General features: G+C 41.0%; 1 protein-coding gene across 3 annotated transcripts; it reads left to right on the forward strand.

Moving 5' to 3' along the window:
- The first annotated feature begins 3,789 nt into the window (after positions 1 to 3,789).
- On the forward strand, positions 3,790 to 44,766 carry FHIP2A (FHF complex subunit HOOK interacting protein 2A). Of its 3 annotated transcripts, none has more exons than XM_081328187.1 (19): positions 3,790 to 5,401; positions 5,955 to 6,148; positions 12,817 to 12,895; positions 13,526 to 13,695; positions 14,776 to 14,880; positions 15,058 to 15,180; positions 24,776 to 24,814; positions 26,686 to 26,970; positions 29,689 to 29,885; positions 30,151 to 30,265; positions 30,360 to 30,436; positions 30,552 to 30,744; positions 31,751 to 31,920; positions 35,134 to 35,277; positions 37,385 to 37,475; positions 38,705 to 38,848; positions 40,761 to 40,901; positions 41,193 to 41,296; positions 41,383 to 44,766. In XM_081328187.1, exons 2-19 carry the CDS (start codon positions 6,104 to 6,106, stop codon positions 41,486 to 41,488), a joined length of 2,328 nt encoding a protein of 775 aa, XP_081184313.1. In that variant the 5' UTR covers positions 3,790 to 5,401; positions 5,955 to 6,103; the 3' UTR covers positions 41,489 to 44,766. The 3 variants fall into 3 exon arrangements, with proteins under 3 accessions (XP_081184313.1, XP_081184314.1, XP_081184315.1); XM_081328188.1 differs by lacking the exon at positions 3,790 to 5,401 and having other exon boundaries at positions 5,788 to 6,148; positions 41,383 to 41,525; positions 42,883 to 44,766; XM_081328189.1 differs by lacking the exons at positions 3,790 to 5,401; positions 24,776 to 24,814 and having other exon boundaries at positions 5,792 to 6,148.
- Positions 44,767 to 72,089: the final 27,323 nt, after the last annotated feature.

Raw genomic sequence — 72,089 nt, forward strand, 5'->3', positions numbered from 1 at the left:
TGGATTTCTATACCGCCCTTCTCCCTAGGGACTCAGGGCGGTTCACAGGGCATATATAAATAACTATACAAAAATTAAAAGAGAATTAAACCATGCCCAATTAAAATACAGTAATAGTAAAATAATAAAACCAATTAAAAACCCATATTCCCCTTCAGGCCAGACCAGCTAACTCAAACAAGTGGGTCTTCAACCCGCGACGGAAGGATCGGAGGTCCGATGCCATCCGGAGCTCAACCGGCAGTTGGTTCCATAGTGCCGGGGCACCCACAGAGAAGGCCCTCCCCCTGGGGGCCACCAGTCGACATTCCCTGACCGGAGGCACCCTGAGGAGGCCCTCTCTGTGGGCACGCACAGGGCGGAGGGGAGTTGACGCCGGCAGCAGGTGGTCCTCGAGGTATCCCGGACCCATGCCATGTAAGGACTTAAAGATCATAACCAAGACCTTGAACCTCACCCGGAAGACAACTGGTAACCAATGCAGCTCGCGGAGCAAAGGTGTAACATGGGAGTACCGGGAAACTCCCAAGACAACTCTCGCGGCCGCATTCTGTACCAGTTGGAGCCTCCGAGTGGTCTTCAAGGGAAGCCCCATGTAGAGAGCATTACAATAGTCTAGGCGAGAGGTCACGAGCGCATGAGTGACCGTACACAGGGCATCCCGGTCCAGATAGGGCCGCAACTGGCGCACCAGGCGAACCTGGGCGAAAGCCCCCCTAGTCACGGCTACTTTATGGTCTTCCAGGGTAAGTCGTGAATCTAGGAGGACTCCCAAGTTGCGAGCCCTATCCACGGGGGGTAAGAGCTCACCCCCCATAGAAAGCGATGGAACATTTTGAATGTTCCGGGATGCCGGAATTCATTCAGTCCTACAATTGGTCTTTCAGGACTACAACTTTATCCATCTGCTCCATTCAACTTAATATATTAAAAATGGACAAACATGACCCTGGCTGTTTTGTCCACTTACTACTGCTAATCTCTTTCCTGCTGAGGATGATGTTATCATGGTCCTTGTCATATTTGTCCTCACGTCTGTTCAGTTCTCCTCCTCTTCTTCCATTATCCTGGTGGCCCCATATGTTGTTATTGTCACTACTTGTTGAAACTCAACAATGCTTTATAAGGCCAACAAAAACAGCAAACAAAGAGTAGACTGGGGGGGGGAGGTGTCCTCCACTAAGGTAGGCCAGATTATGAACTCATCTTGGCAGAAAAGGTGAAACTACTTTTACTGGGATTAGTTTTAAGTCTTGCAAGTCTGATAACGCTATACGTTCCTCTTCTCATATTTCAGTGAATTAAGGAAATCTTTTTCTGTGATCCTTCAAATGCTGTCAAGACATTCTGGATTTTAAAAATGTTTTAGCCCACTTGCCTAGGCAATGCCTATTCCTGTTACTGATCTATTACAACCAGCACACACAGATTTGAATAGTACAATAGCAGTAATGATGGACCAGGATGTAAAATTTCCCTGTAAATGGTAAAATACAGTTAAAGAAAATTGCAGATAAACTGCATTAGAAAGACTGGTATGAAAAAATAAGTTCTATGAGCAAAAAGAATTTTCCTTGCATTTGTACATATTTTTTCTATTTTTTAAATAATTTATTCAATTTCACATGCACTTTTTTCTAAAAATGAAAATTTAAAATGGGGTTTACATACTTTGTATAAATCAGGTAGTTTTTCTACAAAACACAATTCCCCCCCCCCTAGAGGTTTATAGCATCCACTTTAAAATGTGTAAACCTACTGCCATCTGCAGGAAACATCTGATTTATTTTCCCCAGATGTAAATTGTCTATTTCCTCATAATTAGAGAATTCTTCATAGACTTCATTTTGTATTTTGTTTACACTGCAACTAATAATATAACTAATGATCAACCTCACAAATCATTAGATATCTACAATGGATAGCATATTGGCTGCTTCAGTGTATTTAACTGAATAGATTGAGGTGGAGATATTTGAAAGAAAACAAATCTGTCTGAATTTATTCAGTTATCTTCCATGACCTTCCTTTAAAAAGCCTATTCAAACATTGAGAGAGCTCAACAATTATCAGCATTATTCCCTGTAGATTTATCCTTGCAGTATTATATCATGTTGACATCAGTATGCATGAAAATTGCGTAATTGTTGATACCGTAAATTCAAAAAATTGGGGATTTAAGGCAAGTATAACACATGCATCCTTAATTATGCATTCTCTGCCAAGATCCAATATGGCCAAAGTTTTGCTGTTGCATTAAATTCATTTTAAGAAAAAAAACTATTTGTACATGATTTAAAGACACCCTGCACTGATTTATAAGAATGAGCGATTTTTGTTTGTTCTTTCAAAATTGACATAATTAAAATTAATTTTATAAGTTTATTATAACTTTTTAGAAAGACAAAATGAAAAACACAAGGCTTAGGAGCTTCAGCTGACTTCCCCCAAAACTCTAATAACTCTAATAATAAAACATTATTTTATGCTACGAGTGGTATAGTTAAGTAATACTTTTATAGAGAAAACTCAAGTCCTCTTAACTGATTTCCAACAGAACTTTTTCTTAGCCAATAGAGATGAAATGTTGAGTGTAAAATCCAACATATTTGGATTTTAATCTATAGCCATGAGGGAGAAAGCCAATGCTTGTAAAGTCAACACCACTAAAGGATTTTCCAATACTAATTTGAGACTGTATCTCAGATGGCAGAGTTCAATTCAGATTTTTAGTGAAATCAGGATAGTTTTTAGACTTATTAAAGACTTGGGTGCACATTTAGGCAGACAGAATGAAGCCCTCTGAAATATTGTTTTAATCATTATGACAGATGTATATAGTGTGTCATAGAGCAGATACTTTTAGTTGCTCTGAAGATTTTGATTGTATATATTTATTTATTTATTTATTTTATTATATTTGTATACCGCCCTTCTCCCAAAGGACTCAGGGTGGTGAACAGGGCAATACATGTTAGAAAACAAGAATACAAAAGTTAAAAAAGATTAAACAAGATGCCCAAAAACTATAACATTAAGTTAAGTTAAAATACATAAAAATCAATAAAACCCAAACCCATCACCCATCAGGCCAGGCCGGCTTGTTCGAACAGGTAAGTGTTTAGATCGCGCCGGAAGGAGCGAAGGTCGGGCGCCATCCGGAGCTCAACCGGAAGATGGTTCCATAAATCCGGCGCGCCCACAGAGAACGCCCTCCCCCTGGGGGCCACCAGTCGACATTCTTTGACCGGTGGCACCCTGAGGAGGCCTTCTCTGTGGGAGCGCACTGGGCGGAGGGAAGTTGATGCCGGCCACAGGTGCTCCCTGAGGTATTCCGGACCCATGCCATGAAGGGCTTTGTAGGTCATTACCAGCACCTTGAATCTCACCCAGAAGACAACTGGGAGCCAATGCAGCTCGCGGAGCAGGGGTGTAACATGGGAGTATCGGGAGACTCCCAACACAACTCTCGCGGCTGCATTCTGTACCAGTTGGAGCCTCCGAGTGGTCCTCAAGGGCAGCCCCATGTAGAGAGCATTGCAGTAGTCCAAACAAGAGGTCACGAGCGCGTGAGTGACCATACGCAAGGCATCCCGGTCTAGATAGGGCCGCAACTGGCGCACCAGGCGAACCTGGGCGAAGGCCCCCCTAGTCACATTTACTATATGGTCTTCTAAAGAAAGCTGTGAATCTAGGAGGACTCCCAAGTTGTGAGCCCTATCTACGGGGGGTAATAACTCACTCCCCATAGAAAGAGATGGAATATTCTGAATATCCCGAGATGCCGGTACGCACAGCCACTCAGTCTTTTCAGGGTTGAGTCGAAGCCTGTTCCTCCCCATCCAGACCCGAACCGCCTCCAGGCAACTGGACATCACGTCGAGGGCATCACTGGGGTGGTTTGGGGTCTAAATGAAAAGCTGGGTATCATCCGCGTACTGATGATACCCAACTCCAAAACCACGAATGATCTCACCCAGCGGCTTCATATAGATGATATATGACGTACCTACTATCGTTGAATGAAAAGGATGGTGCTTTTGTTATATCTAGAACTTACAGATAATGTTTTAGACATTTCATACATTATAAACTCTACAATAGTATTCTGGCCATCAATTTATCTTGAGAAAACATATCCACCTGGAAATTCTTCTGGGATTAAAGTCTTGCTATTTGTGCCAAGAGAATGAGCTGTGTAATAGTTGACCAAGGTGCACATTGTCGTATCCCTCTTGAAAAAAAGCAGGTTTGGAGCCAGGTTTGAGGTCAGTTTCTGTTTTTTCCCATACCAGGAGGTATCAACAACACTGACTGGTTTTGTAACCATAATATGGTTGTGCTTCAGCTGATGAATCACCACATATCTGAAGTCACACACAACATCACAAACTATAAAACCTTCATTGCAGTTTGAGAGCAAGCAACTAAATTCCATTTTTAATGCGTGCCATTGTGTCTACAGTAAAAAGATACAATAAAGGTTATCTATCTATCCATCTATCTATCCATCATGTATCATCTATCCATCTATCTATCTATCTGGAATCAACAGGACTTTTTAAAGGCTCTGAAAGGCCTCAAATGAAGAATAATTATCTGAACATTCCCCCTTTTTCTCATTCATCTTACCTCAAAGTCAGTTTTTCCCCTCCATTATTCTCTGCCCATTGAAAACAATACTATAATATTTGCGTGGGGAAAACTGTACATTTAGAATATATTTTAGAATATATTTTAACCGATTTAACTGCTTTAAATGCAAAATTGCTGATCAAAATACCGATCATTTTAAATACAGTTTGCATAAGTTTATACTGGCTGAGGTTCCTTCATTGTGGGCACCTGGAGGCGCCCCCCTCCCCTTTTAAAAATATCCTGGATGACGGTAGTACCTGTTGCTAGCTCGATGCAAACGGCATGTATGTCCCGAGTTGCCCTCAGAAAAACAGACTTGGCTTCTTTATCCGGCGGCTAAGCCAGAATTCATTCCGGAATGTTATTGCGTCAAGGAGCGAAGAGGCAAATCGCCCCCCCCACCCCCACCCCGCTCTTCCGCAGGCCGCCCCGGCCACGAATTGGTGGGCCGGGAAAGGCGCTTGTTTTTTTAGCCAGACCCGACTGGCGCTGCAGCGCCTGGCGAAGCGGCAAATGGCCCCGCCCAGGCCCAGCCGGCCGCTGCTCGCAGTGGCTGCGGCGGTCGGCTCTTGTGCTACTCCGCGGCGCTCCCTCGCTCCCTTTGAGACGCAGACAGGTACCGCCCTCTCGCTCGCAGTCCCGGCGGCACATGGGGAGATGCTGCTCGGCTGCGCCCGGTTAACGTCGGGGGGGCTTCGCTTCTTGCGCTCGCCGCCTCCTCCTCCTCCTCTCTCTTGGTCCGTCTGAGCCATGTCCGCCAGAGGTGAGTGAGCATCTGGGTCGGGACAGGAGGTTGGGTCGACCCCTTTTCAGCCAGCGAACGCTTCGAGATAAGGCCAACTCGCCGCCTCTTTCGCCTCTTCCTCCCTGGGCCGGTAGTTGCATTCGTGTTATCGCTTTTCTCCCTCTCTCGCCCCCCCCGCCGCCTCCTTCCCCTGCAATAGGCACCTGCCGTGCATCAGAACTTCGCTCTGCCTCGTCGGGCATTTGCTTGATCTTGCGAGGGAGGGAGGGAGGGAGGGGAAGAAGAGCTGCGCTTGGGAGATCCTTTAGTGGCCGTTGGCGTTACACCACAGCGCTCTTCTATGTAGTTCTTCTCGGAGCCCGCGTTGTTTTCTGCTTAAGCGGCTCCGGCTTAAGCGCTGCAGCACCGGCGTCCGCGGACGTAGCGGCTCTCGGAGGCCCCTGAGAGGGGAGGGAGCAAAAGCAACGGCGCCCTGCGAAGGCGCTCGGCTTCCGGCTTCCGGGCTCCGTAGCCGAAGCCCGGCGCGGGTGGGTGTTCGCCTCCTTCAGTGCCACGGTGTCTCCTGCGGCAGGCGGAGCTGGGCAGCCCGACTTGCTTCGGTAGCCGATCCGATCCCCGCTGCCCGGTCAGCCGCATGCAGCCCTCACCCTGGAGCGGAGGCGGCGGATCGAAGAGTTCTCCAGATCCTCCCGTCAGCGGCTGCTCCAGTCCAGGGACAAGATGTTCTCCAAGTTCACCTCCATCCTGCAGCACGCCGTGGAAGCGGTAAGGCCACCGGCAGCGCCCGCCACGCAAGGCCGGGGCTTACCTCGGGCCTAAAGCTGGGGAGAACTTATTTTTCAGGGCCTTCTCGGTTTCCCTCTCCCGTTCGACCGCCTTCGTCTTTTTGCTTCAGATCACCTAATAATTTTATTTAATTTTTCCTGTTGGGGAAGAAGGGGAGATCCCACCCGGATTCAGATGGCAAAGTAGGCTATAAGAAGTTGATATAATTCTCGCTTCCTTTTTTTCCTTCTAGTCTCTGATTGAATTCAGCTACATAGCTCAGTTTCCCTTCTTTATTTGTCTATTTTAAAAAATTATTTTATAGCCCTCTTCAATTATGCTTCTGGGCCTGGACTACAGGAGGGATCAACAAATAGACAAATGTTTATGTTAAAACAAAAAGTGTAGCCAAATAGAAGGCTAAAAGGCTCTGGTAAATAAAAAAGATACCCGTTTTGCAATAAAAGACAATTAGACAATTAACATGGGTGTAGTGCTATTTTTGGAAGCCTTTAGGACAATAGCAAAAAAGACCTTTCCACAAAATACAGCTTGTGTTATATGTGAGTCTTCCAATTTTGGTTTTCAGAGGGGGCCGTTGTTTCTCCAGTGCAGCGTGTGCTTCGAAGAGAGGATCTGATCTGCTATCAGATCACCAGATCCTTGATTTTAAAGATGTTCCCCCAGGGAGCAAAAGTGTAGAAATGAGGGAGTTTAATGGCTCACATCTGGCTCCTTATACCATCTGCTTATAAAAACCTAGGAGATTGTTGGCAGGAATAGGATTATTTGAACTTAGACAATCGATCCATTGAAGTTCTGTGCTGGACATGGAGGAGACAAAGTCCCCTGTTGCACATTCAGCAAGAAATCAAAAAGATGACATCGTAAGCATAGATTGGTTCAGGGCTTTACCACAACTGTGCCATGTATGATTACGAAGCGTAGGTTCTTCATGTACTTTAATTATTGATAGATCCATTATGTGCCATCAAGTCATTTTTGACTCCAAGATGTGCTCATCATTTCTGTAACTCTGTAAGTCTATTTTGCTTCTGTTCATCCTCTTCTTTAGTTTCTATCTTTCCCAGCATAAGAGTATTTCTGGAGAGTTGGGTCTTCGCATAATGTGTCCGAAGTAGGATAATTTGAGCCTAATGATTTGGGTCTCAAGAACTCTAGAATGATTTGTTCAATGATCTTTTTTATTTCTTGGCTGTTCATGATATTCTTAGAAGTCTTCTTCAACATTCAAGTGGAAAAGCATCAACACTCTGCCTATCCTATTTCTTTAAAGTACAACTTTCACTTCCACAGAGTGTCACAGGGGATAACATAGCTTGCATAATTCTGATCTTTGTAGATATAGATACATAACGGCATTTGAATATCTTTTCCAAGGTATTCATTAGCTGCTCTGCTAGATGCTAAGTTTATGGCATATTTAATCATAGGAGTCAACTAAGCAATTGGAAAGGGTGGAGTAAAAGCAGCATATTACTAGTAAAGCCGAATTTTTATAAGCATATATTTTTCATATAAGAGCCTGGCACAAGTGGAATTGCATCCTTGTCACATTGAAAAATTGACAACAGAAATTAATTGTAACTTTTATATGCCTTTAACCAGAAAGTTGTATTAAACATGGTAGGACTTTTTGCTAACAAGATTTTGATTAAGACTGTATATACTAGGACAGCGGTTCCCAATCTTTTTGGCACCATGGACCAGTTTCATGGAAAACAATTTTTCCACAGACCAAGGTGGATGATTTCGGTTTCGCTTACTTACCTGCCATTTACCTCCAGCTGTGCGTCCCGGTTCCCATGGATTGGTATCACTTTACAAAGTATAGATTCAAGTATAGTAGGCCCTAAAGAAATATGAGTTGACATAAGGGGGAGTTGTGTGACATCCGCATGCATAGAAAACTTGTCATACGATCCACACAAGTTATTCCTACAATTAATCTATGCTGAACACATAGCATCATCTGTTCCTCTGCAAAGGAAATGCTTCCTTGTATACAGCTTGATTGTGATAAAAGCTCATGTGTGCACACGCGCACACACACAAACACATTAATATAAGTATAATTTCTGTGAGTAGATTGCATCCCAGCCAATTATATAGATCAAGGAATTATTTCTGCTACAAGAACTGAAACATGAATTTTATGTTGCAGGCAGCATTAATTCCTTTATGTGTGTGTTTCTGTGTGTGTGTGTGTGTGTGTGTGTGTGTGTAATAATTTTAAAGTTTTAAAAAAAGAAAACTAATTCAAATTAATAAAAAGTAGGGAAGAGGAAAGAAAAAGAAATCAAAGGGAAAGCTAAAACTGCAAGGAAGGGAGAAAAAAAGATAAAAAGAAATAGCTTCTGATTATAAATTTACCTCTCACTCTAAGGTTACAACCTGACTCATGGTTCAGTACATTTCAAATGCTGCATAGCATTTTTCTCTTTGGATGCCACATGTATTTAAGAAGTCACATGTTTCTAAAATACTGAAGGTAATTGTCATTTGAGTCAATTTATGGTTATCCATGGTTTCTCATATCTGTGATTGATAGAGATCAAACCTTAGTATATGTAAAGCTTTTAATGTATCCTTAGTTTTGACCTTGTACTTTGTTACTTTAGGAAAGCAAAGAATGACAGATGGACTTTTGTGGTTACATACAAATAATCACAATGTGTTTTCACAATGTCTGTTTATTTGCTCCTTCTCATGGTGGAATTCTCAGTTGTGCCAATGAATGCCAGTTCTATAATCAAGAATCTCCTATTCTAATATCATAAAAGAAAGTAGAGCAGGGGTCCCCAACCTTGGCAACTTTAAGACCTGTGAACTTCAACTCCCAGAATTCCCCAGCCTGCCATGTTAAAGTTGCCAAGGTTGGGGACCCCTGAAATAGAGAGCAGAAAAACTAATATGACCCAAAAGGTGCAAATGGAGCGTTTCTGTATATCACCAGCCAACCAAATTCAATTTGAAGAACAGACCACCTGAAGCCCTATCACTCTGAACCAATGATACCCATCATGACTGAGGGAGGAAGGAGGTATATTGTAAAGAAAATATCTATGGAAGGAAAAGAAATGAAGTTCTCAGGGGAAGAGGATAATTGTAGGGTCTGGAATATAACTTTTCAATTCCCATAGATTCAAGATCTTGCTATACACAACTTTGATATTCACAATTTTACCATGGAACAGAAAATGCAGACCACTTATTTGTACAAATTACATTTTTAATTTGTGTGTGTGTGTATTATTTGCATTAATCAAGTCATACATCTTATGCATTACTTAGAAACACTGGTGTGTTGGGGCTTTTAATACTAGGGTTAGGCAATGGTATTGCTGTTTATTTTCCAGATCATAACAGTTGGTTCATACATATTTCAGTGCACAGTAAATAAAATTTATGATCCATATGCAAAGATTGATTTTATTTTATGTTTTTACAAAGCAAGCCCCAAAGATAGGCTTAAGATACAGAAGGATCTGGACAGACTCGAACACTGGGCACTATCTAACAAAATGAAATTCAATGGTGAAAAAAGTAAGGTTCTACATTAGGCAGGAAAAATCAAATGCATAGGTATAGTATAGGTGGTACCTTGCTCAATAGTAGTAACTGTGAGAGGGATCTCGGTGTCTTAGTAGACAATCACTTCAATATGAGCCAGCAGTGTGCTGCAGCTGCCAAAAAAGCCAACACAGTGCTAGGCTGCATTAACAGAGGGATAGAATCAAGATCAAGTGAAGTACTAATACCACTTTACAATGCTTTGGTAAGGCCACACCTGGAATACTGCATCCAGTTTTGGTCACCACGATGTAAAAAAGATGTCGAGACTCTAGAAAGGGTACAGAGAAGAGCAACAAAGATGATTAGCGGGCTGGAGGCTAAAACATATAGGGAACGTTTGCTGGAATTGGGTATGTGTAGTTTAATGAAGAGAAAGGTGAGGGGTGACATGATAGCAGTGTTCCAATATCTCAGGGGCTACCACAAAGAAGAGGGAGTCAAGCTATTCTCCAAAGCACCTGAAAGCAGGACAAGAAGCAACGGATGGAAACTAGTCAAGGAGAGAAGCAACCTAGAACTAAGGAGAAACTTCCTGACAGAACAATTAACCAGTGGAACAACCTGCCTCCAGAGGTGGTGAATGCTCCAACACTGGAGGTTTTTAAGAAGAGACTGGACAGCCATTTGCCTGAAATGGTATAAGGTTTCCTGCCTGAGCACGGGGTTGGACTAGATGACCTCCAAGGTCCCTTCCAACATCATCATCATCATCATCATCATCATCATCATTATTATTATTATTACTATTATTATTATTATTATTATTATTATTATTATTATTATTATTATTATTATTATTAAGAAATTACTGTAGAAATGATTTAGAGCACCAATCCCATTAGCAGGTATTTTTTATCAGAGTAGTAAAACTCAAATTATTAAATAGTATGGGTCTCTAACTGCTAGCTGAATTTACAAAGTTTTACATACTTTTAATTTTTTGTGTTCATTCAGTTTGCTGAATGAGCAAAAAGAAGAAGAAGAAGCAGCTAGTTTTGTGGCTCATTAAAATCACTAGCAGGGTTCACATATGCTAAGCCTGAAGAGCCACAACAATTTGAATTGTTGGACATTTTTGGTATTTTGGATTTTGAAAAAATAATTCAGGTATTGAATAAGTCACAAATGGACTTTTTATTGATGGAATGGCTGCTGTAGTAGTATTGCCAACCACAAAAGAAAAACATAAAGTAGGCACTGACGGGTGCAAAACAAGTGAGAAAAAACACACGGGCATATCCAGAACTATACCATAATATAATTTGTATGGTTTGATTTCCAGAAAGTAAGATCTTAACCACTGTAGTTGAGAATTTGTTTCCTATTAAAGTTAAGCCAAGAAACTAATTACTAGGCAGCAATTTAAGGAAAGCAGGATTTAAAGCCTTGGGGTAATGATGATTTCAGATCATATTTATTATAGTATCTAAGATTGGGTGTAGGAGGAAATTATGCTAAATTAAACAGGATATTTTTAGTGGAAATAAAATACAGTGATATAAGCATGGAATGTGCAGACAAAAGTTTGCACGTATTTCTCAGTTAAGTAGTATGATATTAAATGTCATGTTAAAAAATTAGAAATTTTTATTTATGTATTTATAATATTTATAGACCACAGATGTCAAACTCACCATGTCACGTGATGTGTCGTGACATATCGTGACTTTTTTCGCATTGCCGGAGATGGGGTGGATGCGGCTTACGCATGATGCAACTGGCTCGCGGGCTGTCAGTTTGACACCCCTATTATAGACTATTCTAGTAGCCACAGACCCTGTGTTTTGTTTTGTATCTTTTTTTGTTCCCTCTAGTGAAAGCTCAGTCTTTTCTTCTCAAATACCAACTAAGAAAAGCACTAGTAAGGTCTGGGAAAGGAAGGTAAGCCACATGATAAAGTAAAGGGTTTGGCCAATCAGAAAAAGCTCTTAAGACACTTGAGATGTTCAATACATTAAAAGTTAAATGGCTAAGCCGTCCCTTACATCATGTGGTTCACCTCCCCATTGGCCAGAGAGATTGTGGAGTGGGTAGTCTTGTAAAAACAAAGGAGTTCTTTGGCATGTGTGGCAGAGGCAATATTAGCAACCATGGAGGAGGGTGTGTTGCAGGCATAGGCTTTTGTTGCAGGCATAGGTTTGTAAGCTTTGATCGAGGCAGCCCTAATCAGGGATCCATCTGCCATCACCAGGGTCCTGAAGAACTGCTGGCCCTGGATACCACTTTTAAATATCCCAGTGCCAATAGCATTTATGGCAGTGCTGGGCATGTTTATGAATGGACATCCTTGCAGGCCACTTTTCCAGGAATACTTGCGGCACAACTACACAGTATGTATTGCACAGTCCAGAAGCCTTAATCTCTCCACTTCTTCCAGCATTGCCATCACTCCAGGCCTAGTTAGCTCTCTTCAACAAATGAGTTCCATTGTCCTGCTGACCTTACCACATGTATCTCAAAGCTTTACCGTCACCCAGCACCTGGATCCTGGGCCATTAGCAGGGTGAAGAGGATAGCAAAGGGCAGCTGTGAACAGAGGTATATGGTGGAGTGTGGAATACCAAAAGGGCAGAGATGGGGAAGGGGATATAGGCAGGTATGTGGAGTTGAAGCACCCCTTCTATAAGTGCAGGCGGGCCCAAATTTTGATAATGTGATAGCAAGGGTACTTAAATGCTTGTAATCCTGGGACCAGCCATAAGTCCATTTTTTCAACACTGTTGTAACTTCAAACGGTCACTGAACCAAAGGTCATAAGTCTTGTTAGGGTCCTTGTCATATTGCTTTTGTTTTGTTCTAATTTTCCCTTTTAACTTTTCCTCTAAATAAAATCAGAATAAATTTTATAAGTAAAAGTAAAAAAGTAAAAAAGATAATATACATAGCTCTATGGATCATTTTTTCAGAATTATGTAACCTGATTTAATGACAGCTGTATTTTATATCATTGTCCTGTTGAACAATGTATCTGTCCAGTATATTTTGTGACAAATTCGTAAGTAAATTGCAAAGATGTTTAGAGGAATATAAAATACATATTTTATATCTTCCACTTGTTTGTATTTTTTCAGCTTGCACCTTCCCTTCCATTGCAAGAGGATTTTGTTTACCATTGGAAGGCAATTACCCATTATTACATAGAAACATCAGGTAAGACAAAATTCTTTGTTGTTACTTAGAAAGTAGTGATCTAAAATAATCTTCAATTTATTGCCCTTCAGCAATTCAGTGGATGGGAATTGTAGTTCCGCACATATGGCCTACACAGAATCGGATCCAAGGAATAATAAAATAAAGGGGAATCTAGTTGATGACCTCTAGATGGTGTACTTGGCAACACTTCTGAAACACATTTGTAATGTTAAAAGTCCAGAAGTTCAGCTGTTGCAAGTTGTTCCTGTGACTTTGACTTTCTTTACCTTGAAATACCATTTATTTGTAGAAAGTTGCATAAGAGGAAATGGAGTAAACTTTCCTTTGGCTTATTTATAACGTAATTGTTTCCTTAGATGAAATTGTATCTCCATTGCTTTTAGTGTTCTGAGATAAATAAATACCACTTAGGCTTCAGTTAATTTATTACACCAGTAGTATAAATGGTTTGTTCCAACAGATATGCACCAATTTCAGTGGTTAGTAAAAACAATACATACATTTGCCTTTTTTATTTCTTCTATCACGTGAGAAAATTTAAAAGTAAATAAAAAGAATATTTGCTATATTGGTAAGTTACTATACCATGCTAATAAAGCTGCATCTTAATGTAAATGCTTTCTGTAGATGACAAAGCGCCTGTGACTGATACCAATATTCCATCACATCTGGAGCAGATGTTGGACATTTTAGTTCAAGAAGAAAATGAAAGGGAATTTGGGGAAACAGGGCCTTGTATGGAATATCTGCTACATCACAAAATCTTGGAAACTTTATACACCTTGGGCAAGGCTGATGTAAGTATATCAGGTTTTATCAATAAAGGCCAGACTTTATGATTGGATGTAATTGTATTTATTTAACACATATTAAATCTTCATGTTCTTCCAGTCTTGTTGAACAAGAAATGATGCGTTGGAAATGATATTTTAGGAAGAGATATTGCTACTAAGAGTTAGAATCATGCATAAACACATGGCATACTGTATGTGAAAGTCTCGCAAGTTGGGCAGATTGAAAACTATTGAATGCTGAATTGGTTTGTTCCTGAGTTATTCAATCCTATTTTCTTACTGCCCAGTTTATCTTAGTCTTTACTGAAGTTCTCAGTTCATGATTGATCTGAATTGTAAATCTCATCAAACTGTGCAGTATAGCTTTAAAGGCAAATCACCATCCTTTCTGTGATGTTAACTTTCATTGTAGTTCCCCCTCCCATGTGTGAGATTGCTGCTGGGAAAGTGTCAGCATACATGGCCTCGTCTAGCAGTTTTAGGGCCACAAATGCTAATTACATTTTCAGTAAGTCATACCTAAACAACGTTGGTTGCTTTTCATCCAACCAATGCAACCATGCCTATGCACTCATGTATCACTGTTAGTTTAAAATGCTGGCATGATGTACAAAAAAGGTCCGGGCCGAGATTGATTCAGGTGGAAATATGTGATTCAGAGTCCACATGGGCAAGCACATAGCACCTGCTGGGAATCTTTAAAGAAACTACATTTCATAGGGGTCAACAATCATAGTAAGATATATTTATTTTAAGGTATTTCCAATAGGTACTACATGTTTGACTCTGCTGTGTAAGGTGTATTATGAAAAATCAGTTTTCTTAAATACTATAATTGTGTTCTGTTTGTTATAAAATTTATTCTTGTTTGTTAGAAGAATAATTTTGTATTCTGTTAAATATTTGTTGCCACCTTTCAGTCAAAATAGAACTCAGAAGAGCTCAATACTGTACAAGTTAAAAAATAAATCTCTGTGTAATATCAGAAGCTTGTCAACTAAAGCTACACATATAAAAATATTGAAAATAATTGTTTTCATCAGTTTCCATATAATTTTTAATTTTTGCTCATTTTTTCCCTAGTGTCCTCCAGGCATGAAACAGCAGGTTTTATCTTTTTATACTAAACTTCTGGGAAGAATACAGCAACCTCTTCTTCCACACATAAATGTACACCGACCTGTACAGGTACTGGATTAATTTTAAAAATGGTACATTTAAAAATACATTCTTTTTGATTATTAAATATATTTGTTTTCTTATTTTAAGGACATCTAAAGTATGATTCTACAAAAGAATCATTAGAAATTGTTACTTTTTAAAAAAAAATCTAATTTAAAAAATATTTCTGTAATTTTTCAACAGAAATTAATAAGACTCTGTGGTGAAGTTCTTGCAACGCCTACAGAAAATGAAGAAATCCAGTTTCTCTGCACAGTATGTTCAAAATTGAAACAAGATCCATACCTGGTTAATTTTTTTCTTGAAGTAAGTTAATCATTGCTGTTTGTGCTTTTATTACTGAAAAGCCTGTTTAAGTGTTGAAAAATCAGTTTTTCTTAAGAGAGTCTTTTCAATTATGCAGAAAATTGTGCTTCACTAGCAGACACAATACTTTTATAAATACAATATTTAATGAATTATTTAAACCTTGTTAAGCATACTTTTCCATTTTTTTTACAAATAATAGATTCAAATTTATTCATAAATCCAGCATAGCCTTTTACTTTCCTTTTGTACCCTAACATTCCTTGTAATATATATTTGTAGTACTTTTATTATCTTGAAGCAATTTAAACTGAGTTGCTTCCTAATTCAGATTCCTTGGATATAAATCTTTAGAAAGATTGGATTTGCATGAAAAAACAATACTAGATTAACGTGTACTTATTTATTTATTTATTTATTTAGTTACATTTATATACCGCCCTATTCCCTGAGGACTCAGGGCGGTTTACAGGGAATTAAAAATCCACCATACAAAAGTTAAAAAACCAATTAAAAAATATTAAATTACCCTGTATACATTAAAACCCCAATTAAAAATTTCTCCTCAGCCTGGGCCTGAGAGCTCAAAGAGCCAGGTCTTCAGGCCCCGGCGGAATGATCGGAGGTCGGGGGCAGTCCTCAGCTCCACCGGCAGCTGGTTCCAGAGGGCAGGCGCTCCCACCGAGAAGGCCCTATCCCTGGGTGTCACCCGCCGGCAATCTCTCACCGGCGGCACCCTGAGCAGACCCTCCCTGTGGGAGCGCACTGGGCGAAGGGCGTTTGATGCCGGCAGCAGGTGTTCCCTCAAATAGCCCGGACCCAGGCCATGTAGGGCTTTATAGGTAATAACCAGCACCTTGAATTTCACCCGGAGGGCAACCGGAAGCCAATGCAGCTCGCGGAGTAGAGGTGTTACATGGGAGTATCGGGAGACCCCCATTACAACTCGCGCGGCCGCATTCTGCACCAGTTGAAGCCTCCGAGTGGTCTTCAAGGGCAGCCCCATGTAGAGAGCGTTACAGTAGTCCAAACGGGAGGTCACAAGCGCATGAGTAACTGTGCGTAGGGCGTCTCGGTCCAGATAGGGACGCAACTGGCGCACCAGGCGAACCTGTGCAAAAGCCCCCCTGGTCACGGCTCCTATGTGGTCTTCAAAATTGAGCCGTGAATCCAGGAGGACGCCCAGGTTGCGAGCCCTATCAACGGGGGGGTAACACCTCACCCCCCATCGTTAGAGGTGGAATAACTTGGTTAACCCGAGATGCCGATATGCACAGCCACTCAGTCGTGGCGGGATTGAGACGAAGCCTGTTTCTCCCCATCCAGACCTGAACCGCCTCCAGGCACCGGGACATCACGGAGAGGGCATCGCTGGGTTGGTTCGGGGTGGAAAGAAAAAGTTGGGTATCATCAGCGTACTGGTGATACCCCACACCGAAACCACGAATGATCTCGCCCAGCGGCTTCATATAGATGTTGAACAGGAGAGGCGAGAGGACCAACCCCTGAGGAACTCCACAAATGAGAGACCTCGGGGTGGATCTCTGCCCTCCTGTCAACACCGACTGCGAGCGGCCCTGGAGGTAGGAGGAGAACCACCGTAAAACGGTGCCTCCCACTCCCAACCCCCTGAGACGCCGCAGCAGGATACCATGGTCGATGGTATCGAAAGCCGCTGAGAGATCTAATAGGACCAGGACAGAGGAGCAACCCCTGTCCCTAGCCCTCCAGAGATCATTCACCAGCGCGACCAATGCCGTCTCCATGCTGTATCCGGGCCTGAAGCCCGATTGGTACGGGTCCAGATAATCAGTTTCCTCCAGGAACAGAGGGAGCTGATGCGCCACCACACTCTCAACAACCTTCGCCAGAAAGCGAAGGTTGGAGACTGGACGATAGTTGTTTAAAACAGCCGGGTCCAAAGCAGGCTTCTTGAGAAAGGGCCTCACCACCGCCTCCTTCAAGGCGGCAGGGAAGACACCCTCCTTCAAAGAAGCAGTTATTACTGCATGGAACCAGCCTCGTGTTCCCTCCCGAGCCGCATAAGCTAGCCAGGAGGGGCACGGATCCAACAAACAGGTGGTGGTGCTCAGTCTCCCCATGATCCTGTCCACATCATCAGGGGAAACAGGGTCGAACTCAGTCCAGATAACGTGCTCAAGACCGCCTGATTCCTCCACGTCAGACTCTGCCCAGTCAGAGTCCAGGCCGGTCCGGATCAGAGCGATTTTGTCCGCCAGATGATGACTAAACTCCTCGGCTCGTCCCTGCAAGGGATCCTCTCTCACCTCCTGGTTAAGGAGGGAGCGAGTCACCCTAAACAGGGCGGCCGGGCGATTATCTGCGGACGCGATAAGGGAGGCAAAGTAGTTAGACTTTGCCGTCCTTATCGCCGCAAGATAAGACCTTATAAAGGTTCTTAACTGCAATCGGTCGGATTCGGATCGGCTGGATCTCCAACCGCTCTCTAGACCTCGTCTCCGACGCTTCATCTCCCGGAGCTCCACAGAGAACCATGGGGCCCAACGGGATCTGCGCCGAGTCAGAGGTCGCGTGGGTACAACGCAGTCGAGTGCCCTGGTGGCAGCCGTTTCCCAGGCCTCCACCAGAGCATCGACTGGGCTGTGGGTGAGGGTGATAGGTATCGGCCCAAGCGCCCTGTGGAACCGGTCCGGGTCCATTAGGCGCCTGGGGCGGAACCACCTGGTCGGTTCCGCCGCCCAGCGGCGGGGGATGGCATGACGGAAGACCAGCCTCAGGAGGTGGTGATCTGACCATGACAGAGGGGTGATGGATGGAGAACCCCCTCCCAGATCATCCAACCACTGTCCAGACAGGAACACCAGGTCGAGAGTATGATCCCCCTCGTGAGTAGGGCCCTCAATAACCTGGGTCAGGCCCATGGCTGTCATGGAAGCCATGAACTCCCGAGCTAACTCCGACGACCCCCCCAGTGATGGCAGGTTGAAGTCACCCAGGACTATAAGCCTGGGGAACTCCACCGCCAACCCTGAGAGGGTGTCGAGCAGCTCAGGCAGGGCTGTTGCCACACAGCTGGGCGCCAGGTACGTGAGCAACAAGTCCAACTGAACCCGAGGACCACATCTCAAGAGGAGGGATTCACTCCCGGCCATCTGGACAATGGTGGCCTCCCGGGGACACAAAGTCTCCCGAATAACCACTGCCACCCCACCACCCCTGCCCTGAGCCCGCGGCTGGTGCAGCACCCGGAAACCCGGCGGGCATAACTCGGTGAGAGGCACCCCTCCCTCCGAGCCCAGCCAAGTTTCCGTGATGCACGCTAGATCCGCACGTTCCTCCTCAATCAGATCACGGATGAGGGGAGCTTTGTTAACTACGGATCTAGCGTTAAAATAGACCAACCTGAGCTCAGGGGCCTGATCACCCTCATCCCCGGGTAAGAGGGCGCTAACCGGAGGGTCGGAGCGCGCCACCGCTCGGAGATAGCGGGGGCGCGATCCCAGATGTTGATATGGCCCTCCGCGCAGACACCTGCTGCCGTTCCCTATCGCCGTGGGGATTTGAAGCCCCACCCCCACATTCTCAGAACCAGCAGCCACCTCCCCCAACCCCGTCCCGTCAGGACCTCTAACAGGACCAGACTGAGTGCCGGTTAAAAATTCCCTCCCTTCCCTCCCCCTCACTAACTTCTTAAAATAACCGGCTAAAAATTTTATCAGGGGCCTCTTAGCATATCTTGACTCGAGGCCCCTATCTAAGCCCAACCACCTCTCGGAATCCCAAAGCTTGGGATCGTCATTAAGGGGAGTATGGAAACAGGCGACAGGTCGCGCCCATGAGGCAGAAACTGCCCTAAGGGCATACAAGTCAGCTCCGGAGTAGTGATAAATCATACTGCGCTGGGATAGTCTTTTAGGGCAGATGTTATGAATATGTCCAAGGATCACTCAGTGATGGTATAGAGATGGTAAAAAGTCCAGTAGGCATATCTCCTAATCTGCAAAGCCATCTCAGCTCTCACCTGAGATGGGAAATCCAAGGGACAACCTCAGTCGTCCTCTCACTCCGGCTGAGGAGTCCAATCAAGGGCAGAGAAAGAGAAGGGAATCCTGGGCCAGGGCCACCCCAACTGGTCTCTCACACCAGTGAGGTGGCCACTGACCAGTCCAAAACCGTCCTCCCACCACGGTCCGGACCCGGCCACACTGGACTATCAGTAGGAGGGATCTTAATTCCCATCAGGTATGGAGCTAGCCAGGTGCCTGCCTGTCAACAGGGAAAATATGAACAGGCAGGCCAGGCCTCTGTCGATCCTCGCATCTCCAGCCAGCGTCACCAGTCCGGGAGGGGGAAGAACAAAAACATTCTTTCCCAACGCCCGTCCGTACTTAGAATTTCCTCTTGATTTCAAAAGTTTTGCTGTTTTGTTGGTAAGCCACTCAGAGTTGTTTAAGATGGGCAGCCATATAAATCTTTTAAATAAACCAATAAATAAATAAATAAAACTAAACTTTAAGGCACTTGAGCTTAGGTAGAGAATTTCTTCATCAAACTAGAAATAACAGCCTTCCAATCACTTTTGGAGCACATATTCACTTGATCCAGGTTATTGAGGATTGTGTATTCCTCAGGAGAAAAAATTACTTTCATCTCTCAGCCCACCTTTCATCATCCAGATCTAACACGGCCTTTTGTCATAGGGACTGATGCCTATGATGTAGCCCTGGGAGTGCTGTTGCTCATGGCAGATAACACTCCTTCATCCTATTGGGGGCTAATCAAACTTATCACAGCTCAAAAAACGTACACCATCTTGGAAAAAGAACTGTTAGCAACTGAAGCCACACGTGAAACTTGGTGATATCTGCTGGAAAAGGCCATACACCTTGACCATCAGCTTCATCAGACAACCAGGAAGCTGAACCAAAGACAAATCCAGTAGTTGCTGCTCTTCTATTTTAATTTTAAAATTACTTATATACCTAGCAGCCCAAACAAGCATGCCAATGCCCAGTCCAGGAAGACATAATATAAACTATCAGACATCAACTGAGCTGCTACTACTATATCTCCAAATTTTTTTTGCTGCTTCCAATGTTCCACTGTATTTACTTCAGGAACTACAAGAACAGCCCATGCCTTACCTGCTACTACCCAGGCCTATTGGAAGGAAATTGAAGCTATATATATAATAACCTCCCCCATGGTATTGGATCAAAATGTCTTATTCTGTCAAGGTTGAAGTTCTCGTTGGAGCCTTGCAGTTTACTGTTCTGCATTTATGTCATGACAGCCCACCAGCAGAGTGTTTTGGTCCACTTAAGACTTCTCAGTAGATGGCTAGAGATTTCTGGTGGCCACATTACAAGATAGAAGTAGAGCAATATATTGTTTCATGCCCAGTTTGCTGCTGGTCAAAGAATGTTCCAAGAAAGCCAGTTCTCTGGTGCTATGTAACTTACCATCAAGACAATTGGACTAAATTTCTGGCTTCAGAAGAATGCGCCTAAAACACTGAACATCACATTTCTGTACAAATAACACCATTCTTATTCATTATGGTTTCCATCTTTTTCCCCTCTCTGGACTCCCCTACCTAATCAATTACATCTGCAATCAATGCTTGCAGGAACTGAAGGCAATCCACCAAATTCTTCAGATATGGAAAGCAAAAAATAAAAAAAAAATCATATAAACACTTTGCTGATCAATATCAATAACCTGCAGCTGCCTTATTAATTGGAGGCTAATTAAAGCTATGAATTACCCAGTAACCTATGTTAAACTACCTGCATCAAATAAGGTATACCATGTCTTCCATCGATCATTGTTGGCAGCTGATGCTCCAATGTCTCATTGTTCAAATCCTCTGCCTCCACCACCTATCGTGATAAATGATGAGCCCAAGTATGAGGTGACATATATTTTGGACTCCAATAAGTATCAAGACTGATTACATTGCTTGATGGACTACAAGAGAAATGGCCAGTGGTGGTGAGGATGCATTCCACGTTCATGCTCCACCTTTGATATGTCACTTCCATAAACAATACGTCCAGAAGCATAAGCTTCCAGCTGAGGTTGGATGGAGTTCTGGGGAGGAAGATAGTGCCATGACCCAGGACTCAGACTCTTTAAGAAGCTGCTCTAACTGAACATGTGGAATACCAGCCTCAGGAGACTCTTAAGTCAGGAGTCACCTGAGGCTGATCAAACACAGGCACCATGGGAATGGCTGGAGCTGTCAGCTTCAGCTTCCAAGTTCTCAGATTCAGAGAGTAGAACAGTACAGGTGCTCAATGAGGCTTCTTGTCAAGCAAGGGAGTAACACACTTGATTAAAGATAGCTGTCTGCAGCCTAATTTAAAAGGCAGCTTTATCTGTTACTTTATTAGAGACAACTGTCGTGATTTCCTCCTTTGGCGTAGAAGAAACTCTGACCTTGGATTTGGCTGACAAACCTAACTTGGCTCTCTGAACTTTGGATTGGATTTTAATTACTCTTCTGCATGTTCCTGTTAAAAGCAAAATTGCTCAGACAAGATTTCTTTTCCACAGGTTGTTTTGATTTACATTCTTTTCCTTGACTTCCATTATCTATTCTGCCTTGAGTAAATTGCTATTTTTACTTAGCAACTGTGTGTGACTTTTAAACTGTAATGGTATGTGGGAATGACCTTGGAAAACAGGGAAGAGGTATTGCCTAGGGGATGATGGGATAAGAGATGGCATAACTCTCAACTGCATAATATGTACAGAGGGAGAGATGCAAAAGGGAATCTTCCTAACTTTTCAGGCTATTAAAAGAGACAGCAGGAGGTTTTTCATTATCAGACTATTAATGTAGCCTAAGGTAGAATTAGATCATTTGGTTGTATTTTCAATCTGGCCTATCTGGAAAGGCTGACCTAAGCCAAAGAGGACAATTTCATCCTTGAGAGGTGCTGAACAGAATTATTCTAGTGAAACAAATAGTGATGGAGATTCATCTCTTTTATCATAATTTTGCTAAAGTATTGCTACACAGACTTGGACATACAATTGTAACACTTATGGAAGTCATTTTAGAGCACTGCCAGTTTGGTTTTTTGGGAATAGTTCCAGTTAGTGTGCACTGAAATTCCTCACAATGTACAGCTTGATTCTGTTGTGGCTAATAAATACTAATTAGGTGCATAAAATTAATAATAAAATGGTGAGATCATTTTCAAGGACACAGAAGGACAGCTTATGCTGAAGAAGACTTCTCCACTAATTCCAGGTATATATGAACACTAAGGTATTTGAGACAGGTAGTTGGTTAGTTTTAAGTGTTTTTGGAAGAAACAGATTATCTAGAACCATTCCAGCATCATGTTGATTATCCTTATAGATGATCTGCTGAGAGAGAGAAATGTGAAAGTATAACCATGTATTTGAATCACATTAGATACTACTGACTGTGCAGTAATATATTGTTGGACTGGCTGGGTGATAGTTGGAATCACAATATTGTGTATTTAGGGAACTTGGTCAGCTTCATTATTAAGGTGTGGACTGGAGTATCCAAAGGATCCATTTTGTGACCTGTGTTTAATGTCAGTACGAAATTGCTTAGTGAAATAATTAGGAAGTCAGTTGCATCAGATCTAGGTTCTAGTGTACTTTGGACACTGTAATGGCATAATGAGGACTAATAAATTGAGGCTGAATCCTGCTAAGATCTGTTGTTTTTTAAATATTGTGTTTAATATTTATTTAAATATTTAATCTCACCTTTATTTATAAATAATTCAGTCTTAAAAGAAACTAAAAAGAGGGGGAAAAACATTCCCCCATATTTTACATCAATCAAAACTAATGTGACAATGTCATGTTGTACAGATAGTTGCTACTTATTGACTACTTGTTCAGAGACTGGAGTTTCAATGGTGCTGAATTTTTAATTCTTCAATTTTGTTAATTTGGAATTTAAATTTGTTTGTAATATCACAAATCACATATATAGATTATTTTATTTTTTATTTAAAACATTTATACCCATCTTTCAGCAAACTGGATGTCCCCCAATCAAAAATTAAAAGACATATAAAATCATATTAAAGCTGTAAAACTCAAGTATTTAAAACATTAAAAGTATTAAAAAGAATAAAAACCTGGTGCCGAATCAGTCTGATTTTCTGATCTTCCAATGTTTGATGGAAAAGTCAGGGATTTACAGACTTATGGAAGGCTGAATAGGTGGAGGCCTACTGAACTTCAGGCAGATATTCCGCAGATAGCCTGGCCCTAGGCCAGGGGTAGGCAACCTTGGCTCCCAGAATTCCTGAGCCAGCCAGCATATGACCCTAAGGCCATATAGGGCTTTAAAGGTGATGAGCAGCACTTGAATTGCATAAGGAAAGAAACCGGAAGCCAATGCAGCTCATGCAACAGAGGACAAACATGGACAAACCTAGGGGGCCCCCTTTATTGTGCTTGCTGCTGCATTCTGGATTAGTTGAAGCTTTGGGTGGTCTTCAAGGGCAGCCCTATGTAGAGTGCATTGCAGTAATCTAGATATTCTTGTTTTGCTTGCCCTCTTTTAATTTCTTTTTATGTTGTAAACTGCCTAGAGTAGCCCAATGGCGAGATAGGTGGCAAATTTAACAAAAACAAACATGAAATTATGAATACAGTTTAATCGAACTGCTTAGGCTTGCCAATATACCGTATATCCAGTGATTTCAAGATATCCATGGTGATAGAAAGTTTGATTGATACATGAGGAGATGCATCTCACCATGTTCTGCATACCTAATTTATAATATATAAACTGAATTTGGTTTAAAAGTTTTAACAGCCCAATTGGATTAGATCCTATAGTAATTCACTATTGCCATAACGATCAACCCAGTGCTCATAGCCATGGAGCAAAGACTGGAAATCTTGAGAGAATCTTACAAATTTGGAATCGTATGTTGATTCTTGGAAGTAATTTCGACTGAATTTATTGCAACATTTCAGAGTAGACATATATAGAATTAATACTGTTGAAGGTATTAAGGTTTTTAATTAGTGGTAGACGGTTGCTAGCAGTTAACCTTCTGAATTTTATTAGAGCCATTGCGACTTTTTCCATAAACAGGTCTTCTACTGTAATTGCATTTACAAAATTGGTAATTATTATTGCCATTATTTGCAGATTTATGTGGCCATATTAGACAACTGGACTATGTATAACACTGCTGCATTTTTCAGTGCAGTCCTTTTCTTGATGAACAAAGTCTCCTGTCCTATGAAATTATGTGGTTGTATTTTCAATTATCTTTGTTCCATGATTTTGTGACTAATAGTGTGAAAAGAGAAAACGAGCAGCATATGTACTCTGACAGAGTGTGTATGATTACATTTGTTTGGATGTTTTTGTTACCACAATTAATTAGCTGGGCTTTTTATGTGGCGTTTGTTTGTTTGACAAGATGCTTTCTACACACCTTTTGCTGCTGAACTGAGTTGGCTTTTTTCTTTCTGTTAAGTTCAGCAAACTGTTGCTTGCTCTTGCTATCCCCAGTGGTCTGGTAGTGAAGTCCCTTGGTGATGATGCTCTTGAATCAGAAAGCATACAGCCTATTTCATTAAACTTTCCTAATAGGTGATTCCAGGCCCTGTCCTACACATTTCTTCGAGGCAGGTGAGCAGGTGGGCTTCAGAAATGCATGAACAAATCAGTGAATTTTGATTGTTTTGCATAGTGTGATACATAATTCATCGCTTAATGCAACCCATTAACAATAATCCAGAACAGCCGCCACATTGAAATATCTTACATTTTTTTTATTGTTGCCACAGACTGTTTCTTGATGGTAAAAGAAACATGGTCCCATGTAACTTTTGGGACAACAAATCCCATAAAGCAGCAGTGTAGTGGTGGTGTAGCTTTTAAAATTATAGTACAAAATTGTGGGCTATACTAAGTTTAGGCATAGTCAACAAGTTTTTGCCACCATTTGTCAGATTGATTCTTTCTGCAAGTATTTCTTTTTAGATGAAGACCATCATTAACAATTTCACATCACAACTGTGTTGAAACCTCGCTACTAGAGGCCTGAGGCCTATTTAAAAGAAACACTGAAAACCTAAGAATACTTATTTTATATAGTTACACACAGTACTTAAATTTGGTTTCAGAATAGTGGGATCCATTAATGTTAAAATGGTGCCAGCCGGTCATGCACAAATTATTGTGTTTTATAGAGTCAATTTCATTTTCAAAAGCAAAGAAAGAAATCTACAGTATGTTTAAGAAACTGTATATATGCCTTTTTGTAGGAAAACATTTTCTGGCAATTTATGCAATATTACTCTTATCTTTTTTATCTCATATGTTCATAATAGAACATAATTATGTTCTAATTACATTTTAGTCTTAATTGTATGTTTATTTTCTGTAATGCTTGGAATATTACATGTGCTTCCAAAATAACATATTACTCAAGAATAACAATTACACAATTGTTTATGCAAGCTTATTATAATATAAGTGTACCATATTGCTAAATAGCAAACTATGGATCCATTACCATAGTTCTTAAGGATTTTTTTAAACTGTTAAAAACTGGAACTTTGAATCTGTTTTATCATTCACAAAACAGAAGCAGATCTTTAGGCAGAAATGTTTAAAGTGTTTCCACTTTTAATTGGGCAGCCTTTAGAAAGGTTTTCACAATTTTGTGACAGTGGTAAGTACAAATTTGCTAATTTCAATAACATTTTTTTCTTTTAGATGTGTGCAATTAGAAGCATAACTATATAGCACCTAAAACTCTTTTTAGAACTCAAGAATAATAAAGTGAGTTGAGGTCCTAAACTGAATTCTTTTGGATTTCTTTTGAATTAGTAATAAAAGATTCCTTGCATATCATAAATGTCTGCTTTCATTTGGAAGGATATGTAGAGTATTGCACCTGATTGTACAATTTCTAGCAAATTTTTGCAGCATACTTTAAATTGTTGAAGGATGTCCTGTTTCTTCTATTTTTAACATGTCATGTGGCAATTCTGACTAATCTGACTGATGCGAAGTGTGTTTGAATTAGATAAGAAACAGAAGAAGTAAACCACTAAGGCTAACCAATCAAATGATAATTAATGTCTGGGTATTTTTTAAAAATATGTAAATGTATAAGTTGCAAATAAACAAAAGATAATAGCTTATCTAAGCAGGCTAAAATTCATGGAAGATTGCTTGATGTTTATAAATTTCGGCAGTCTGTACAAGATATATAGTACAATAATTTACTGTTCTAAGGAAATTATCTGAGAATCAAAAATACATGATGTGATTAAAAGTTCTTAAAATGTGAAAGGCATAATGAAAAGCTTCCTTTTCCATTACACTATTCAACTCAAATGCATTTTAGTTACTGAGAAATTTAGACCCTCTGGAATCAACTTAACATTATTGGTTTCTTCTGCTGTTTCTTCATTTCCTTTGGGTTTCTTCTTGCTGCATTTCTGTTACAAGCAAACATTGATTTTATCCATTTTAACTTTTTTTTTCAGAACAAGCAGAAAGGATTGGCTTCAAAAGATGCAGCAAACTCAGTCACAGAAGACCTTGTAAAAGGGCAAGATTCTGGGGTGACAGATACAGGACAGTCCATTCGGTCTGAAGAAACATCAAATAGGACAAAGCAAGTAGAAAAAGAGAATGACCTTCAGCAGGGAGATAATTTGTCTGCAAATCAAATTGAATTAAACATCCCTTTATCTCCAGAGGCTTTAGCTGTTCGCCCACATGGGGACTATAATTTGGTGAATTCTCTGCTCAACCTTACCAAAAGCCCCGTGAGTGTCTATTTATTATAGCAGAATTAATATTGGATTAAAGAGGGATGTCATTTCTCTGTCTGGTGGTTGTTTGGCTGCTGAGTAATCATGGTCGCTATAGATCCACTTTAACCAAAACTCAAAGGAATTCTCACAAATTTGCGGTTTTCAAACTGGACAGGATTTCTAGTAAGTTGTAAGGCAAGCTACTGTGGGGAGGGGGAGGCAAATGTCACACTGAGCAGGCAAAGTGGGAACATTCTCCATACACTTTCTAGGCTTTGCTTCTCATTACCTCTGGAGGGAGGGGCTTTCATACAGCTAAGTCTGAGAATCCTTGATGTATATGGAAGAAAGATAATTATTAAAAGCGGTTATCCCTTATAATGTCAACACCAACAAAATCATTAGTTTTCTTTGCATAAGAGTCAGTAATTTATTATTTTCAGAAAGCTATACTTCAGAGTTAGGGAATCGCTATTGTAAGTTCCTTAAGTCTTGCTCTGAATGATGTCCTGTTAATACCCAATCTGCTTAATAATGCTTGAGATTAGCAAGAACTTTTAGACCTTGTTAAAGCTATCTCCATTTTGTTAGCCATGTTGCCTGCAGATGATGGAAATGTGATGAAACCCATTTACTTTTTTTAAGGTTAGTAAAGCTGCATTTGAGAATGGAAACTTCTTTTTAATTATTCTGTAAACAGAGTCAATCCTGATTGTGGTTGTCTGTATGTATAATAAATAAGCAAAATTAATCCTACACATATGTTCATGACATATTATCTAATCAATATGTCATTTTTTTAGACTAGGCCATGGAAACTATATAATTAGATGTGCATCAACTTTTTTAGATAGATAAATAACCTTTGTCATTTTTACTGTGGGTGCACTAGCACACATTAAAAATGAAATCCTGTTTTCTGCTCTCAAAAGTATACACATAACACACATATAAACATGCTATACACATGTGTATACCTACACACTTACATATAAACACATATAAATATTAATTACTGTCCCATCTTGGAATACATAGTGGAAAGGGGAAGCTTGAGAGTTCTCAAGATTGATGCTATATGGAACAAAATTGTGACTGAATCTAGATGTTCTGCTTCGGATACCTCCGCCCAGAAGGTAACAAGGAAAACAGGTTGTAAAGAGATGTGTAGTGTCCCAGACAATCCTGTGGACCCTGCTCAAGCAACACTTACCGTATTTTTCGGACCATAAGACGCACCTGACCATAAGAAGCACCCAGTTTTTAGAGCAGGAAAACAAGAAAAAAATATTCTGAACCAAATAGTATCAGTATACTAAAACAGGGCTTTTTAACCTTTTCATCCATTGTACCACTTTTAGGACAAGGCAATGTCCGAGTACCACCAGTCGCCCAGCAAGGTGTCAAAAACTTGATACCCCCCCCCAAAAAGGAAAAAAAATGATAAAGTACAGGTAGTTCTCGACTTACAACGATTTACTTAGTGACTGTTCAAAGTTACGATGGCACTGAAAAAAGCGACTTATGACCATTTTTCACACTTATGACCATTGCAGCATCCCCAGGGTCATGTGATTTACATTCGGATGCTTGGCAATCGATTCATATTTATGATGGTCACATTGTTCCAGGGTCATGTGATCGCCTTTTGCAACCTTCTGACAAGCAAAGTTAGTGGGGAAACCAGATTCACTTAACAATCATGTTACTAATTTAATTTCTCTCTCCTTCTCTCTCTCTCTCTCTCCCTCCTCCCTCTTTCTTTCTCTCTCCCTTTCTCTCCCTCGCCTTCTTTCTCTATTTTTCTCTTTCCCTCTATTTCTCCCTCTTTCTCTCCCTCTATTTCCCTCCCTTTATTTCTCCTTCTTTCTCTCTCCCTCTTTCTCTCCCTCTCTATTTTTCTCTTTCCCTCTATTTCTCCCTCTCTCCCTTTCTTTCTCTCCTTCTCTTTCTCTCTCTCCCTCTCTCCCCCTCCCTCTTTCTTTCTCCTTCTCTCTCTCTGCCTCTTTCCCTCCCTATCTTTCTTCTCTCTCTCCCTCTTTCTCTCCCTCCCTATTTCTTTTTCCTTCTCTCCCTCTTTCTCTTTCTCTCTCTCCCTCCCTCTCCCATTGTTCCTTCCTTCCTTCTCTCCCTCTTTGTCCTTCCCTCTCTGTGTTAGAGCAGTACCCACGGAGGCGGCCCTGCAGCCCGGCTTTCTCTTGCAGAAAGCAAGCTGAAACGGAGCGAGGGATATTGACAGGAATGCGATCTCGCGTGGTTTCAGTTTCCCTTGCTACAAGAGAAAGCAGGCTGAAACAGAGCGAGGGAGATTGCAGCAGTGCGAGATCGCGTTCCTGGCAATCTCCCTCGCTCCGTTTCAGCCTGCTTTCTGTTGTAGCAAGGGAAGCTGAAACCAAGCAAGGGAGATTGCAGGAGTGCGAGATCGGCATTTCTCAGCACATGCCGATTTGTGCTCCTGGCAATCTCCCTTGCTTTCCACTTGCGGAGGTTGGGGCTGGCGATACGGATCACCTTTGGACCATAAGATGCACCCTCGTTTTCCCCCTCACTTTTGGGGGGAAAAGTGCGTCTTATGGTCCGAAAAATACGGTATATGTTATGTCTTGGATAGAATGGAGTAAATCTCAATAATCTTTTCTGCCATCCTCACCACACTCTGCATCGCCTTCCTGTCTGAAGCAATGATGTTATCAGAGCAACTTAGTGAAATGTGTTGTTCTTCCTTCACAGGATGGCCGAATAGCAGTGAAAGCTTGTGAAGGCCTCATGCTTCTAGTGAGTTTGCCTGAACCAGCAGCTGCCAAGTGCTTAACACAGAGTACATGTTTATGTGAACTGCTGACAGATAGGCTGGCCTCTCTTTACAAAGCCCTCCCTCAGTCAATGGATCCTTTAGATATCGAAACAGTTGAAGGCATTAACTGGGGGTATGTATTCTGTCCTTGCATGCTTGTATTACATTGTGGACTCTTGTACATGTTGTTTGAGTTATTTCTAAGCCATAGATTGATTTATATTTATAACCTATCTTATACTTGAGATTAGTTAAATTTTAAATGTGTCTCGGAGAAAGTATCACTATCAATATAATAATGAAAATTATCTAAATGTTTAGAATTATTGTTTATCCTTATGCTATAATGGTAGCAAATATCAAATACGTTTCATTTGCCTTCATTTCCTGCACTCTAGTTTGGACTCCTATAACTATAAAGAAGACGCATCTGCTTTCCCAGGCAAAAGAGCTCTGATTTCATTTCTATCCTGGTTTGATTACTGTGATCAGCTCATTAAGGAAGCTCACAAGGTTTGTGATACTTGTATCAGTCATTGCCAAAACAAGTTCACAAAGCTATGATCTGTAAATCATGAAGATGACATCTTGATATCCTCTGTTTTAGACAACTGCTGTTGCCATGGCAGTCTCAGTGCGGGAGCGTTTTTTCATTGACGTGATGGAACCTCAGCTAATGCAAACGTGAGTAATCTTCCATTGAAAAATGAACTGGACTTTCTCCCATCCTTTTTAAAAAAAAAAAAAAACCACGAACCCACATCATTCAATTTGTTTAAAAAATGTTTGTTATGATCAGTTCAGAGATTGGAATTCTTACTTCAACTGCCCTGTTGCATCGTATCGTTCGTCAAGTCACATCAGATGCCTTAGTTCACGAAATGGTTTACTTCATCCTTGGAGAGCAGCGGGAGCCAGAAAAACTAACAGATGTCAACAGGCACCCATTGCGACATCGCTTAATTGAGCACTGTGATCACATTTCAGATGAGGTAAGAAGTTCAAATATAGCAAGTACATAGTGCTGTTGTGAAACAATCAGTGTTCAGATGTGCATTAATAAGTTAACTTTTAAATGGTGAACAGTTCATCTTCAGACACCAGATAAACGTGTGTGTGTGTGTATGTGTATGTATATATTGAATGCAACTAAAGGTTATACTACTGCACCTTCTAATAGTCTCATTTCTAAGTGGACAGAGCACTCAGGATAAATAATTCAGAGTAACCCATAAAGTACTAAAAAACAAATACTAAAAAGTCTGTATGCAATCCCTAGCATGCATATGTGCTTCTTTTCCTATTTGACCAATATAGGATACTAGCATTTTGGGAGGTAATGCAGAGATAGGTAAGAGAGGAAATGGAAAATTATGAGGTAGAAATAAATGCCTGTCAGCACTTTCAAAGGCTAGGCAGGTCACTGATAACCTAAAGTGCTCTGCAGGTCTAGCAATTAGAAGACTAATATCTCAAGATTTGCCTCAGGCTAGCAAGCCTGTAATATTCACTTAAGTGCTACTTTGAACTTGTGGCATGTCTTGTTTCCATTCTCTAAGCAGAATACTATAGAATAGAATATGCATGAGAAAGTTGTGGTCCTCCACTTGTTGTTGAATTGCAACTTCACTAATAGCTATATAAACAAGACTAATTCAGTACTGGAAGTATGACAGTTTTCCATCCCTAACCTAGAATAGTTCATTCAGATGGATTCCCAAAATAATTTTACAGCAGCTTTTCCTAACTTTCCATCTGTAGTGAGCCACCAAATTAGGAGATAGTAACAATTGTGTTTCTCTGAACCAAATATTTTCCAACCACATATTGCAGTTCTGAGTATTAAGTGTGTGTATATATGTGTGTATACACATACACACACACACACACACACACACACCTCTACAGCTGTTCTATCAGTGACAAGCATAATAATATTGAGAACCCATGTGAAAAAGACAATTATCTTTTAATGTCTTTTTTCCTTTACTTCTACAGATCAGCATAATGACCCTCAGAATGTTTGAACACCTTTTGCAAAAGCCTGATGAACATATTCTTTATAACCTGGTTCTTAAAAATTTAGAAGAGAGGAACTATACAGAATATAAACCACCATGCCAAGAAGATAAAGACGTGGTAGAAAATGGGCAGATACCAGGAGCAGTGTATGTTTTATTATGTTCTGAATTTCCTCTGAATTTCCTCTGAAGTACTGTATTTTTCGGACCATAAGACACACTTTTTCCCCAAAAAAAGTTGGGGGGAAAACGAGGGTGCGTCTTATGGTCCGAAGGTGATCCGTATGGCCAGCCCCAACCTCGCAAGTGGAAAGCAAGGGAGATTGCCAGGAGCGCAAATCGGCACGTGCTGAGAAACGCCTATCTCGCGCTCCTGCAATCTCCCTCACTCCGTTTCAGCTTCCCTTGCTACAAGAGAAAGCAGGCTGAAACGGAGTGAGGGAGATTGCCAGGAACGCGAATTGGCTGATCTCGCGCTGCTGCAATCTCCCTCGCTCCGTTTCAGCCTGCTTTCTCTTGTAGCAAGGGAAGCTGAAACCGAACGAGGGAGATTGCAGGAGTGCGACATCGGCCAATTCACGTTCCTGTCAATATCCCTCACTCCGTTTCAGCTTGCTTTCTGCAAGAGAAAGCCAGGCCGCAGGGCCGCCTCCATGGGTACTGCTCTAACGCGGAGAGGGAAGGACAAAGAGGGAGGAAAGGAAGGAAGGAAAAAAGGAAGGGACAATGGGAGAGGGAGGGAGAGAAGGATAAAGAAATAGGGAGGGAGAGAAAGGGGGAGAGAAGGAGAAAGAAATAGGGAGGGAGAGAAAGGGGGAGAGAAGGAGAAAGAAATAGGGAGGGAGAGAAAGGGAGAGAGAAGGAGAAAGGGAGAAATAGAGGGAGAGAGGGAGAGGGAAAGGGAGAGAGAGGGAGAGAGAAAGAAAGAGAGAGACAAGGAGAAAAAAAGGGAGGGAAAGAGGGAGAGAGGGAAAGAGAAAAATAGAGAGGGAGAGAAAGGGAGAGAGAGGAGAAAGAAAGGGAGGGAAATGGACAGAGAGAAAGGGAGAAATAGTGGGAAAGAGAAAAATAGAGAAAGAGGGAGAGAGAGGAGAGAGAAAGAAAGAGGGAGGGGGAGAGAGAAAGAGAAGGAGAGAGAAATTAAATTTGTAACATGATTGTTAAGTGAATCTGGTTTCCCCACTAACTGCTTGTCAGAAGGTTGTAAAAGGCGATCACATGACCCTGGAACAATGTGACCATCATAAATATGAATCGATTGCCAAGCATCCGAATGTAAGTCACATGACCCTGGGGATGCTGCAGTGGTCATAAGTGCGAAAAATGGTCATAAGTCACTTTTTCAGTGCTGTTGTAACTTTGAACAGTCACTAAGTGAATCATTGTAAGTCGAGGACTACCTGTATCATATTTTTTTTCCTTTTTGGGGGGGGTGTCAAGTTTTTGACACCTTGCTGGGCCACTGGTGGTACTCGGACATTGCCTTGTCCTAAAAGTGGTACAATGGATGAAAAGGTTAAAAAGCCCTGTTTTAGTATACCAGTACTATTTGGTTCAGAATTTTTTTTTCTTGTTTTCCTGCTCTAAAAACTGGGTGCGTCTTATGGTCAGGTGCGTCTTATGGTCTGAAAAATACGGTAGCTATAATGCTTCATTAGCATTTTTTTTAGAACTAAAATTATTTTAGTTTCAGGTAGGTTTATTTTAATAAGCAAATAATTGAGAATGTAGATTTAGTGTTTGTATTATTTTAATAGGTGACGAGTATTTCAGAAGTAGAAGTAAAATCATAAAAGTTTGTTTAAAAATACCGCTGTTTAATGCCAGACATATAAATGAAGAATGTACATCTACCCTTTTCACGGTAACCTTATCTGCAGCAGGATAGCTCAAAGACTGTTATTCAAACTCTTGTCATCTCTGATTAGATTAATTTATTGGGTTTGGCCCTTGAAGACCATTGAAAAGTTACAGCTGGTCTAGAATGCTGTGGCTTGCATGCTTACTAACCAGCCTTGGTACTGCTATGTTACACGATTGCTGTAGGACTCACCAAGGTTGCCAGTATATCTAGTTTTTTATTTATTTTTATTTATTTATTTATTTATTTATTATTTAAACTTGTATACCGCCCTATTCCCGTAGGACTCAGGGCGGTTTACAGGGAAAAATTAAAAATACATACATACAAAGTTAAAATCGATTAAAACTAAAATTAAATTAAGTCCCTGAATTTAAACTAAAACCCCATTAATAAATAATTAAAACCCCTCAGTCTGGGCCAGACAGCTCAAAAAGCCAAGTTTTCAAATCCCTGCGAAATGAGCGAAGGTCGGGGGCAGTCCTAAGCTCCGTGGGAAGATGGTTCCAAAGGGCCGGCGCGCCCACAGAGTTTTTTTTAAAAAACTAATTTTTATTGAATAATTTTGTTACAAAATAATACATTAAAAATAAAGACAAGTGATAAGTAATTTAATTTTGCATAACATCCACTCTTTCATGCAAACCAAACAGCAAACTATAAAGTACAACTTCAAATCAAGAAAGCCCAATCCTCATTCTTTTTCATCTTGAAAAAAATGACATTTAACTTTTGTTTTTTCCCTTGCCATATAAATATCTAGATATACAGTAACTTTCTGCAATTGCTTAAATCAGACATGTCAAACACAAGGCCCGGGGGCCAGATCCGGCCCGCAAAGTGGTTTCATGCGGCCCACGAAGCCATCCTGGAAACAGTGAGGGAACGGCCCCCACTGCCTTGGCCCTGGTCCACAGACTCTCCTTCTACCAGAGACCCTCAGATCTGTCCCACTCCTGCCCAGGCCCCCATAGGCACCCTTGATGCGAACGATGTAGAGCTGGCCATGCCCACCCAGTAGGCCATACACACTTTAGCCACGCCCTCCCAGTAGGCCACACCCACCCAGGCCACACCCACCCGGCCCCTTGAGGGCAACCGCAATGCTGATGCAGCCCTCAATGAAATTGAGTTTGACACCCCTGGCTTAAATGGTGCATTGGTTGTCAAAGTAGGCATTGTTTGAAAAAGAAACATCATTCTAGGTAATTAATTCTGAAGTGGTTCACACTTCAAATATTCTGATGGTGGAAAGGCCTATTTCGCAATTGTTTCATGACAGAATGTTTTCATATTTTTACTCAAGCTATTTTTGGAACATGTTTAAAAAGCTGCTCATGAGTTGAAGGCTGTAGCTGAAAGGGAAAGGAAGTAAAAATTGTACAAGATGGATGTATTTTTTTTTTCAGATTGTAGACATAAAGTTGTCTTTCAAATAGAAAGCACTAACTTTTCAACAAAGGAAACCCAAGTTCTGTTCTTTCCTCATTTTGTCACAGAGACCTGGAAGAAGATCCTTTGTTTACAGATCTTTCTCCTGATACTATATTGTCAAATCAAGAGTGGCTTAGCGCTTCACCACCTACAACTCCCGATCATCCAAAAAATGATGGGAAGACTGAAGTCCATAAAATTGTAAATAGGTGTGTTAAATTTACTAATATTTGTTCCTAGGTTAATAATACTGTAACTCTTGCCTTAGGTTTCCGCAATAAAATCCAAGTCTTATGACTGATAAAGTATGTATTTTATTAATTGTTTGTTATATTCATATATGACCTTCCAGGAGTAAATGTGATATTCACAGCATTTTTTTTGTCTGGTTTTTCTCAGGACTGACCCTGTTTTTCATAGCTTAGGCTGGACTTGAATCTTAGTCATCCTATTCCTACAAAAGAACTAACTTCTGTACCACATTACTTTTATGTGCATTACACAAGCATATTAGTTAACAAATCTTGGTTTAGAATACTTTGGACGTAGTGGACAAAAGCTTTGCCCTTCATACATATATGTATGCTAAAATCTCATTCACTATTTTACATGTGCATATATTACATGTGCACAAAATCCCATTCCAATGTTATGCATTCATAAAATGCACATGAACATATTCATTTCAGATTTAGCAACATTCTGATTTAGTGGGATACTCATTCCCTACATTACTTTGTTAAATCAAGAGTTTACTATAAACTAGACCTGAAGATTTCAAGGGAAGCAGATTAATTACTTTTTCTGATGAACATTGAAGCTATAATGTGATAGTATGGGTTAGAGTTAGGGGTCTTGTAGTGTGCGTGTATTCACTGAGCCTGAGAGAAAATTGAAAAGATAGAGAACTAATAGATAGCTTTGAATATAATGAATCAGTCAGAAGGGAATGACTGACCTTCATTTCTGAGCTGGATTCCTGAATCTTTAATTTAGTATTTAAAGCCTGTTTTAATATATTCAAAATCACACAGTTATAATATATGGGCTTTGATTATGCTGCAATATTCACTCTTCAACTGCTGCATTAAGAAAAATGCCAAAACTATTACAAATAGCTTCTTAAGAGTACAGAATTACAATAGAAATCTAATTCTGAAATCCTGAGAGATATGCCATTAGATGGTAATGCTTATTCCTTAAATTCATTCAAAAAATCAGCTAAATGTCCTTTTTGCTCTTTATGTCTAGCAGGGTTTTTCCCCCTTCTTAATAGAACCAACATAATTTGTTGTAATTCCAGTGTGTGCAGTAAGATCTCAGTCTTGATGGGATGTGCACCTGCAGCAGCATCAGAGGAGGAGGATTTTGCTGAGCTTTCCAAGGAAGGGGCCTGTCTTGAGTTGGGGTGGGGGGGGAGGATGGTTGAGCATAACAAACCCTAGAATCTATCATGATATGTCTGACACCTTAGAAAGTTACAGCTTTAATAGAAAGTTACAGCTTTAGTTTAGGAAGATTCTATTCTATCTAAGCAAATAAAGAATTCTACCTGATTGGTTCTCACTGTTTTGTCTCTGGGCTTTGTCCTAACACAGCCAGAATGTTTGGTTGAGACAATTTTTGTTTTTACTAAACCCAACATCCATTTTCCTAAAGTAATTATTTTTTTTCATTCAACTATAGATTTCATTATCATTTGTAAATATTACACAATGATATTATCCATAATTTTAGAAAGAAGTCCTTAATAAGATATTCATACAGGTTTTGTAAGTACTGTATATTATTAGCTTGCTATTTTCAAGTGAAAAATTAACAAAGAAAAAGGAAAAAAGTCCAATTTTTAAAAAATCTATATTAGTTTATATTTTGAATTAGTTTATAAGTTAAATTTTGTATAGCACAAGAAAAGGATAGATTTCAACATTTGTGCATATGTATATGTAAAATTGTGTGTATTAGTATGTGAATGAAATGTATGAAATGCTCTTTTGATCATCGCACAATATCAATTTTTTTCTTTTTTTTTTAATTTATGTTTGGTTTTGCTCTCTAAAGGGCATATAACTTGATGGACAGGAAACTGAAATAAATATTGTGCCAACTGAAATAACGAGTGGATTAAACATTGTTTTCCAGTAGTGCAAAGTTTCTGTAATCAGATTGAATGAAAGACCTCAACAGATTTCTTTGTATTCAGTTCCACAGCAATCCATATAACTAGTTAAATAGTATTTGAGTTGCTCATTGTTGTAAAGACATAGAAAGAATTTGTTTTATATATATATATCTTTGTTTTGTATATCTTTGCAGTTTTCTCTGTCTTGTACCAGATGAAGCCAAATCTTCCTACCATGTGGATGGAACAGGTTATGATACCTACCTCAGAGATGCCCATCGACAAGTAAGAAAAGACAGAAAATGCTATTTTATATATATAGTATGATGGTTTCAGACAAGGGGGAAGCAGAAGCCAACTTCACATGATTACATAATGATGTGACAATTTACTTTTATTATTTTTTAAAACCAACAACCACATAATAGTACATTTCATTCCTTATTTTATCTGTCAAGCAGCATGAACTGAAGCAGTACCGTATTTTCCGGCGTATAAGACGACTTTTTAACCCATGAAAATCACCTCAAAAGTTGGGGGGTCGTCTTATACGCCGGAAAAAAATCAGTGATCGGGCGGGAGCCGGCAGGACTGCCCTGTGCACGCGCGCGCTCCCCAGCTGTTAAGGAGCACTCCTTAGCAGCCGGGGAGTGCGCGCGTGTGCAGGACTGTCCTGCCGGCTCCCGCTCGACGCTCTTCCCTCTTGAGGCAGCATCCCTGAGGACTCCTTAGGAGCCGGAGAGTGAGCGAGTGGGAGAGCCAGCCAGCGAGCGCGCAGGCAGGCGGGCGAGCAGCACCTGCTTTCGCACCACGCCGGAATTTCTCCCGCGCTCACGCGCCTGCCTCCCAGATGCCCCTCGCGCAAGCTCCGGATGCTGCCGCGCGCCGCCCGCCTTTCTAGCGCGGCTTCGTCTCTTTCGCGCTGTCTTGCGGGGTGCTCCTTAACAGCTGGGGAGCGTGCGCAGGACTGCCCTGCCGGCTCCCGCCAGACGCCAGACTGCCCTGCTTCCTCCACAGTGAGAGGGGAGGGTGTGCCTTCCCGGGCTCGCTGATTTTCCGGCGTATAAGACGAAAAATCTTGAAAATCATCTCAAAAGTTGGGGGGTTGTCTTATACGCCCAGTCGTCTTATACGCCGGAAAATACGGTATTTGATTAGTAAATGGACATGATGTACATTAAATTTTATAGCATCCTAATGTGCCTCAAATTAGTACCTTAATTTTTCTTCATAAGTGATATTTGCGGTATAGTATTTAGTTGCGTATTCTTTAAATATATACAGTAGTTGTAGTTAGTCTGGCAAAAAGAAAATAGCATTTATTAATTAAGTTCAATGTTTTTTACAATATTCTTAGAAGGATACTGTAATGCAGACAGACAGATAGACTTGCTTATCGCTATTTTGGAATTTTTTTAAAGGGATCTTTAAAAACTAGTTGATTATTTAAGTTTTTCCTGTAATTACTATTTGTTCTTTAATTTATTATTTAGTAATCACGTTTCCTTCTTTAGTTTCGGGATTATTGTTCCATATGCTTACGATGGGAATGGCCAGGATCTCCTAAATTGTTGGAAAAGTGCAATTTAGAAACAGCATTCTTTGAAGGACATTTCTTGAAAGTTCTCTTTGATAGAATGGGCAAAATTCTGGATCAGGTAAACCTGCATTTTGTGCTGCTTCCTCTTGTGATATAGCTGTTTTTACGCAAAACATACCTAATGATAGGGCAATTAGTTCAGTTGCATTGTAGAGAGTGATTTTGTATACCTGAGAATTGATGAATGTTCCTAAACACAATTTTAAAAAATGGTCCTTTCCCCAAATAGAAGAGCTAAGAGTCATGAAATCTGAACAGGTTACAGGGAGAGGATAGTATAAATTGTTGGCATACTAGTTTATACTAAAATAAAAGAAGCTAGCTGCATTTTTTTAAGCCTAAAATGCTAATCTAAATCAGGAAGGAAATATTCTTAAACATCCATTTGAGATTAAAATGAAAAACTTGATTTAATTATTTTAACAATAGGTCTGTGAACATTTACTTACAATTGAATACAATTCTACTGACATAAGACTTAGATTATAAAGCTAATGCAACCCGCAGTGGAGGGGAGGGGATGGTTTCATGTGAGTGGCCAGCAAGCGTGCCTGGCACTCCCTTAAATGGAGTTTATGTGCACTCCCCTGGTGCTCGCACAAGTGAGAATGCACGTGCTCTCACCGGCCGTTTCTACAGCCCAGTTGCAAACTCCTTATGGCCTACTAGTGGGCCATGGCCCACAGGTTGGGGACCCCTGTTATAAAGAATATAGTGGTTTCCTGCAAATGCAGGGTCTGCTTTTCGGATCCATAAATGGTATTTCAGTGTTCTGACACAGCATTCTATATGCTGTTAATCCATTACTACTGGCCTCTTGAACTGAATAGTTGATGTTTATCCTGATTTTCTTTTTACATAGAAACTGAAATTCTGTATCTAGAACTTCCAAATTACATTATTTTGCCTATCTTTTTCTTTGCAAAAAGTGCTTTATTTCTTAAGTGCAAGATAGTTCCTGATTACAGATTTAACCCATGTGTCCCATGCATGTTCTGCTCTTGTTCTCAAGGCCAACATCCTCTTGATGCTTACACCAATATGTTAATCTCAATAGTTTTTAGCTAATCACAAAAAGTTTTCAACATTTTATGTAACTGGAATGTCTCAGAAGGCTCTAAGCGATCTGCATGCAGCCACCTAGGCTGAAAACTTTTTGGTTTCTGTAGGATTTTTGCAGGATTGAATATCTCTTACTGTTCTATAACAACTGTGAAACAAAGGATAAAGTGGACATTTTGCTGATCCAAAACAAATCCATTATAATAACTTTAGATCAAACTATTTCTAAACACAATCTTTCTTACTAGGTTGCTAATATAATAACATTGGAATATGAATTTTCTCTTGAGCCATAGACAGGAGATGGAATGCTAACAAGCAAATGAATGAATGGTTGTACATTAGGAAAATTGTTTTGTTCCATCACCCCAATTTCTGAGAATTTTACCTAATGATAATCTTGCCTTGATTATGCTAAAATGTATTAAAGGACCAGAAGTAGAGACAGAAAGAAAATACAAATTCTTTGTGCTGCACTCAGCCTGCTATTAGCATTACAAGAGCAGCCATAAGAATCTCTCAATCACCACAAATGATCATCAGTATAGATGACAGTTGACTGGGGTGTTGAATAGGACATTTAGAAACCTTCTGTCCCGCATAGTCTAAACAGTAATAATTGATTCATTTTTACACGTTCTGTCTCTTTTATGCTTACAGTTTGATAGCTTTAAATCAATTATTGCCCTAAAGAAATAAAACTGAAATCTCAGTCATTGGCTTTCTTTGAGTAATATAATGGCCTTTTGGTCAAACAATTAAAGCCATGTGCTTGCATGGTTGATAAAAATTACTCATTGTAAATCTTGTGCATGGTTAAAAGCAAAGCTAGTAATTTTCTGCTTCATGTATCTGTGACAACGAATGTGTATATTTGGGAAATGTCTTCTTTTCTTTTTACCCCACAGCCATATGATGTCAATCTACAAGTCACTTCTGTATTGTCCAAGCTTTCCTTGTTTCCACATCCACATATTCATGAATACCTTTTGGATCCCTATGTAAATCTGGCTTCTGGCTGCCGTTCTCTTTTTTCAGTCATTGTTAGGGTACGTATGCCATCTGATCAGTCTCATAGTTGTGTAAATGTTAATGGTCTTGCTACTGCTGAGCAATTGGAAATGGAAGACAGCTTTTATTCTTGTTAATGTTCATCATTTTGTCAATGCAATTTCATCAGATGGACCAGAGTGAGAATTTAATATGTTGTTGGGATATGTACATGATATGTACAGTACTTCAGAAAGTTGAATTTTGATTTCTTATCTCCAGATTCAGATCCATATAATTACACTGACTCTTTGCTTCATTGTGTGCAATATTTTGTGGATAATATACAGGTTGTTGGAGATCTGATGGTACGGATTCAGCGCATACCTGATTTCACACCTAAACTTCTATTGGTCAGGAAACGTCTTCTTGGGTTAGAACCTGAAGGGCCTATGTAAGTATATTAATTACCAGTCAAATACAGATCATTTCCTGATGACGTGTGGCTTTTTAAATCTGTTCCTTATCTTCACTTTACAGTGTTGACCACATGACGTTACTTGAAGGTGTGATAGTATTAGAAGAATTTTGTAAAGAACTGGCTGCAATTGCATTTGTGAAATACCACTCATCATCAGCACCATGAGCATCAATCAAAAACTTCACAGTTATGTAGTGTTTCGGTGAGAAGTGGGTAATAAATTTTCCCAGGAAAGAAAGCAAAAAAGGAAAACATTGCCGTACATTTGGAAAATTTACATGGGACACATTCAAATTGTAGAAGTGTTTCATTCATTGGCAGAGGCAACTTGGAAATTCAAAACAGACATCCTATCATCAATTCAATCCAAGGGATACTAGCAAAAAAAAAGTTCAGCTTCAGAAGTTATATATATTGGGACTTTAAAATATTTTCTTTTAATAACATTCTGGAAAATAGGAATTTTTAAATACACACATTAGGCTTCATAGGCTTTAAATAATAGTTTTTTGTCATAGCTAAGGTGTGTTTTATAGCTAAGGTGTGTTTTATCTCTTTATTATAAAAACCAGTAGGCAATTATTGTTTTAAAATATTTCAGGCAATTGGGAAAAATCAAGATGAGATGAGATCAACATGAGATTTTTTCCTGTTATCTTTCACATTTTTTGAATACTTTCTCCCTAGTGAAGCCAAGTTTAGTACAGGTTTATTTCAATAACGTATTCATTATCACTTGTTATGCTACATATAATTTTTATCTGATTTGATTGAGAGATATTTTGTGCCTATTGTTGAAAATTCACAGGTTGTGCTATTAAATTACTTTAGCTATCCAACTAATTTGAAAGGCTTATCATCTACTACAAGGGATAATTGATACGTTATTTTACTCAGAATCCTTGAAGGCTGTTACAAATGAATTTACTTCTAAGTGTGATGTTAATGTTTACAGAAAATCATTACAAGTCAGAGATAGTAAAGAGCTCTTTATTTTGGCATACCAAATAATCTAGGGTAGATGGCAAACTCAAATGCTCTTATTATTCATCTCTTCTGATCTTCCATGAACTGGGAAATCAGAATAAGTACAGACAAGTACATTGTCTACCCTTTATAATATTTTATTGGTTTTGATCTCTATGTGAAAGAGTTGGGGTTGATGGACTCATTACATGGGGAAAAATGGTCCCTTTATATCACTTTTACCTTATTTGTAACACCATGAGTACAACATAATCAAATTTAATTCAAAAGTTTCCCTTTTTAAAAGTTTTTAGTATTTAATACAATTTTAAAGTTCTTCCTTCATAATAATTTCCTTACATGTCTGCTAATTATTTCAGATATCGTTTGGATTGATGTAACTTGGGGGGGGGAATAGCTCTCTGATTTGTATTTTAAGAAAAAAAACAATATCTCCCTGGTTATAATGTTGCAGAAATTTGCCAGGGATGAACACAGATTGCAAGAGAACAGTGTAACTTTATATTTAAATAAATTAGATGTAGAGATTTACATTGTGAAAATTAAAATAATGTTAAAAATTTGTCTTGTAGGGCTGCCTCTTCACATTCAGAGGGCTTTGTTCTTCTTCATGAATGTTTCTAAATTTGGCTGTTGAATTTGATTAGAAAAAGATAGACTCAGGAAATAGTTTTATGGAAATAGATCCATCTATGAAGCATTTAAATATTATACAAGTATAAGTAATTTATATTGTTATTATACATCTTTTAAATATAGTGGAACTTGAGTAAATGCATGCAAACTAGCCATACTCTTAAATTTTGGGTAATGTTCTTCAGTCTTGGGGAAATACTACCATTTAAATGCTTTAGCCATTTTGTGCTTTGTTGACATTGTACTTTTAGCTGAAAAGTATAGTTTATGTTGTCCAGATAAATCATACTGGACTACACAGATATCAAAGTACCCCAAAGTAAGAAGAAAGAAATTCTTGTTTTGCTATTAGAAAGATTACAGAAAATATCTAATATTAATATTCATATCTTCTAAAGCATTACAATTAATGCCTGAATTGTGTATGCCATACACATTAAGGAAGTACTAAAGTACTAAATATGTTAATTTTGCCAGTAAATTCCTGACATATTAAGGAACCAAGATTTTCATGTATTCTTTAAGACTTACAGTTGAGGAGTTCTTTGCCATAATATGCATTTCAAAGCTCTATTCTTTGAGTTGTTTTGTGTTTTTCTTCTTTTAGAAGAAACTTTTTTTGTAAAAAACAGATAGAATTTTCTTTCCAGAATGGAGCTCTTTTAATCTTTTAAATATTTTGATTTCTATGCACTTTTTTTTAAAGCTAGCTAGTTGCTTCCTTGAATTGTTTGAATTATGTATGTCATGACAACGGTCAGCCTGAAGTGTTTGTTATGTGTGTTCATACACGTGTATATGGCTATTTATTATTCACACAGGTGAACATAACAATACGTTCTACAGAATTACCATTAGGGTTTAAAAGGTTAGAGGTATCTATTTGGTGCATATTGCCATTACAGATACAGCATTGTTTATATGCATGAGTGAATGAAGAAAGCTGGAATTGTATGATTCTAATTTTAATTTTTATCCTAGATGCACAGTTATGTAAATAAAGGACATTTTTCATCTTTATGCCATGAATTGTATCTGATAGATTAGTTTCTGATGTTGAATATGTAATAACATGAGAGAATGAGTAGGATAACTGTTTCTTTTCAAACTATTATTATGTGTATTAGTGTAGTAAATCATATCTTTTCTTTGTAGCATTCTCATACTATTATTCGTGCAATTTCAGAGTTGTGATGCAAGATACAACTTTAGGCTGGTTGTACATTACCTGTTTACATATGTATATTTGTATATTAATGGACTAAAACCCTAGCATTTCCTTGCAGTATTACCAGGACAAAGATCCCAATATTGTACAATCATCATGGTATTTCTTTAAAAATGGCAGCTTTCTAGGAGTTGCTGAATCTCTTATCAGTCTTAAAATAACATCCTCATTTAACTTGTTGACACAAACAATGCAAACACTGTATTTTCATTGGTCACTCAGTATGAAAAAAATGGATTACTATCATTTAACAAACACATCAGCATAGCTATGATTAATAATCCCTATGCCATGTTGCCTACTGTACTGCTATGAAAATTTCTCCCCTTATCCATCCATGAGTTGAGTTCCATACACTGGTCCACTTTACATCAAATGTAAAATGTTCATCAAGCCCTTCCTACGGGATTTTGTCTAGTCAGATGATACTACTTGCCAAAGTTTAATAGATTCTTGGGGAGCTGTTGGAATTACCACATTATAGAACAATTGCAACTTATGTCATACGATTCAGTTGAAAGATTTTTATGTTGAAAATGTGCATGAAGGATTTAAAAGGGATATTCATAAAAATAAAAAAATGTAATTTAAACAGGTGACTGCTTATTTTTATAGTTTTCCCTTTTCTATGGAGAAGGGACAGCCAGAGTAAAAAGATGTTTTCATACCGTTGATTTGTCTGTTCAGCCTCTCAATTCAGAAACTTTCAGAGCGAACATGGTGACTCTGCAGATATTGGTGGCAGCCCTGGTTAGCCTTATTTCCTTCCATGGTTTTACTGGTTTTTGAATAAATATAAGAGAGCAGAATGTTGATTTATCTTATTATTATTTACCTATTAGCTTTTATGGGAATAAAGCAGGCACGAAGTATAGATTTCTGACAATCTCAGAAGTGCATAGATTGAATATTCCAGGGGGGGAAAAACCTTTACCTTTACCTTTACTCTTATATAATTTTTCTTCATATAAATAATTCCTACAACACAATTTCTCCCTTTTCAAAATGTTTTACTGAGATTTCATATCACACAGTTCTACAGAATGTTCATTTTATGAATGGCTACATAAAATCTTTTTCAATTGAGAACAATTGATATTTAAAACATTATGGATCAGTACAAAAAGCATGTGGATTTGGCTGTCATTAAATCATCCCTAGTACACATTTCATTATGATTTTTTCATTATGAAAATCAAGGAGCGAGCCGGGACCTGCGCCGGGTCAGAGGCCGCAAAGGCACAATGCGGTCGAGGGCCTTCGAAGCAGCCCGTTGCCAGGCATCAACTAAGGTCTCGACCGGGCTGTGGGAGAGGGAGGCAGGAATCAATCCAAGCGCCGTCTGGAATCTATCTGGATCCATCAGGCGCCTGGGGCGGAACCATCTGGTTGGTTCCACCTCCCAGCAGTGGGGGGTGGCGAGACGGAGGCCCAACCGCAGGAGATAATGGTCTGTCCATGAAAGGGGTTGAGATGTTGGAGTAAAACCCCCCCAGACCATTAAGCCACTGCCCAGAGATAAAAATAAGGTCGGGCGTGTTTCCCCCCTTGTGAGTCGGGTCCTGAATAATCTGGGTCAGGTCCATGGCCATCATGGAAGCCATGAACTCTCGGGCCACCTCCGACGCACCACCCAGGGAAGGCAGATTAAAATCTCCCAGAACCATAAGTCTGGGAAATTCAACCGCCAACCCCGAGAGGGCGTCAAGTAGCCCGGGCAGAGCTGTTGCTATGCAGCTGTGAGAGAGGTACACAAGCAACAGGCACAACTGACCACCAGGGCCCCACCTTAGGAGGAGGGACTCACATCCGTCTATCTGAGGGGCAGTGGCCTCCCGCGGACGGAGGGTCTCTAATAACGACCGCCACCCCACCTCCCCTACCCTGAGCCCAAGGTTGATGCAGCACACGGAAACCTGGAGGGCATAAATCAATCAGAGGTACCCCTCCCTCCGAGCCCAACCAAGTTTCCTTAATGCATGCCAGGTCTGCGTTCTCCTCCTCGATCAAATCACGGATGAGGGGAGCTTTATTCACAACAGACCTGGCATTCAAATAGATCAGCCTGAGCTCAGGTGTCTGCCCTCCCCCTTCCCCGGGAGAGCAGGTGAGAGTCAGAGGGTCGGAGTGCGCCACAGCTCGAAAATGGGGGCGCGATCCCATATTATGATATGGCCCTCTGTTCATCCATCTGCCGCCATTCCCAATCACCGTGGGGATCGCTATCCCCACCCCATCCCCCTGGGTCCCAAGAATCTCCCCGGCCCCCTTATTGCTGTGACCATCAGCCAACCTAGACTGAGAGAGGTCCGGTAGAATCCTCTCCTCATTCTGTCGGGCCTGACCCTCCCCCCTCCCTAACCCTTTAAAAAAAAATTAAAAAACCCCCAAAGCCTCTTTTTTGCGCCATGCCACCTCTCGGGGTCCCAAGACCCGTCATTAAGGAAATGGTGGCACAGGTTGGATGGCCAAATCTGAGAGAGGGGGGGGAAGCTCTTAGGGCAAGCAGCTCATTTACGGTGTAAGCCATCAAAAGATAAAAAGATAGGAGCAAAGAAATGAGTTGGCTGGAACAAAATGCATAGTAAATACACAGAGCTGAAACAGTGGCTCCCAAAAACATGGTCACCCTCTCACAGTGACCAAGATCTTCCAATCTCAAGGAATATCACTATCCCGCTCTGGGTAGGTCGCAGAAGGAGAGAGAGTCCGATGGCTGGACGATGGTAGAACAGTCTATTGGTGGTGATGAACAGATGTAGATAGGTCATCCATCTCTATGTCCTAGATATAACCGTGACCAAGGGGCTGTAGTAAGTCTCCAGATACAGAAAATGGAGGAGGGTCACCTCAGATTTCTAGTATGGCCCCCGAGGAGATAACCACCATCTCGGGCGCGATCCAACATGCTCCACCTCCATCTTCAACTTCAGCTTCAAGTGGTCCCAGATGTTCCCACCCTCCGAACAAGTCCAGGAGGGCTCCACATGGCGCTCAGACCATCAGACGGCGGCCTTCACCATCCAAGGAACCTCCGTCGGGGGGGAAGTTCGCCGATCTAACGGATGGGCAGATGAGCTCAGCAGCCACAAGTCCAGGGGCCTCGCCATCTGGACCGCCTCTCTAGGCTGCCCCAGGCCATCATAGCTCCATCGCAAGCCACCGCAGGACTGGACCGCCTCTTTGGGCTGTTGCAGGCCCGTCGCAGGCCGCCACACGCCACGTGCCGCAGTAGGCCCATCACCGGCCGATTCGCAAGCCACCGCAAGATGTCGCCGGCTGCTGCCGGCTGTTGAATGCCTTCTGCCGGCCCGAACGAGCCGCCACACACCGCATGCCACACACCGCAGCAGGCCCATCGTCGGCCGCTTCGCAGGCCGCCGTGGGATGCCACTGGCTGCTGCTGGCCATTGTATGCCGCCCGCCGGCCCGACCGAGCCGGCCCGCTCGGCCATTCCAGGTCCGGGAGCCTCACCGCCCCGCCCCCTCATCACCACCTCCAGCGCCGCCCCGCCGTCACCTCCAGCGCCCATACGGGCTGCACCGAAGCCTCAGAGGGTCCTGTCACCCATCCGGGCTACAGACCAACAGCCCCATGCAGGCCCAAACACCAAACTCGCTCCCCTCGTTCTCCACGCTCAGCTTCGAGCGGCCATCTTCTCTGGAGGCGTGGTCTTATCCTTTAGTAGCAATATCCTTTATGGAATAGTATTAATGCTTATATGAAAATGACACAATTTCATAAAACAACCTTGTGAATGCTGATGGAAAATGCTGATTCCTAATGTATACTTGCCAGATAACTATTCTAATTCTGACTTTAATGCACTCAATTGAGAGCTATAAGGTAAAAGCAAAAATTATGCCTCTGAAAAGCCATTGGGAATAATATCAGAAAAGGAATACTGCTTTTATATCCACTTTGTAATTGTGCATGATAGATTTGTGAAGGGTGGAGCTATGCTACTCACAGTTTCCTTTTTGTTTTCCCCAAGTAATCCCAACAATCTGATACTAGAAGTTGATCTTACTCTGAATAATTGAACAAGCATTGTTGCTGCTTGGACAGTTTTCAAAACCTACTGCCAAATATTTACTCCTTTCAGCTTGTGAGATTTTTTTTTTCAGTATACATCTAACACTCCCATGAACCATTATTAGCAAATGGTCCATTTTCTCAATTAGTGTTTTGGATCAGTCAATTCTGTTTTTTCTTTGTGAGCTTTTTGACAAAGTGGAAGCTTTTTGTTTGTGTGTATAAATGAAACAACTAAAACATTATGAGAAGCTACAGGGGTACTTGCTCTTTTGATGGGGTCTTGATTTGATTCCATACCATTTGATAATCTTTGTCCTTAAGTAATTGCTTGCCCTTGAATCTGGAGGCTTATCTATTATTCTTTTTCTGACTATTTCTTGCTGTGATCATCACCTTGCTGAAAATCTCAGCCAGTATTTATTTGGCTCTTGTGAGCCTAGCACTACAATTGCTATATTCTGGCACTAACACATACTAGAAATATCAAACCATGCAGAATCTTTATATCCACTATCTTGAAACCCAGAGGACATGGACCCCCATCAAAATAGCACTCAAATCTTAGATAACGGTAATTTTTTCTTGGAAATTATCTTGAAGTGTTATGCTATTCATGTTTCTAATTTATTCGCTTATGACTGCTAACTTATTAAATCCATATCTTTCAAGTATGCTAGGACCTTGAGTGATGTGTTTGTCATAGTAGTTGAAGGAAACAAATGGCTGGCTACAAACCAGGTGAGTGAACCTGCACTTGGAATTGTTTCTAAGACTTTACATAAGCAGTTGAGATTAATAGACTGAGCAATTGATCAGTGTCATATAATAATTTTAAGATGTGTAATGAAGCTGTGACAATCCAAGTGATAGATAAAAAAGATCAGGGAAGTGCCAAATTTGTGAACAAATTGTTCAGGAAACAGTGGCACCTCTGTTCAGAGTGATGCATTGTCTTTAAAAATCCTTTTCTTGCCTGTAAATGTGAGTTTTTTTGCCAGTTTATATGTTTTTATGGCAGTCTTCCTTATTCACGTATTCATATTTTTAATGCAGCATGACTTAGTTTTAGTTCACAAACGTGACATATAAGTTGCATGAGAATTTCATGCAAGAACCAAACAATAACAAAAAAACTTTCAATTTGTAGAATCAGATGGAATGTTAAGAAGTCATTTTATCGAGATCATTATTAATAGTTGATGCAAAAGGAGCTTAGATACCTAAATGGAATCGAAGTTGATTCAGTGAGCAACTTTCTCATGTAATATTTCTTATAGCTGATCCTTTTGTATACTGGAGAACTGAAATAACATTATATGTCTTCAAAATATCCCTATCCAAATATCTGAAAGTAATCAAGAGTTAATACATTTTTTACTAATTTTATTTTTTGTTTCTTGCCTCAATGGACTTAAATTTTAACATCTTCATACTGTGAGTTTCTAAAATAATTTTGGTTCCCCTAATATTCTAACCAGCCTTGGATCTCCTAACAAGCCATTTTGCTATGTGGTTTCTTCTTGATGAAGCCGGATTACCCTGGAAAGTGAAATGTGTATTTAAGGTGTGATATTTCACAACAGAATACTTTTTAGTGCTTTTCAGATTTTTGCAGTCTTGCTATCCTTTATTTGTAGATTTATTCTTTGGTTGTTTCAGATTCAGATTTTATATTTGGTTGTGCTATAATCTTTGTGAACTGTCCAGAGAGTTATTAGCTGTTGTCATTCTAGAAACACATCAGATAAAGCATCTGATATACACTGCATTGCAATTAATTGATAAGGACTAGATGGCTTTCTCTTCTGAGGACAGATTTTTACAAACTGTTGCTTTGGCTAATTGTTAGCTTTCAATAGCCTTGTGTTGTTCATACTCAACAACACTTTAGCTAAATTTCTTTATTGTGAAAAGCTGTTCATTTTAATGGAAATGCTAATTAGTAGCAAAGGTGTAAATTTTACCAGGAGACAGTTTTGCTTGTCACAGGGCAAAGCTATCCTTTTTAAAATCTACTAACTACCTGCAGCGTGCAAGCAATTACTATGAAAGATTATATGCAATTTTAAATTGGCACTCAGTTTTCACGAATGTATTTAAGTCTGAGCATTTGTTTGGCTGAACAAATAAAGATTTGAAACTATTTTACTGGACTAACCTGCTGCTTTGTTATTTATAATGCTGAACTTGCTATTTTGCCCATTAGTTCTCCATTACTAAGGTCTATTCATCTGATGAAAGTTATTAAATTTTACCCCTTAATAGCAAACTCTTTAGAGCCAATCCTCCTAATAGATTTGCTCACCAGAAAAAAAAGTTGATCTAAAATTTGTTTCCATGTAATAAATTGGTAATAGTTCAGCTGCATGTACAAGTCATCGTCTCCTTAAGTCGTTACGTGTAAAAGGGTGTTTATACAGATCTTGAAAATATTGCTTCCCTGGAAGAAATTGTATGGAAATCAGTTTTGAAACTATAGGTTCATGAAACACAATAAAAAATATCACTATGCAATCCTAGCTATTCGTATTTGCACCCTCTCTTTTTTAAATTTTATTAGTTTTATAGAAATATAAAATAGAAAAATTAAAATAATGGGAAAGTAGGTGAGGAAAAAGGGAAGAAGAAGAAGTTTAGTGCAAAAGGGGAAAGAAAAAGAAAAGCAATGACTTTCCATTGTTTTTAGAGCAATAGGCTAAGGTAATAACATGTAAACTCAACTTTTTACTTTTACATAATAACAGTGCTTTTTTTGTAAAAGAAAAAGGTGCCAGAACTCACACATGTCATACAACCCGGCTTGCCTACCCTACCAGATTCCATCCAAAAAAGGTGCCGGAACTCCGTTCTGAGCGTTCTATGACAAAAAAAATCCCTGCATAGTAGTATATACTAGCCATTTCCTTAACAACAAACCTATCTAATCACAAGACCCAAAATCAAAGTTTCATTTTTTCCACCTGAAGCACAAAGTCCAAAAGTAGTTTCCAAGTAAAAACAAAGTTATGAGGGTGAAGGTTCATTTTTCAAAGTTGTGAGTTGGTTTCCGAACATTTCATTACCAGGCTAGGTAACATCTTCAGAGGATTTGAGGTGATGTCAGTGTCAGTGTTCTTCTGTTTAGCTGACACTGACATCCCCTAAACTCTGCTGAAGATGTTACCTCACCTGGTAACAAAGATTTGGAAACCATCCCACAGGCTCAGAGAACAAAGCTTCACCCTCATCTTTCACCCTAGCTACAGATATCCACCACTATTGCAAAGTTAGTTATATTCTTTTCTTTAAATTAGAACAGTCAATTTAGCCATTTCTGCTAACTCCAGCAACTTTTTCAGCCAGTCATCCATTTGGGGAATGAAAGTACTGTATCTTTCCACTTATGCACATAGAGTATTCTTGCTGCTGTCAGCATATATAATATCAAAGTTCCAATTTTTTTCAACTTCTTTGTCCATTAGGCCTAAGAGAAAAATTTCTGGTTTTATCTTTATATTCACTTTAAGAATGATAAAATATGAATCCTTACTCCAATATTTCTTTGTTTTATTGCAGGTTCACTATGGATGGTTAAAATGTCCCTTCTTTACATTTAGATTTCCAGCATACATTTGAAGTAGACATTTTTGACAATTTGTTCGGTACATTTCCAAGGTACACTTGAAGTACCTTTATACATTTTTGACTATTTATCCAGTGTAACTGTCCATATTTACATCTTGATATCAGATACAATTACATACAATAGAGCCAACCTAGAACTAAGGAGAAATCTCCGGATGGTGAGAACAATTAACCAGTGAAATGGCTTGCCTCCAGAAATTGTGGGTGCTCCATCACTGGAGTTTTTAAAGAAGAGATTGGATAGCCATTTGTCTGAAATGGTGTAGGATTTCCTACTTGAGCAAGTGGTTGGACTAGAAGACTTCCAAGGTCCCTTCCAACTCTGTTATTCTATTATGCTGTTAAATACCAGGATTTGTATCAGGATTCATATTTCATTACTTGTCCACTGCTGTGATGCCAGCCTACATTCACAATAGTGACAGCTAGCTTCAAGACTGGGAATACACACTTCCAGAATCAACATGGGAAATGGCAAGCCTTCTGAATGCAAAGTGAGATGTTCCACTTTTCTCTGTCTGGATTTGAAAAGCTTTGTTCCTGAGAATTAGAAGTAGAATTTTGGGCAAATGATGAAGGAAAGTGCTGTGCTTGAGTTAGGGCAGAGCTCTGATAAATGGCTGAAATAAATCGCAGAGGATACAGCAACTGCAGGGAGAAAAAAGCAGACTTTGCTTTGGGATTTAAGGAAGGTCAAAGAAAGGTTAAGAAGGTTTAAGTAAGAGAGACATATTTAAGCAGAAGCTATGTTAAGTTTTAATTTCTTTCCTCTGCATGTGTTATGTACATGTTTAGGCAAGTTCAGTAACTATGCCTTTAGTATAGGGCAGACATGTCAAACACAAGGCCCGGGGGCCGGATCCGGCCCGCAAAGTGGTTTCATGTGGCCCGCGAAGCCATCCTGGAAACAGTGAAGGAACGGCTGCCAGCCACTGCCCTGGCCCAGAGACCCTCCTTCTGCCAGAGACTCTCAGATCTGTCCCACTCCTGCCCAGGCCCCCATAGGCACGCTTGATGTGAACGATGTAGAGCTGGCCACGCCCACCCAGTAGGCCATAAGCACTCTAGCCACGCCCAGCCAATAGGCCACGCCCACCCAGGCCATACCCACCCGGCCCCCTGAGGGCAACCGCAATGCTGATGCGGCCCTCAATGAAATTGAGTTTGACACCCCTGGTATAGGGTGTGCGCATGTTACTTACTTTCACATGTTCACACCATAATTTTCCCCATAGCAATTACCTGAACTCAATAACATTCACAGGCTAACAGACCTGTAACAGATCAGTACCTTCTTGTGGTGCTCAGGATTTTATAGTTTAACCATCAGCTGTATATTTGAAATTGGACAACTCTATACTCCAGAGTTTGCAATATTGTATGTTTAATTTTTAATATTTAAAAATTAAAAAGTGATTTTTTACAAATTTTTTCTCTTTTTGATTTTTCTGTATTGCTTGTGAGATTGGACTGTCGCTCAAGGCAATAAGGATGGAGAAGATCTAGTTGAATAGCCACACGTCTCAAAGATATATGGCCAGGTGGCACAATAGTAATTATTTTATTATTTTATTTTTGCTAGAAAGGCAGTTGTATGTAGAATTCTTATCTTATGCTCAACTTACCATTGCAGTTGGAACCACAGTTTCTATTGTAATTCATGTTGGTCATAAGTCAAGGCAATCACATGTGTGCATCCAATATTGTTGTTTTTATGGTGGCCTCCAAATTAATCATGCATTCATAAGTGTGAACCCATTCTCTCACATGGGTGTTTTTTTTCCAAAAACCAACAAAAACACTACAAATCATGGTACAGGTAATCCTCAACGTATGTCCACAACTGAACCCAACATTTCTTTTGCTAAGTGAAACATTGTTAAGTGAATTTTGCCCTTTTACGACCTTTCTTGCCACAGTTGTTAATTGAATCACTGCAGTTGTTAACATTAGTAACACGGTTGTTAAGTGAATCTGGTTTCCCCATTGACTTTGCTTGTTAGATGGTTGCTGTGGCTGATTACATCATCCCAAAGCCCTGTAACTGTCATAAATATGAGTCAGTTGCCAGGCATCTGACTCATTTTGAACACATGACCACGGGGATGCCGCAACAGTCGTAAATGTGAAAAACAGTCATAAGTCAGTTTTTTCAGTGCCATTGTAACTTCAAAAGGTCACTAAATGAACTGTTGTAAGTCAAGGACTACCTGTATTTTGGCCGCAAGACATGGCAACCAGTCATACATTTTAGGCCATTGCCAAGCACTCGAAATACAGGCATGTGACCATGGTAGGGGCAGCATGACATTTTACGATGGTCATGAGTGCCTTTTACAAGGCTGTCATAATTCTAAATGCTTGTTAAATAACAAATCGTAAGTTGGGGACTATCCGTGCATCATTTCTTTGCAACATACAGGGCAAAAAACTATTCTGAGTTTGTGCTTTGCAGGTGGGAGTCTTGGTAAAAATAGTAAAAAGCTATTGCATATGTTTCCTATAGTGTTCTATTCATTCGGGATTCGACCCGCCAAACTGCCAACCTTCTGATCGACAAGCTCAGCGTCCTAACCCACTGAGCCACCGCGCCCCTACTATTCATTCATGATACATCTCATCAAATCTGAGTTAATTATATAATAAATAATATGTAAAAATCAATTGAAAGGGCTCTTCATTTGAGCCAAATGTTATTCTTCAAACCCACTGCCATGTCATGTTTATCCAAGAATTTGATATAGCCTTCCCAGGCCATGTGTACATGCACATGCCTAAACAGACACAATCTTCTTTCATTTCACTGCAAGTTTTGGTAAAAGTGGTTTGGTGTAGTTACATAACATGTACAGATGATCTGGGAAAATCCTGGAGGTAACTTGAGAAAACAGGAGGTAACAGTTCAACCCTGAGCTACAAATAATCCCCTTTATTTAATAGTAGAGAACTTTGTACCTCAGGGAGATGGGGTGGAGTGGAGGGAATGCTGTAATTTTTAGGAGAGAGAAGTTCTGCCCTGCCACTCTTTAGATGTGATCTTCAGTGATCAGAAGAAGCCCTTGGAGTTACAGAAACAATTTTGAATTAGAGCAGAGGTCTCCAACCTTTTGAGCACCAGGGACCAGTTCTGTGGAGAAAGGTTTTTCCATGGACCGGAGAGTGCATGGTTTTGTGTGCTGCCTGCATCCCATGAATGGGGTTTTGTTTGTGTGGACTGATTGCTGGCCTGCCGCAACCTGGTACTGTCCACAGACTGGGGGTTGGGGACCCCTGAATTAGAGGATATTTTACTTCACTGAACAATGTATATATTACAGAACAAGCATTGCTAAGCTACAGAAACATTGTTTGACTGGGAAGATATAAGGTTCCTGCCTTGAGTAGCGGATTAGACTAGAAAACCTTCAAGGTCCCTGCCAGCCCTAGGATTCTATGTTCTAATTTACAGGATCTTACAAAAGATGCAGTCACTTCCATGTTTCAAAGATTGGTGCTCTTGTTGTGCTACCACAAAGCAACTTCAAATGATTGTTCCAGTGATTTGAATTTGTCATACTAAATTATGTCCTACTAGAATCATATGTTTTTTGTTTATCCATAACTATTTGCTTTGCTGAATAGATGGAAAATATCTGGATGTTATGTCATCTGTGCAAGATTTTACTTTATGATTACTATTCTAATATCTCAAGAGTAGAATTCCGGTCATGGGATGCTGCACTGGAGAAAAATTATTTTATTACATTTTTATTTCCCTTGCAACTCCTGGTGTTTCCCCAAAAGATTTTAGAAGGGCCTCAAATCATCTCAAATCCAGTTTGCATGTGGATGGAATAAAGGAGACTTCGGCAAAGTTCAGTTGGGCCTGAAACCTATCTGCAACTGGAATGAAAAAACATGAATTAATGCAACGTAAATCAAGCTAGATTCTCTAAATATTACATGGAGTTTCCTAAATGATGCAACTCTAAGATAGTTGTTGTTCCAAATAACTGTATTACTTAAGCTAGACAGTGATCTCTCAAATTCCTTGAAATGTTGAGATGATTTAATGATCTCATTTTCCCCCCAGAAATTACATTCTAAACATTCTACTGTTGCAAGAATTGCCTGAGTTGCTTTTCCTATTAGAATCAGATGATTAATTTCCTCATTATCAATTATTTCACTGTTACTTGCTCTTTCCCTTATCTTCCAGATACATGCAAACCTGTATTCAAATAGACATGGGAAATCTTTTCTTTTGTGGGGGGCAAACATAGGCTTATGTACTCTATTTAATAAGAATAGAGAATAGCTGCTGTAAACAGGGAATTCAATTCACCTAGGTTCAAATATTTTTAGTACAATACAACTTTCATATCCATGGTTATTACACAAGAGAGAAAAATGCAGCTAGTAGATCTACTTCACAGTACATTATTTTTCATTGTCAATATAAAAAGGAAAGAATGCAGAGATGGGAGTTTTTGCCAACATAAAAAAGAAGCATCAAAATCACTGTGTGGGGGAGGGCTCACTCTGTATGTTTGTGTATCTGTGTGTGTATGTGTGTGTGTGCAAGAAATTCAGAGAAAGTTCAAGCTGGCAGAAAGTAGCCCTGGACTGCATAGGACAAATAGATAATAATTAATTGCTCATAATTACTTCTTTCTTGAGTAAAAGAATGTAACATGTTTCACTTTCAAGTTACTTGAGTTCAAAAAAAATATTTTAATAATTCTGGTAAATTTCACACAAACCTTGTTTTATGTTGCTTAGGCATATACTAGAATTATGTTGTAAAGAAAGCCCTGGATAGTTTATTATGGATCTTTCTGCTACCCCTGAATGATCTTTTACTTTTCAGAGACACAGCTAAACAAAAATGATTTTATCCATGCCATATAAGAGTGCTCTTTCAATAGTTGAGATTGTTGCTAGGCTTCCATTTTGCTGCTAGGTTTGGACATACGGAGAAGTGAATCTCCTTGGGCTTCTGAAGAATGAGATTCCACTAATTGGATGGTAACTTGCAACTATTCCCATTAATTCTTTTACAAGTTAAAAAAGACCTTGGGGGTTGGCAGAGCTATAGATAGCTAATCTCCTAGCAACTGCTATGCAGGGCTCAGTATTCATAATTACCAATAGCAGGTATAAACAGTAAATTACAGTATCTGCAGATGCACTGTAGTGAAAAAGAGGTCCTTGGCACATTTTTCTTCCCTTCTGTTTTCTTGCATAAGGTCTGCTCTTCCGTTCTGGAATTATGTTGAAATGTTGTTAAGTGTCATCAGAACTCCCTGAGGCTGTATTTTGCTTCATATTTATTGTCCATTACTAGCCATTGCTTTAATTATTTGAACCAGATGTAGACAGACAGCTACAATTTCTACATTGGACATCCTGGCTAGGCTACTCCAGTGCTTATTTGGAATTTTTTTTTTTGTGATTACAATTCTCAGAATCCTTGGCCAGCATGGATATTGGCCCTGGTGCCTTGAGATTTGAAGAGCTGCATTCTCAACACACATGGAAGGTGTCAGGTTGAGTAGGATTAGTTTATGTCACAAATTAACTATAGTGATGCTGTTTTTGCTCATGAAAGAGGAATATAGATCCAGGTTCATTATTGACCACAATCACTGTTTACACACATCTTTTACATAGAAGATACTTCCTTTGTTCTGGAAATGAATTAACTTAAAACATGTATGGACTTTTTTTTTTCTGTCTTCAGCTCAGCTTGACCCTGGATGAAGGTCTGCTAAGATTGACCAGATGAGGAAATAGACACTGCATCATATTATAACTCTGTTTTATTGATATAGGCTAAAATAAAACAATCTTGAAAGCTTAACAATATTCCTCCTTTAAGATAGCTAGAGCTATTTTAAAATTTCCTTTTCATATCTTTCTGTTTTCCGGGGCTAAGTTTATATTTTCTTTACAACAGTGTTTTAAATAAACTCTACGGGATAATAAAAACAACAGTACTCAAAATTCCAGCAGTGATAATTCATACTTAACTAGGGTAAAGGCATACTTTAATAATAACAGTTTTAGCAGCCACTAAAATGTGAATGGGACCCAAATGGGAAGGTTATCTAAAGAATGGGAGTTATTACTGAGAAGAACTGTCATTTTGTCTACACCCATGTATTTCTCAGATGTGGACTCAGATGTGGGTGGACTCTCAACAGGCCCATATTAGATAGCTATATCAGATGGGCAGATTCGATTCTGGCAAGGCACTCTTTGATATAACTTGGTGCTGCATCATGGGAATGTTTGTATTTTGTATTCAGGAGATCTTCCTAATTAGCTCTGCATCCAGGTCAGATAATTAGCACTAGCTGGGCTTATGTGAGAGTTCGGAAAATTATTAGGTTCAAGTTAGTAGTGGACAAAAATCAGCAGTAACTTTGCCGTGTAACGTCTCAGGCGCAAACTTACAGTTTTAAACTTGACCCTTCTTACTGCTGAGACCTTGCCTTATTGCTTAATCCTTTGAATTTGCTGCTTATATTTTGATCATGCATTCTGACCGCTCGACTATTTTATGCATGTTTTTTCTGCTTATTCTGTTGCATTTAAACTTGGACAATTTAAATATTAGATTAATTGCCTAATTAATTAATTAATTGCATAATTTAGCTTGTTCCCTAAGACAAATTGCTGCCTTAGGTGAGGTATCTATCTGAAAAAGAATAAAGAAATTGTCTATGGAGGGGCATAGTTTCCAAGTGCATCTATAAACGATTGATTCCAGCTTTGCTAACTCTTGCTCTCAGACAATCTTTAAATATAATCAGCCACAGATTTGCAACATGGTGGACTGATGGCTTGCAATGATCAGCTTATGATATATTTCTGTAATGATGGTTTTTATGTCACCATGACAAAATATTAAAATTTATGATTTCTGAAATGAATGGAATAAAACTAGTACAATCTACTCTTGATGTTAAACAAGCAAGACGTACTCTAATTCTTCTTCTGCAGTTAGTCTAGTGGTTAAGGCACCAGACTAGAAACTGGGAGACAGTGAGTTCTAGTTCTAGCTAGCTGGGAGACTTTGGGTCAGTCACTCTGTCTCAGCCCAGCTTACTTTACAAGGCTGTTCCTTAGGGAAAAATAGGAGGAGGAAGGATTATTAGGTATGCTTGCAACCCTGAGTTATTTATAAAAGTAATGATAGATAGATAGATAGATAGATAGATAGATAGATAGATAGATAGATAGATAGACAGACAGACAGACAGACAGACAGACAGACAGACAGACAGACAGACAGACACACAGACACACAGACAGACAGACAGACATGTAACATGTAACAACAGATGCTCCAATCTTTCCCTATGTTAATATTTACAAAATCTCTGGTATCTCAATATCATTTGATGGCAGAAATGCAACATTTAACATTCTCTTTTGTTTGAACATTATTTTTGTGAGAAGTATTTGCTTGGGCAACCAATATAAGTGATGTAAATAGAAGAATTAGTAAATATGACACTGATCTTATAAACCCAAAGGGAATAAGTATCTCTTGAGCGTCCTTGTTTATCTATTTCTCCATTATATTTTGTTTTCTTCTTGACTGATTTACGAACTGCCATAACATTACCATTAATGATACCTCATTTAAACTGCTGCTGGGCACAGTAGAAGCATCTGCCATCAAAGTTACAGAATCCAAATGTTCTCTTATTCTGTGAAGTGAGTTATTCCTTCTGATACAGCATGAGAGATGAAATTTTTTCTTCTCAGGGAATAACCTTCTTATCTCTATCATGAGAGCCATCTGTTCAAATAGAAAACTATAACTGCTGAGAAGATTAGAAAGCAACTATAAAAGAATAATGGGAATTCATTATTCATATTTACTTGCTTCTTCTGCAAAAACCCATGTTGTTTGTTTAACCAAAGAAGGATGAGATTAATGATGGAACAAGCAATAAAAATATCTTGATCATTTTCAAATGCCCCAAACCAAAGTTTCTAAATTCCACATGTGAGTCTCTGCTCAATTAGCACTTTTTGCTTAATTTAACATGTCTTGAACAAATCATATAAAGCTTCAAGCTTGTAAGATTCAATATTTACTTCCATATACCCAGTTTTCATTTCCACTTTGGTTAACTATAGTTCTTCATGTCTATAGAGATTCTCAATCATCTAGGCATGGTTGTTTCAAAGGTACTTCTTTTTCCAAAAGGCAACTGGACTTTCTTGGTGTTTTCTTTGAAAATATTTCACATCTCATTGAAGGAGCTTTTTCAGTACTGAAAAAGCTACTTGGATGAGAACTGGAACTTTTTCAAAGAAAGTCCAGCTGCCCTTTGGGAAAAAACACCTTTGGGACACAGTTCTTCGTGATTATAGACAAATACCTACAGCTACCATTAGTACTAAATTCAGATCAACCAATTTCAAACCATAATTACTGTAGCTATCCTCTTTAAAAGGGAAGCGGTGGCTCAGTGGGTTAAGATGCTGAGCTTGTCGATCAGAAGGTCGGCAGTTTGGCGGGTCAAATCCCGAGTGCCACATAACAGAGTGAGCGCCTGTTACTCGTCCCAGCTTCTGCCAACCTAGCAGTTCGAAAGCACGTAAAAAATGCAAGTAGAAAAATAGGGACCACTACGGTGGGAAGGTAACAGTGTTCTGAGCGCCTTTGGCGTCTAGTCATGCCGGCCACATGACCACGGAGACGTCCTCAGACAAGCACTGGCTCTTCGGCTTTGAAACGGAGATGAGCACCGGCCCCTAGAGTCAGAAACGACTAGCACACATGTGCGGGGGAACCTTTACTTTACCTTTTATCCTCTTTAAACAATAAATAGTTAAATTTAATCCCAGGTTCAGAACTGGATTAGAATAAATTGAGTTTACCCAAAGTTGATGCTGTGTCTGCCGGGGATGTTCTTTCTAGCTATATGTGCGAAATTCTGATTAAATGTGAAGAGTAGAATTATTTATTTAATTATTCACTCTGTATGGTCATTCATCTGAACAAGTAACACGGGAGGGTGAATAAAATTAAAACATAAGATAAAAACAATTGCAATAGTGGTGAATATCTGTAGCTTGGGTGTAGGATGAGAGGGAAGATTCGTTTTCCGAGCTTGTGGCTTGGTTTTGGAACATTTCATTACCAGGCTAGGTAACATCTTCAGTTGAGTTTAGGGGATGTCAGTGTTCTTCTGTTTATAAGGGCTTCAGGTGTGGATGTGTCAAGTCACAAGACCCATCAGAGACCCTCTCTTGACACATCCACACCTGAAGCCCTTATAAACGGTAGAACACTGACACTGACATCCCCTAAACTCAACTGAAGATGTTACCTAGCCTGGTAATGAAACTTTCGGAAACTAACCCACAAGCTTGGAGAACTAACCTTCGCCCTCATAAAAACAATTACAATAATGCAAAAATTAAAACACATAGTAGCCAACAATAAATCATACACCATAATTGTTAATATAACCAAGAAAAGTATCTCTGCATACACTCGGTGTTCCAGGCCCAGATAGAGAATCAGGTCTTTAAAGACTTACTGTATGAAAGGCTGGCAGGGCTAGGGCCTTGCTGATCTCTGGAGGAAGAAAGTTCCACAGCAAGGATACCACAGTAGAAAAGGTCTTGCCAACCAGCAGTTCTTAGCCAATAGGACTTACAGCATGCCCATCTTGCCTGACATGTTGGAGTATAAGAAAGAACTCCATCCATTTAATGTGGAACTTACATTATTTGGGGGGTTTTGTTCTCAGCTACCTATGGTTTCTGATTTTGGGGGATTTTATATTATCTGTTTCTGCATGTATTTATAGTGTTTTTTTAATCTTTAAACTTGTGCATTGTCCGGAATCATTTTGGTAAGAGAGGTGGACATATAAATCTAAATAAGTTCCAGTGGCACCTTGGTACTCAATTGCTTTGAAACTCATCCAATACATTTTGACATGGAAATTTTGTCCCGGTATTCATCATTCATTTGGTACTCAATGCACAAGCTAGAACTTGTCAGTGTCAGCTGCCTTGTGACTCACTATATTATTCTTTTTTTTAAGTATTGATTAGCCCTTGGGGCATATCAAAGTGCCAAGTTCCAGCAACAAATTGTTACTAAAATTGGATAAAATACAATTTAAAATGGAATTAGAATAAAATATGATTTAAAATGAAATGGTAATAAAATACAATCTAAAATGAAATTGTAATAGTGTACAATAATTTAAGATATAGATAAAATATGATAAACTTATATTTCAGAGTCACCCTTGCAATCTACCCCAATCAGTCCCACATATGCAGATCTCAACCGAACCATTTTGTTTAGGTACTGTGCTACGTTAAATGGGAAGCACTGGTTCCATTCTATTGGCTGCTGCTAGAGGGTTGGACTATATATATATAGTGGCTGGGCACAGCCCGGATTAAGCTCTGTCATAACTAATAAAGAATGTGTTGCTCTCTAAACTGGGGCTCGGGAGCGGGTCGTGGGATTACCGATTCCCACGACACTGGGGTATGGCAGCAGGCGTATGGACAGAGGGCCGTATCGTTACCGGGAGGGCCGTCCCCGCTGTTTACAAGCGGTGAGGCGCTCCGACCCTCTGCTTCTTCCCCGAGATCCCGGGAGCGAGGATGTTCAGCCTCCTGAGCTCCGGCTGGTGTACCTGAACGCCAGGTCCGTGGTTAACAAAGCTCCCCTCGTTAGGGATTTAGTTGAGGGTGAGCATGCGGACCTGGCTTGCATCACGGAGACCTGGTTGGGCCCAGAGGGTGGGGTCCCTTTGGTTGACCTCTGCCCACCAGGCTTCCGGGTGCTACACCGGCCACGAGCTCATGGTAGGGGTGGGGGAGTGGCGGTTACCATTAGGGAGACCTTATGTCCGCGGGAGTCCACCGTCTTTCAGATAGTCGGGTGTGAGTCTCTCTTTGTGAGATTTGGTTCTGGGGCGCAGTTGGGCTTGCTGCTGGTGTACATTTCGCCTAGTCGCACAGCGGCAGCCCTGCCCGAGCTGCTCGATATCCTCTCGGGTTTGGTGGTTGAGTTTCCCAAACTTATAGTTTTGGGAGACTTCAATCTACCATCCCTGGGAGGTTCATCGGAGCTAGCTCGGGAGTTCATGGCTTCCATGACGGCCATGGACCTGACGCAAGTAATTTCAGAACCAACTCATGAGGGAGGCCACACCCTTGACCTGATTTTTTTATCTAGACGGTGGTTGGATGATCTTGGTGGGGGCTCTCCATTTATTATGCCCCTGTCATGGACCGATCATCATCTCCTGCAGCTGGTCTTCCGTTTTGCCACCCCCCGCCGTGGGGACACGGAACCAATTAGATGGTACCGCCCCAGACGCTTAATGGATCCTGATAGATTCCAAGCGGCGCCGGGGTCCCCACCTGCCTCCATTGCTCACAGCTCGGCGGATGCCTTAGTGGAAGCCTGGGAAAGGGCAGCCACTGAGGCACTTGACCGGGTTGTACCCTTGCGGCCCCTGACCCGGCACAGATCCCAGCGAGCTCCATGGTTCTCCGCGGAGCTCCGGGAGATGAAGCGTCGGAAACGGGGCCTAGAGAGCTGTTGGAGGTCTAGCCGATCTGAACCCGACCGGTTGCGGTTAAGAACCTATACTAGGTCTTATCTCGCAGCGATGAGGGTGGCGAGGTGTAATTACTTCTCCACCCTCATCGCGTCCGCAGATAATCGCCCGGCCGCCCTGTTTGGGGTGACTCGCTCACTTCTTAATCAGGAGGTGAGGGAGGACCCCTTGCAGGGTCGTGCCGAGGAATTTAGTCAACATCTGTCGGATAAAATCGCTCGGATTCGGACCGGTTTGGACTCCAACTGGGCGGAGTCAGGCGATCAGGACACGGGCGGTCTTGTCAACATTACCTGGGAAGAGTTTGACTCTGTGACCCCTGATGAAGTGGACAGGATTATGGGGAGGCTGAGCTCCTCCACATGTTTGTTGGACCCGTGCCCTTCCTGGCTGGTTTATGCAGCTAGGGAGAGGACACGAGGCTGGCTCCAGGCGGTTATATCTGCTTCCTTGAGTGAGGGCTATTTCCCCACCGTCTTGAAGGAGGCGGTGGTGAGACCTCTCCTCAAGAAGCCTGCCTTGGACCCGGCTGTTTTGAACAACTTTCATCCAGTCTCCAACCTTCGCTTTCTTGCGAAGGTTGTTGAGAGTGTGGTGGCGCATCAGCTCCCTCTGGTCCTGGATGAAGCGGATTATCTGGACCCCTACCAATCGGGTTTCAGGCCCGGGTACAGCACGGAGACGGCATTGGTCGCTCTGGTGAATGATCTCTGGAGGGCTCGGGACAGGGGATATTCCTCTGTCCTAGTCCTATTAGACCTCTCGGCGGCTTTCGATACCATCGACCATGGTATCTTGCTGCGGCGTCTTAGGGGATTGGGAGTGGGAGGCACAGTTCTTCAGTGGTTCTCCTCCTATCTCCTGGGACGCTCGCAGTCGGTGTTGGCAGGGGGGCAGAGATCGGCCCCTAGGTCTCTCGTTTGTGGAGTTCCTCAGGGGTCGGTTCTCTCGCCTCTCCTGTTCAACATCTATATGAAACCGCTGGGTGAGATCATTCGTGGTTTTGGAGTTGGGTATCATCAATATGCCGATGATACCCAACTTTTCTTTTCGACCCCAAACCACCCCAGTGATGCCCTCGCTGTGATGTCCCGTTGCCTGGAGGCGGTTCGGGTCTGGATGGGGAGGAACAGACTTCAACTCAACCCTGACAAGACTGAGTGGCTGTGCATTCCGGCATCCCGGGACATTCAAAACGTTCCATCTCTTTCTATGGGGGGTGAGCTCTTACCCCCTGTGGATAGGGCTCGCAACTTGGGAGTCCTCCTAGATTCACGGCTTACCCTGGAAGATCATATAGTGGCCGTGACTAGGGGGGCTTTCGCCCAGGTTCGCCTGGTGCGCCAGTTGCGGCCCTATCTGGACCGGGATGCCCTGTGCACGGTCACTCATGCGCTCGTGACCTCTCGCCTTGACTACTGTAATGCTCTCTACATGGGGCTTCCCTTGAAGACCACTCGGAGGCTCCAACTGGTACAGAATGCGGCCGCGAGAGTTGTCTTGGGAGTTTCCCGGTACTCCCATGTTACACCTTTGCTCCGCGAGCTGCATTGGTTACCAGTTGTCTTCCGGGTGAGGTTCAAGGTCTTGGTTATGATCTTTAAGTCCTTACATGGCATGGGTCCGGGTTACCTCGGGGACCACCTGCTGCCGGCGTCAACTCCCCTCCGCCCTGTGCGTTCCCACAGAGAGGGCCTCCTCAGGGTGCCTCCAGTCAGGGAATGCCGACTGGCGGCCCCCAGGGGGAGAGCCTTCTCTGTGGGTGCCCCGGCTTTGTGGAACCAACTGCCGGTGGAGCTCCGGATGGCATCAGACCTCCGAACTTTCCGTCGTGGCCTGAAGACCCATTTATTTGAATTAGCTGGTCTGGCCTGACGGGGGATTTGGGTTTTAAATTGTTGTTTTAGAATTGTATTATTGTTTTTAACTGGGCATTGATTTAATCTTTTTTAACTTTTGTATTGTATTGTATTGTTATTTATATATGCCCTGTGAACCGCCCTGAGTCCCTAGGGAGAAGGGCGGTATACAAATCAAATAAAACTGAAACTGAAACTAAACAACCGTGTGTTTTCATTCCGACTCACCAGAGCCCACGACATAACAGTGGCGATGAAGGTGGGATCCTGCTTCACTGTTTGAAAAGAGCTTAAGTCAGCGGGGGGTCAGCAAGACGCACTGGTGGGAAGAGGCATTTCCCCTGCCCCTCTCCAGGCTGGCTAGTAACGCTACACTAGCAGCCTTGTGCTCAGTGAAAGCATTCCTGAGCCCCTCAAAGCAGGATCCTTGAGTACCGGAATCAAGAAAGATGCCGAACTTCGGCAAACTCAGAGTTCGACATTAAACTTCCAGAAGACTGGCTGTCTTACCTCTCGCAGGTGGAAAACTATTTATGCGCGAACCAGATTGCAGAGGAAGGCCTCAAAGCTGCCACGTTGCTGTGCGTTTGCAGACCAGCAACTTTTGATCTAGCTGAAAATCTCTTTGCGCCTACACCCATCGAAGCCGTATTGTTTGCAGATCTCAAAAGGAAGCTGACTGGACATTTCCAGCCGAAAATGTCAGAGATGGCGTGGCGTTTTAAGTTCGACCAGAGAGTGCAGCTACCCGGAGAGACAGCATCAGAGTTTATTGCGGGCCTGAGGCAGGCCGCACGCCTCTGCAAGTTTTTGAACTTAGAGGAAAGTCTGAGAGACCGGCTTGTCTGTGGCCTCCGAGACAGAACATTACAGCAAAGATTGTTCGCGAGACCCAACCTCACATTCTCAGAGGCACAGGACGAGATCATGGCCGATGAAACTGCCAGGGGAGCTGTGCAGACCATGCAGCCCTCCAAAACCCCGAAGGTTGAAGATTCAGTCCATTCTGAGGTCGCCAAACACGCCGGAGAATCATCAGAAGACAAAAAACCCAAAGTCAACAAGCTCCAACAACAACTGAGCACGCACAACCATAGAAGCCAGCAAAGAGAGAACAATTACAAGGCAGTTCTCTTACCTAGATGTAAGGGGTGTGGAGGCAGCCATCTTCGCGCCAGTTGCAGATTCCGCTCGGCCATGTGTAAAGCTTGCAGAAGGACCGGCCATATTGCCGTGGCCTGCAGAGCCCACCAGAGAGACAGGCCACCCAAGCACCAGTCGGAAGAACTGACTAGGAGAGGTACTGGGGCCCAGGGTCCGCTTAGTGTGGGATTCTTCAAAAGCCGGAGAAGTGTTTTCTGCACCGGGGCTTGTCACCCATTCAAGCCCAAACTCAAGCTCACAGTAGAGCTACAAGGAGTTCCTTGTAAAATGGAGTTGGACTCCGGCTCAGCTGTATCAATCATTTCGCACGATTGATACAGCTGAGTGTTTGCAGGCGCAGCAACAAGTGGGTTAAACTAAGGCCCTCTGATATTGTTTTAACTGATTTTCAGAATGCTAATGTTAAGCCTCAGTACTGGTAAAATTTAAAGGGTTTTGGGGGCACCTGGATGTCATAGTAGTAGAGGGCCAAAGAACAAGTCTTATTGGACTTGATTGGTTTGATGCTTTGGGCATTCAAATTACGGGCATTAACCGGAGTCAAACAGCAGACCTCATGACTGTTTGCGAGGAATACGCGGATGTTTTTGAGTCAAATCTGGGGACTTATATGGGCCTGCCAATTTCGTTTAAATTAGATCCTCTCGTACCCATCAGAATTAAGCCTAGGAGGGTTCCCTTTGCCCTGAAGCACAAAATCGATTCAGAAATCGATAAGCTCATAGAACAGGGTGTTTTAGAGACTGTTGATGGGGGGGAGTGGGAAACTCCTATCGTCACCCCACTGAAGTCTAACGTGGAGGTTCGTATCTGCGCAGATTACAAATGTACATTGAATAAGGCTCTTAGTCAACATGCTTACCCAGTTCCTGTAGTCAACCATATTTTGGCTTCATTGCAAGGGGGAACTATTTTTGCTAAGCTTGATTTAGCGCAAGCGTACCAGCAATTGCCAATTGATGAGGCCACAGCTGCGGCTCAGACAATTGTAACTCACAGGGGAGCATTCAAAGTCAAGCGCTTACAGTTTGGAGTCAGTGTGGCACCAGGTATTTTCCAAGGGGTTATGGAACGCACATTTAAGGGTATTCAGGGAGTCTGTCCCTATTTTGATGATGTTCTCATTGCCAGAGAATCCACTGAAGTGTTGGCCAATAGGCTTAGGGCTGTTTTGCAGAGGCGTCGCGTAGTGGGCCTCAAATTGAAGAAAAACAAATGTAGTATTGGGGTTTCATCCACAGAGTTTTTGGGGATCCCTATTGATGCTAATGGAATCCACCCCACAGATTCTAAAGTGAAGGCCATCAAATTGGCTCCAAGGCCAAAGTCAAAAGGAAAGCTGCAAGCGTTTTTGGGCCTCCTCAATTTTTATCACACATTTCTACCTCATAGGGCTGCAATTGCAGAGCCCCTACACAGGTTGCTTGATAAAAAAGCCCCTTGGAAATGGTTGCCTTTGCATGAAAAAAGCTTCCAGATGCTGAAAAGTCTCCTATCTGAGAAATCTACTGTCACTCATTACATTGAGTCTAAACCAGTATGTCTTGCATGTGATGCATCTCCCTACGGGGTGGGGGCAGTTTTGAGTCACATTGAGAGAAATGGGAAACAGGTTCCTATCGCCTTTTATTCTAGAACTTTATCATCTGCTGAATGTAATTATGCCCAGATTGATAAGGAAGCCTTGGCCATAGTGGCAGATGTTAAGAAATTTCATGATTATTTATATGGCAGGGATTTCACTGTCTACACTGATCACAAACCTCTTTTGGGGTTGTTTACAACAGACAAACAAACTCCTCACATACTATTACCCAGAATGTTAAGGTGGTCCATATTTTTATCTGCATACAGTTTTAAGTTAATTCATAAACCAGGGAAGGAAATGGGCCATGCGGATGACCTCAGCAGATTGCCCCTGCCACTAATGGAGCCTGACCCTGCACCTGCTGCTAAGATATTGTCCATTCAGGATTTACCCAAATTTCCCCTTCACGCTGGGGATATTGCTGCTGAAACTGCCACAGATAAAATTCTGAGCAGGGCTTTGTCATGGGTATAGACGGGTTGGCTGGAAAAAAGTCCAGGATCAGAATTCCAAAGTTATTTTGTCAGGAGACATGAGCTGTCTGCTCACAAGGACTGCATTTTATGGGGCAACAGGGTTGTAATTCCTACCTCATTGAGGGATAGAGTCTTACACTCTCTGCATGAAGGCCATCCTGGCATTGCAAGGATGAAAGCCTTAGCTAGAAGCTACCTTTGGTGGCCTGGTCTGGATAAGGCTGTAGAGGATCAGGTTCATGGTTGCTATACTTGTCAGCAATCCCGGCCTGAAATGACTCAGGCCCCAGTTTACAGGTGGGAAGAAACACATACCCCCTGGTCCAGGGTTCACATTTATTATCCTGGGCCCTTTCAGGGACAACTTTTCCTGATAGTTGTAGACAGCCATTCAAAATGGCTGGAGGTCACCCCAGTTCTTAATATGACTACTGCTAGGACCATCCAGGTGCTGAGAAAACTGTTTGCAACACATGGGTTGCCTGACGTTCTGGTTTCTGATAATGGGGCTCAATTTACTGCTGCTGAGTTTCAAGCCTTTCTCAGGGCTAACCTCATGAGACATGCTACATCTGCACCATTCCACCCTTCGTCGAATGGACAAGCCGAACGAATGGTGAGGACTACAAAGGACGCACTCAGGCGTATTATGACAGGTGACTGGCATCACAGATTGGCTGATTTTCTGCTCTGCCAGCATTCCACTCCCTGCACGGCTACAGGTAAAAGTCCTGCTGAGCTTCGTTGGGGGAGATGATTAATTACTAAACTGGAGAGGTTGCATCTGGACAGAGTGGCAGCAGAAGCCTCCAGACCAAAAACCTCGAGGGGGTTGCAAATGGGTTATTTGGTTTGGGCCAGAAACTATGGGCCATGGAATTTGTGGGTTCCTGGTAAAGTAACCAAGGTGTCAGGACCCCTATCTTATGTAGTGGGGTTGGATGGGGATAGACTGGTCAGAAGACATATTGACCAATTAAGGAAAAGGTTTCCGGAACGGTCACTAAGTAAGGACCATGGCATAAGCCCCTCCAGAGGTCCTCACACGGGTACCCAAACCAGCCCACACCAAGGCCACCAGGTTTCCCCTCCTCAGTAGAAACTGATTCTGGGGATGTACCAGGAAGCTCGGAAGTGCAACATGGATCCCCTGACCAGGTGAACCAGCTGAATCTCAGCAATCACTGCCCCTATTCTGCAGAACAGACTGACTCTGGGGTGGGCCAACCTGGTGAGGCCAGCCAGAGCATGCTACTTCCCCTGGACAACAGAGCACAAGGGGACTTGAGTCTACCCAGGCTGCCAGGTAAGCTGGTAGACCACAAAGTGGGGGGAACCCCAAGGCGTTCATCCCGGATACACAAACCTCCAGCATATCTAACTGACTATGTTGTAAAATGAGTGTTGTAAAATGTTTGACAAGTGTACCACTACCTACAGAAATAAGGAGTGATTTGAACTGTCTGGGTGCAAGCATTTTCACTGAGATGTTCTTTAATCTCATTGTAGTCATGTCTGTAAAGGTCGCGTTATAACTACACTGAATGTAAAAACACCATTACTTATTATTTGTATTTTGTTTCATTTTGTATGTTGATTATTGGGAGTGATTACGAAGTCTTGACTGTTGTCAAGTTGTTTGGGAAATTAGTTTGGTCTTAGGGGGAAGGAGTGTTATGTACTGAGCTTGTGGTACCACACCACGTGAGCCAACGGCTCCCTTGAAACCTAGACAGACCGTCTCCGGCCTTGCAATTGGTCAACCTTGGCGGGAAGCACTGGTTCCATTCTATTGGCTGCTGCTAGAGGGTTGGACTATATATATATATAGTGGCTGGGCACGGCCCGGGTTAAGCTCTGTCATAATTAATAAAGAATGTGTTGCTCTCTGAACAACCATGTGTTTTCATTCCGACTCACCAGAGCCCACAACATAACATAGCCTTTTTCAAACTTGGCAACTTTAAAATGTGTAGACGTCAATTCCCAAAATTACCCACCCAGCAGTTCCTGGGAATTCTAAGAGCTGAAGTCCACACATCTTAAACTTGCCAAGTTTGAGAAATGCTGATATACAGCTTGGTATTCCCTACCTAGTTGTATTCTTGGATCTCCCACAGCAGCTGCAAAATGTGCTAGAATGTCTCCAGATACTGATAGCTGTTTATCATGCCGAACTGTGCAGTCTGATTTGCATTTTGTATTTGCTGCACTGTCAGAATCCTGCTCATAGGGAAGTCAGGGTATATGCAAGCTGACCAGTAAAAGCTTTTCTCCTGCAAATAGTTGCATTTAATATGTAACTGCCTGCAGGAAGTGGAAAAGGTTATAGATCATGATGGATCTTTTTATTCTCCTGCTTCAGATTCATGCTGCTGGGTAAATACAGTAAGGCTTGGTTTGTTTTTAATGTAAAATTGAAAATGCACAAATTCATCAGTTGCTAAATTAGTAACTATTGTTGAAGTGGAAGTAGGTATGATTTCTCTCTCTGGCAAATTGGTGAACCAAAGAAAATCTTCAGACCATTCTTTAAAAAAAATCACAGAGAAGATCATGCAAATTCCTCCCCTACAAATATTTTGGTAAGTTGCAAATCCTGCAGAAAGCTCATTTTGCCTACAGGAGGACTTCTGTACAATAGAAACTGGCAAGAGAAGTCAATCTGAAAAGAATAAATTAACTTGACAGAATTACAGCAAAAAGTCACATTGATCTGTACCACATTTACAAATGGACCTTGATGTTGGCTTTTTAAACAAATTACCTTCCAGGTTTTTGGTCATCGCTTAAAGCAAACTTTTCCCTTGATTATATAAGTAAAAACCAAATAGCTGTAGTTCTGCTATTCATTTGGCCTGATTATATTAAAAATAGAAAATGTTCCCTGAATGGCAGGTTGAGTTGGTTCACTTTAATTTCTCATTCTCTGAAATGTTTGTAAGGTCATTTGCTTTTGGCCACTGCCAATCCCCAAATGGCATATTAAGAATGGGTCATATATGAATGCAGAGATAATCATGCAAATGAACATAACAGTTCTGTTATACTGTGCATCATTGCAGAAAATCTTGAAGATTTTCCTTTTTAAACAAGCAGTTAAATTGATGGTAACCAGTGTGTGTGTGTGTGTGTGTGTGTCTGTGTGTGTGTTGGTTCAAGAAGGATGAGTTTTTACTTAGGGATTGTTTTTACTGTTAACCAACCAGAATCAATTCATTGGTTGGAATACATACTTTAGGAGTAAAGCAATGAATTAAATAAACAGGGTTATGTTTTTGATAATGTGGTACTAAATGATTGCTTGAACATCTGCCATCAAATCAGTGGTGATTCTTGGCAACTACTGTATATAGATAGATCTTTTCCAAGCTGGTCTATCTCCAACCTGGCTCATGGGTTCTTTTAATAGTGCATCCATCACAGCTCTAGTTGAGCCCATCCACCTCACTGCTGGCTGTCTTCTCTTTTTTCCTCTCTTTTTTGCATCACTTCTTAAGACAGTTAGGTCTTCACATGATGTGTCTAAAATATGATAAATTGGCTATGCAATTTCTTCAAG

This window comes from Vipera berus (assembly GCF_964194415.1).
Source record: "Vipera berus genome assembly, chromosome: 5".
NCBI classification, from domain to species: Eukaryota; Metazoa; Chordata; class Lepidosauria; order Squamata; family Viperidae; genus Vipera; species Vipera berus.

Excerpts from the sequence above, each read along its gene's own strand:
- FHIP2A (XM_081328187.1), top strand. The coding sequence starts at position 6,104 with ATGTTCTCCAAGTTCACCTCCATCCTGCAGCACGCCGTGGAAGCG. Across the intron at positions 6,149-12,816 it reads TGCAGCACGCCGTGGAAGCG|CTTGCACCTTCCCTTCCATT; the intron begins GTAAGGCCACCG and ends GTATTTTTTCAG. Across the intron at positions 26,971-29,688 it reads TCAACCTTACCAAAAGCCCC|GATGGCCGAATAGCAGTGAA; the intron begins GTGAGTGTCTAT and ends CTTCCTTCACAG.